We start from the raw sequence: 72,089 nt of genomic DNA on the forward strand, positions 1-72,089 counted from the left end.
TGATGAGAGTTCAGATTCTGATGAAGATAACAATGAAGCTCCCACAAGGAGTAAGAGACAAAGGACTGCAAAGTATTTTGGTAATGATTTCATTGTGTATCTTGTGGATGATACTCCCACTACCATTTCAGAAGCTCTCGCATCTCCTGATGCAGACTACTGGAAGGAAGCGGTTCTAAGCGAGATGGATTCCATCTTGGCTAATGGAACGTGGGAGTTATCTGAGCATCCTTATGGGTGCAAACCTGTAGGATGTAAATGGGTATTTAAGAAGAAGCTTCGAGCTGATGGTACTATTGAGAAGTACAAGGCTCGGCTTGTAGCCAAAGGCTATACCCAAAAGGAAGGCGAAGATTTCTTCGATACCTACTCACCCGTGGCGAGATTGACCACCATTCGAGTACTACCGTCATTGGCTGCCTCACACGGTCTTCTCGTTCATCAAATGGACGTTAAGACGGCTTTCCTAAATGGAGAGTTGGACGAGGAAATTTACATGGAACAGCCTGATGGTTTTGTACTAGAAGGTCAAGAAAGAAAGGTGTGTAAATTAAAGAAATCTTTGTATGGTCTTAAACAAGCACCCAAACAATGGCATGAGAAGTTTGGAAGAACTTTCACATCTGTGGGCTTTGCTGTTAATGAAGCCGACAAATGTGTGTACTACCGCCATGGTGGGGGTGAGGGAGTTGTCCTATGCTTGTATGTGGATGACATACTAATTTTTGGGACAAGTCTCAAAGTGATTGAGGAGGTTAAAACCTTCTTATCTCAGTGTTTCGAGATGAAAGATCTTGGAGAAGCTGATGTTATATTGAACATCAAGTTATTGAGAGATGATAATAATGGGATTACACTTGTGCAATCTCATTATGTTGAGAAGGTGTTGAGCAGATTTGGATATGCTGATTGTAAATCTTCTCTCACACCTTATGATCCTAGTGTCTTGCTTCGAAAGAATGATAAGGCAACTAAAGATCAATTGAGATACTCTCAAATCATTGGTTCACTCATGTATTTAGCTTGCGCTACGAGGCCTGATATCTCGTTTGTTGTGTGCAAACTTAGCCGGTTTGTGGCCAACCCGGGAGATAATCATTGGCATGCTCTTGGGAGAGTGATGCGCTATCTAAAGGGAACCATGAGTTATGGAATTCATTATACCGGGTATCCAAGAGGACTTGAAGGGTATAGTGATTCCAATTGGATTTCTGATGCTAAAATGAAAGCCACAAGTGGATATGTTTTCACTCTTGGTGGTGGCGCTGTTTCCTGGAAGTCTTGCAAGCGAGACCATCTTAACGAGGTCAACTATGGAAGCAGAACTCACGACGATTAGATACAGCTACCGTCGAAGCGGAATGGCTTCGTGAGCTCTTGATGGACTTTCCTATGGTTGAAAAACCAATACCGGCTATCCTCATGAACTGTGATAATCAAAGCTGTGATTGTCAAAGTGAAAAGTTCTAAGGATAATATGAAAAGTTCCAAACATATCAAGAGGAGATTGAAGTCTGTCAGAAAACTGAAGAACTCCGGAGTGATAGCATTGGATTATGTCCAAAGTGCTAAAAATCTAGCAGATCCTTTCACAAAAGGACTATCAAGAAACATGATAGACCTTGCATCGAGGGAGATGGGTTTGAGACCCACTTGAGTTGCCGAGGGGTAACCCAACCTATGTGATCGGAAATTCCGTGAAGTAGGACTCGGGAAAACAAACCGGAGCAGCCGAGTTGAGAGAAAATTTAATACTCCCACTCCGCTGTGATGCAATTCTCTCATAGCTACCGTAAGGCGGAGTTGACAATGTCTTAATGTGTTCTGAGCGGCTCTTGATGAGCGAAGACGCCGTCCTACAGGGCGATCTTTTGAAGAACACACCTATATGAGTGACACTACTAGTCATAGTGTGGGAGATTTGGGTGAATCTCTAGTAAGCTCATGAAGGGCCGAGGAGTATGACTTATAAGCTCCACCCGAGGGGAAGGCTAAGGTAGCCTAGTACCGTGCCGGCATTGAGCGAAACTTGCTGCACAAAGACTGACAATTCAAGGCATAGTCCATTATTCAGTTGTAGTCAAGCGTAGCACCTTGCCTAAGTGGAAGTTCAACTTAACAGTCTCCACCGAAGTGCATGTATATTAAACAGTAAATGGAACTAATGTGTCATCTGATGTGCATATGAGATATGGTGGGGGATTGTTAAATGTAGATGGGCTGCAGCCCGGTAAGGCAGCCCATATAGTCTACAATTCCTGAAATCTCAAGGCCCATCACGTTGGCAGCTTGGGACAGACCTTGGGGGACAAAGTTTAGTCCCACATTGCTAGTTGGGAGAGAGTTGGAGTGGTATATAAGGGCTGCTGTTCTAGTCATTCCAAGTGAGTGAGAATAGAAGAAGCCCTCGCGCACTCCTCCTCCTCCGCCCGCCCGTCTCGGCACGGCACGTCACGCACGCACGTCGCGTTTCGTGACTCGAGTTCGAGACACACTCAAGGAAGCCTAAATTTTTGCTTTGTGCACCAACTGTGTTGGGTACGTGTCGACCTGCATGTGCATGCTCGCCGCGTGTCCCTGGCTTCCTACGCGTGTCAACGCGGGCGGGTCGGCTTCCTCCCAGGCTATACAAGGAGACCGATCAGATCTGGAAACAGTGCTCTTAGATCTCTCTCTCTCGCGAAAGTTCCTTTTGCTGTGCTACTCTCTAGTCTTCCCCATCCCGGCGACTGCGTGCACAGCCGTCCGGGAGAGCAGGCCTCCGAAACCCCGTCCGTTGAGATCCTGCACCGGGAGACGGGCGATAAGGTTTTTGGGGAGCGTCTCGGCGCGACCGCTCGGCTGCTGTTCGTCTTCTTCATCGACGGTTCGGCTGCTTCATCGACAGATCCGACTACACCATGGGCGACATCAACAACTCCCATGGTGGTGGTGCTGCTGCTGGTGCGACCTTCCCAGTCGCGATGTACGTGCTTTTCCTCTCCTACCTTGCACTGCTACTTGTTCCATGTTCAGATCTGATGCATGTGCTTAGTCTGATGAGTATGGTTAAATATGCTTGCATTTCGGTAGTTAAACTCACACGGAAATTGCCTAATAATCTAACAGTTTCTCTGTTCCTCCATCCATTTCCAGTTGTAATTTATTATCTTTTTTACTTCGTTCGTCTTGAAAAGGATGTCGCAGATTTATCAAATTTTTAGATGTATCTAGACACGAGTTAGTGTATAGATACATCCAGATTTAGACAAATATGCGACATCACTACAGGAATGGCACGAGGTGCCGACAGCCTCGCTGTACGCCGACGGCCAAATATCAGGGCCGTCGGCGTACAAACCAGCCAGCCCAGCCCCTCGGTTTTGGCCCCTCGGCACACCGTGACATTCCTGTAGTGCATCTTTTTGGGACAGAGGGAGTATATATTTTCAGTTATAATTTTGTAATCTTGTTAGTTTTTACAACGAAATTTTAACTTTTTGTGCACACTCTGTAGATAAAACTGACACGGATATAGAAAAATCAAAGCACACGTGCGCAAATGTAGACACGTTTTTAGTTCTACTTTACAACTATGTTTATCCACCCAGCCTGGGAGCCATGAGTAGCAATAACCGTGTGCTGACTGAACGACGGTTTGTGGATGTGAACAACCGAGCGCTATAGACAAGTTTGTGATAAGAGACGCACAACAAAAAAAACGTCGATACAAGGACAGCAATCGTGGCAACCAGATGTCAAGTGGACGAGTGTTTCTTTCTGCCTTTGTTCCTCTTTCTTCGTAGGAGTTGGGTTGAAATAGGAGGACATAAAAGCTCCCTTGGAACATGCCAAAACTACATTGTTCCCATCGCCCAAGTCGACAGTGCTTCGATAGTAGGTACTACTAGTCAATTCTAGTCAATTTAAGCATCCGTAGTGCAAAATAACTGGAGACGTCTTGTACTGCATATTGCCAAGTCGAACCAAAATTTTAAATATCGCCAGGCACCTCTAAATCTCATGGTTTTGCTCGTATTATTTATATCGGCGATATAGATCGATATTGCAGTTTCACTTGGCCGCCTGTACGTATTGAGTATAGACCAACGAAGTATGGAATTTGTCGCGCGAACCAGGATGCCGTGAGGCAGGCGAAAATTTGTACATCTTCCAGATGCATTGCCTTGGCGACTGGAAGAAGGTTGTGCACCAAGGACCGTGGACTTTCCGCGGATGTGGGGTGATGATTGAGGACTATGACGGTCTTTCTGACCCGGAGACGGTATCGTTTACTGGCATGTATGTTTGGGCACAAATTCATGGAATCCCTGAACTGTATAGGAAGGCAGTGGTCGTTGATGATCTCGCCCGAAAGCTGGGTAAAGCAAAGGAGGTACAGATGGCACTGAAACTCTTCTACGAAGGCAATTATGTGCGCATCAGGGTGATGATTGATACAACGAAGCCACTAATGCGTTTTGTTTCTCTGTCGGTGATTGGCGAGGGGAGGAAGAGGCTTGCAGTGAAGTATGAGAAGATTCCTTTCTTCTGTAAGCGATGTGGACTTCTTGGCCATGACTATGAGGAGTGTGGTGATGGGGTTTGGGAAGAGAACGAACTGCAGTATGGCACGTGGATGCTTGCAAGGAGGCGTGTTTCTCAACCTGGTTCTGATTCCAGGAGCTTTACTCCACGTGTTCCACAGCGTGGTGGTTGGTCTGGTAGGGGAGGAAAGGAGACCATAGCCAGAAAGAGGTCTTCTGGTGATGCTAAATTGGATGATAAGGATGATACTAAGGATACTGCGTCCAGCCCAATGAAAATTACTGATGCAGGTGACCTAAAGGAGGATGATGTCAATTTGACTAGAAGGAAGCTTGACATGGCTGACATAGTAATGGAAACGGAAGGATACAATACCACTGATCCCATTGGAGTTTCAGAGGAGGTACCCCCGCCGCCCCCACTATACACGGACCCGAGGGACAGAACAAAACTTCGTAAGGTTTCGACTACTGAAAATGATTTGGCAACGTCGGCGGCCTCCCTCGAGGAGGACCGCCGGGCCCAATGAGTCTATTCTGCTGGAACTGTCGTGGCACGGGGCCACCGGCGACAGTTCAAGAGCTCTGCTGCTTCGTGCAGACATATAGGCCCTGTCTGGTTTTTCTTTGCGAGACCAGACAAAGCGAGGAACGTGTAAAAAATCTGCGTTATCGGCTAGGGATGGATGGATGTTTTCATGTGAAAGGAGATGGAAAAGGTGGAGGTCTTGCCTTATACTCGCAGGAGGGAATCACGGTAGACCTTCTCTCTTTCAGTAAGAGGCACATTGATGCGCATATTAGTGGTGGACCTTATGATCGCATGTGGAGGTGTACTTTCGTCTACGGAGAGCCAAAACCAAGCGAGAGACACCACTTCTGGACAATGCTGCAAAGAATTAAGCCACGGTCTGTTGAACCATGGCTTATGATCGGGGATTTTAATGAAGCAATGTGGCAGGAGGAGCACCTCTCTTTGTCGAGGAGATCAGAAAGGCTTATGAAAGATTTCCGTGATTTATTATCACACTGTGATCTGCAGGATATAGGTTTTATGGGGCAAGCATGGACTTTTGACAATAAACGGAAAGGTGATAGTAATGTCACGGTACGTTTGGACAGAGCAGCTGCAACCCCAGCCTGGTCTTTATGCTTTCCGGAGTATCGTCTACGCCATCTATCATCGTCCCGATCGGATCACTGTCCCCTATTGTTAGCTGCAGATCAGGCTACAAACTGCGGACCGGAGCGTCCGATTAGGCGCTATGAGATTGCCTGGGAGCGCGAGCCATCTCTCGGCAGCTACCGTGGAGGAAGCATGGTCTCGACGCGTCCCTAGTCATGACTTGGGTGAGGTGAACGCAGCTTTGAAAGAGGTGATGACTTCCCTGTATGGATGGAAGGCAAAGAACTTTAAACCGGTGGCCAAAGAATTGGAACGTATGCGAACTCAGCTTGACGTTCTGCAGCAAGGCACTGATGAAGATAGCATTCGTGAAAAAAGTACTTTGCTAAAGGAGATGGATGAGATGCTCTATAGGGAGGAAATGCAATGGCTTCAACGGTCACGCATTGCTTGGTTACGCGAGGGAGATCGGAACACCAGTTTCTTTCATAGAAAGGCATCGTGGAGGAACAGAAAGAATAAAATTCGTAAACTGAAGAGACCTGATGGTACAGTCACGGTGGATACAATGGAGATGGAAAGTATGGCGCGGGATTTTTTTAAAACTCTGTTTACAAGTGAGGACAACACAGACCCAAGTATCATCACAGATCTTGTTCAGGAGTGTGTCAACAATGACATAAACGAGAATTTATGTGCGCCTTTTACGGAAAAAGAAATTAGCGATGCTCTTTTTCAAATTGGACCTCTAAAAGCACCGGGACCAGATGGGTTTCCGGCTCGTTTCCTGCAGTGTAACTGGGAAATCCTACGTCATGACGTGGTGATGGCTGTGCAACGTTTCTTTGCTGATGGGGTAATGCCCGAGGAAGTCAATGACACTGCTATTGTTCTTATTCCAAAAAAGAACGACCCGGAAGAGTTAAAAGATTTTCGGCCAATAAGCCTCTGTAATATTATCTATAAAGTGGTCTCAAAATGCTTGGTCAATAGGCTTCGACCTTTTCTCCAAGATATAATTTCCCCTACGCAGAGCGCCTTCATCCCGGGCAGACTAATAACTGATAATGCTTTGATGGCATTCGAGTGCATCCACTCACTTCAGACTGGGTCGGCAGCAAGAGGTAAATTTTGTGCTTACAAATTGGATATGGCTAAGGCTTATGACCGTGTGGACTGGAGATTTTTGGAAGAGGTTCTTGCGAAGTTGGGCTTTCATAGTCAATGGATACGGTGGGTGATGGCGTGTATCACCACTGTGCGATACTCGATTCGCTTTAACGGACATTTGTTGGACTCTTTCACTCCTTCCAGAGGGCTTCGCCAAGGTGATCCTTTGTCGCCTTATTTATTTCTGTTTGTCGCTGATGGTTTGTCGTGTCTTATCAGAAAAGAGATACAAGATGGAGCTCTCAGGGAGCTGCACATATGCAGAAGAGCACCGGGGATTTCTCACTTATTGTTTGCTGATGACAGCCTCCTATTCTTCGAAGGGTCTGTTGATCAGGCCCAAGTTATTAAATCCATTTTGGATCGGTATGAGCAAGGCACAGGCCAGATGGTGAGTTTGGGAAAATGCTCTATATTATATGGCAATCACGTCCCAGCTGGGGTAGAGGTTGAGATCAAGGATATTTTGAAGTATGAAACCATCTGTTTTGAGGAAAAATACCTTGGGCTACCTGTGCCGGAAGGTAAAATGAAAAGCGGGAAATTTCAACCCATTAAGGGGAAGTTTGCGAAGAGAGCTAGTAACTGGGCTGAAAAGTACATGTCGGGTGCTGCTAAGGAAATTTTAATTAAATCTGTTCTTCAATCCTTACCAACTTATGCGATGGGAGTATTCAAATTTCCCGCTGGCCTAATTGAGGACCTTTCAAAAGCTATCCGAGATTTCTGGTGGGGTGATGAAGAGAATAAACGCCGTATGCATTGGTTGGCCTGGGACAGACTTGCCCGCCCAAAGACCCACGGTGGCATTGGGTTCCGGAACCTGCATATTTTCAACCAAGCATTACTTGCAAGGCAAGCCTGGAGATTGATCCATTTCCCGGACAGTTTGTGTGCACGTTTGTTGAAAGCTAGATATTACCCATCTGCAAATTTGTTGGATACTGCCTTCATCCAAAACCCTTCGCCAACCTGGCAGGGTATTTCTTTTGGCCTTGATTTGTTGAAGAAAGGAGCTATATGGAGGATTGGTTCTGGTACTAGTGTAAGGATTTTCAGAGATAACTGGCTGCCTAGATCAAACGTTTTTAATTTGATGGGAAGGAGAGGTACTGCTAGAAGGAGGTGGGTCTCTGAACTGATAGACCCAGCTACTCGATCGTGGAAAGAGGATATTGTGAGGGACTACTGTTTGCCTGAGGATGCCGAGGTGATACTAGCAATCAAACTTCCAGCTCGGGATTGTGAGGATTTTGTTGCCTGGCAGCCAGAGAGTAATGGTGTTTTCACGGTCAGATCGGCATATCGTTTGGGTATACAACCTGTGTTGAATTCGCTTAGCGAAGGGCAATCTAGCTCTTCCCCAGAGGGAGACCGAAGTATATGGAACCTGGTCTGGAGAGCCAATGTTCCGCCGAAACTTAGGACCTTCGCTTGGAAAACAGCGACTTCAACTCTTGCGGTTCGTACTGCCTTGCATCGTCGCATTCCGAAAGAGGACCCTATGTGTGCGATTTGCGGCCGGATGCAGGAAGATACACACCATGCGCTCATCACATGTACCATGGCTCGATCTCTTAGAACGGAAATGAGGAAGCATTGGATGCTACCACCTGAGAGTGCTTTCCTGGACACTGGTCGGGAATGGTTTCTGAACTTGCTTGATCACGAGAAATCTGAGACACGAGCTAAGGTCATCTTCTTGCTATGGAGGGTGTGGCACCACCGCAATGATGTAGTCCATGCGAATGGGAAAGCGTCTATATCTGCATCAGTTCCTTACCTGTGCAACTATTATGATACATTTTCGTCCATCAAGTCTCCTCCAGACCCCAAAGGAAAACTACCGATTTTACCAATACATGTGAACAAACTGGAGGGCCTTACCAACTCTAAGTGGGCAGCTCCTGAAGAGGCTAATTTGAAGGTGAATGTGGACGCTGGTTGGGACGTAGCAACAAAACAGGCGGGGCTGGGATTGATTGTCCGAGACCATCGCGGTAGAGTCATACTAACTGAATGGAAGTTCCTCCCAGGGTGCATATCAGCTGAGGAGGCCGAAGCCCTTGCCTGTTTGGATGGAATTAAGCAAGCGATTAAACTACAGTGCACCAACGTGATCGTAGAGACTGACTGTGCTAGAGTTGTGCAAATTATGAGTTCTGTGAGCTATGATAGATCACCCAGCTGGTGTGTTCATCTTGAAGGCCAGGAGCTTTTGAAGATTTATCGACATATTAAGGTTACAAAGGTGGATCGCGTGAGCAACGGTGCTGCACATGGTTTAGCGCAATTAGGCAAAAGTGGTGCTAGTGGATCTCTTAGAGGGTCACATCCGGAGTATGTTTCGGAGGTGATCGAAAATGATTGTACGTTTAGCCCCTAGTTGTTTGGGTTCTCTGTCAACCTGATGTAACCATTCTGTAACTCCGGAGCAGCAAGTTTTTTACGCACTCTTTTCCTTCCAGGGTACCGAAGGGGACTGGAAGGTTTTTAATGAGGCGGCTTGTTTGCATAATATATTATGGTTCATCTTCAAAAAAAAACAAACTATATATATAGTTGTAGTACCTGGCATGCTTCCCATGTTTTGGCTATTTATTTATTATTTAGGCCAAACCAAAATATGAACCCGATATCCATTATATCTTGAACCCGAATCGGCTCTTTGCTGTGTGGTTGTGCCCATGATCACCCGCATGTACGGACGCAAACTACTCCCCTCCCCCCTCGATGAAAACAATGGTGCTTGAAAGAAATTTATTGATGGGGGTGCGGGGTCGTTGCGGCATCGAACTTAGGGTTTCAGGGGGTTCAGAGGGATGGTCTAGGCGGCGATTGGACCGACGGAGGAGTAGATCGTGGCAGGGTAGAGAGGAGGAGGAAGAAGAGAGAACGACCAGCTGAAGACTGGTCAGACTCGACCGCCGGCATATGGGCACCCACCAGTTAACCCTACTCTCTAGAACTCTTGTTTTACATCCACGTCGTGTACGAGTTGCTGGAATTTTGGGCATTTGGCCTTTGGCCCATGGCCCATTACAAAATTCTGAAACTCACATGGCCCATTCCAATAATCAGTGGCAGCACTAGTGGGGGCTAAAGTTTAGTCCCACATTGCTAGTTGGGAGAGAGTTGGAGTGGTATATAAGGTGGGCTGTTCTAGTCCTAGTAAGTGAGTGAGAAGAGAGAGAGCCCTCGCGCACTCCTCCTCCTCCGCCGCCCGCCTCGCCTCGTCACGACGCGCCGCGCCGCGCCGCGGGTTGCGGAAATCTCGCCGAGCCGAGCTTATCTTTTTGCTGTTTGGGAAATTAATTGTGTAATCAATTTCGAGTCATTAACGGACGCGTTACTCAGCCGTTTTGTCTTCCGGTTTTTCTGGATCGTGGCTGTGCCGACTCGGACGTGGGCTGCGTCCCACGACCTTCCCGAACCGCACTATATAAGCGCGGACGCGAACCCTAGTCTGCATCTTGACGCATATGCGACTACCCGTTTCCAGTTCATTGCGCCGCCGCCTTCGTCTTCCTCATCCCGTCCGTCGGCGTGCACCGACTGCCGGGACAGTAGGCCTCCAGAACCCTGCCTCTCGTGAACCTGTACGGGTGAGGGGCAATCAGGTTTTTGGGGAGCGCTCCGGCGCGACTACTGGCATCACGACGTCGTCCTCGGACGACGAGTTCCTCCACACCGACAACTTCTTCCCGGACCTCAGCGACTTCTTCTACAACCTCAACATGGGCGACAACGACGCCGCTGTGAAGTATGTGATCTTGTCATTTCTCTTTCAGTTTCTATTGGAGTTCATTCTTCTAGTTTCTATGGTAGATGCGATCGGTTTATCTTGTTTAGACGTGATCTGTTCATCTATCTTACTAGTCTCCACGATTACTTTATTTGTTGTTTTCATAGTCATGATTTATCAATTATTTGTACAGATTATTTCATATGGATATTTGCTTATATATTCAACAATCCAAAAACCTGATTTTAGGCAAATCAATTCAAGCAGCGTTGTTGCCGCTACTCGACCTCCCCTCTTTGATGATATGCATTACAAGAGGTGGCGCACAAAGGCAGTTCTATGGTTTACAAACCTAGGCTGCTTTAGCGCCACAGATGCTAGACCTGAGGGGCCTCTCTCTGCAGAGGAGCAGGAAAAGTTTGAGAAGGTCGACGCCATGTTTAAGGCGGCCTTGTTCAGCATTCTTGGGGACAACATTGTTGACCCGTACATGGCTTTCGACCATGGTAAAGATGCGTGGGATGCGCTCGAGGCCAAGTTTGGGGTCTCGGACGCTGGCACTGAATTATATGTCATGGAGCAATACTATGACTACAGGATGACTGATGAGCGCTCCGTGGTTGAGCAGGCTCATGAGATTCAGTCACTTGCCAAAGAACTCGAGCAGTTTAAGTGTACCTTACCGGACAAATTTGTGGCCGGTGGCATTATTGCCAAGCTTCCTCCTTCGTGGAGGAACTTTGCTACTTCTCTGAAACATAAGAGACAAGAGTTTTCCGTTTCGGATCTCATTGGCTCGCTTCATGTGGAAGAGAAGGCGAGAGCAAAGGACACACACGCTCGTAGTTTTGAGGGAGGTTCTAGTGCCAATGTGGTACATAAGAAAAACTTCCAATCTCACAAGTCTAAGAATAAGAATAATGGAAAAGGCAAGTTTGACGAGAAGAACAAAGCCTCTAACTCAACCAACTTCAAGAGGAAGACTCCTTATAAGAAGAAAGGGAACTGCCATGTTTGTGGCGCTCCCGGACATTGGGCTCCTGATTGCCCGAACGCCATGATCGGCGTGGGAACAACGGCAAGTCCGCAAATGTTGTTATTGGTGTTGATACCGAGATGAAGGACGTTGGATACGGTACTTCTCCTACTCGTCCTTTCAGCATGTAATTCTCCCGATTGGTGGATAGACACCGGAGCCAATACACATGTATGTTCTGATGTCTCTATGTTTTCTTCTTATCAGGTCGCAAGGACTTGCTCCGTGCTGATGGGAAACGGCTCACGTGCTTCTGTTCGTGGTGTTGGTACGGTGGATCTGAAGTTTACACTAGTAGGAAAACCCTTGTAGGCGAAGCTTAGTTCTGTGGCGCACCGTTTTGAGTGCGCCACAGAAACTTATTTTGTGGCGCACGAGACTGTGTGCGCCACAAAACTAGCTTATTTTTGTGGCGCATTGCTGAACCCTGCGCCACAGAAACTATGTGGGGCCCACATCCTGGCACTCCCAATTATTAGCGTAGGTATTTCTGTGGCGCACACGGCCTGCTGCGCCACAGAAATAACTATTTCTGTGGCGCACACGGCCTGCTGCGCCACGTGAAATAACTATTTCGTGGCGCACTTGCTCCGGTGCGCCACGAGGTTGTTGATTCCGTGGCGCACTTGAGCCGGTGCGCCACGTGAAATAGGGGAACTTATATTATCCCCGTACCCCCTCCCCGCGCCCTCATCCCCTCTACCGCCGCGCCGCCTCTCTCCCTTCTCCCCCTCCGATCCGTACCAAGGCGCGCCGCCATGGTCGTCGCCGTCGCCATCGCCGTCGCCGCCGCCTTCCTCCGCGAGGGGCGCATGCCCCCACGCTCCACCCATCCCCGCCACCAGCAGCACATGCCGCTGCGGCGTGGAGGAGGAGGGGCCAAGGCGTGCAGGAGGAGGGTCCGGCGCCGCCGCATCAAGGAGGAGGCCGAGCCGCCGCGTCCTCCACCTCCTCCACCCCCGCCATCGTCGTCAAACTCCTCCTCCACCCCCGTTTCGGTGAGCTCCACCTCTGCCCTCCCCTCCCTCTTCCTCTCCCGCGCGAGCACAAGGTGCTCGATGACATGCTCGGATGCTGTTTCGCGTGCGCCGAGGGAAGGTGCTTGAGCGGCCGGCGTAGTGCTGAGAGAGCTATCTCCATGGATTTATCCGGTACTCCTCCTCTGGGTGTTGCCGTGGAATGCATTGTTGTTGTCTTGGTGCTGCTTGTGATGTTGTTGTTTTGGTGCTTCTTCACATCTGGCCATGCATCCTCTGTTTCTTCAACGGATAATCGAAGCCTACAAAATTGAACAATAATTAGCCATCAAGCTGTCAACTTTACACACCAGTAGCTAGTTCATTCAAGTGAAACTCGAATCACATATGTTGACAAGCATAACCAGGCAATCTTTTCAAATAGGATCATCATAAATTGGTGCTATGTTTGTCACTTCTTATTAAAAATACACAGCTATAGTTGATTAATTGGTGCTATGTTTGTTACTCGATGCTGCTATATTGCTTGATTAATTGGTGCTATGCTTGTCACTTCTTATTAATGAACCATGTGTTGGTGATGATTCAGCTTAAACTAAATGGATTTGATTTGTTTTCCAACCTTTGTTGGAAACAAATCCAAAGTTTGAACCTCGTATAAGGTGATGAGGACTTGTTTATCGGTGTGGATTGCTTATGTTATCCAAATAGAGATATTCACGTAGGGAATCATGTAAATGAATGCCACTATGGTATCCTTTGAAGAAAATGGGAAGTTTCGATGGTTTAAAAGACTAGCTAGGTGATGCTAGGTTATTCAGTTGGTCTGTCAAGGTTGGTTTTATCTCGGTTAACATGGATTGGCTATGTGCTCTTGCTTACTTATGCATATGCATCTCTACTCGGATTGACTAGCTCAGGCTCGGCCTCTCTCTTGCCGACATCACTTTGTTACTACCAAGTGATGAGTAATCCCTTATGGACCCTAGCTTTGTTTTGAACTCAACCGAGTAATGATATATTTCTTTTTCTTGTTGGCTTTGATGAAATTGGAGATATCCACCGTAGGGGATCATGTAAATGAATGCCACTGTGGTATCCTTTGAAGAAAAAGGACTGTTTCTGATGGTTTTAAAATGCTAGGTGGTGCTAGGTGATTCAGTTGGCTGTCAAGGTTGGTTTTATCTGGTTAACATGGATTGGCTATGTGCTCTTACTTACTTATGCATATCCATCTCTACTGGATTGACTAGCTCAGTGCTTGGCCTCTCTCTTGCCAGCATCACTTTGTTACTACCAAGTGATGAGTAATCCCTTATGGACCCTAGCTTTGTTTTGAACTCAACCGAGTAATGATATATTTCTTTTTCTTGTTGGCTTTGATGAAATTAGAGATATCCACCGTAGGGGATCATGTAAATGAATGCCACTGTGGTATCCTTTGAAGAAAAAGGACTGTTTCGATGGTTTTAAAATGCTAGGTGGTGCTAGGTGATTCAGTTGGCCGTCAAGGTTGGTTTTATCTCGGTTAACTTGGATAGGCTATGTGTTCTTGCTTACTTATGCATATCCATCTCTACCGGATTGACTAGCTCAGGCTTGGCCTCTCTTGCCAGCATCACTTGGTTACTACCAAGTGATGAGTAATCCCTTATGGACCCTAGCTTTGTTTTGAACTCAACCGAGTAATGATATATTTCTTTTTCTTGTTGGCTTTGATGAAATTAGAGATATCCACCGTAGGGGATCATGTAAATGAATGCCACCGTGGTATCCTTTGAAGAAAAAGGACTCGTTTCGATGGTTTTAAAATGCTAGGTGGTGCTAGGTGATTCAGTTGGTCTGTCAAGGTTGGTTTTATCTCGGTTAACTTGGATAGGCTATGTGTTCTTGCTTACTTATGCATATCCATCTCTACCGGATTGACTAGCTCAGGCTTGGCCTCTCTCTTGACGCATCACTTGGTTACTACCAAGTGATGAATAATCCCTTTGGAGCATCTCGCTCCATGCATGGTATGTGTGTTTGAGCATCTTGACTTATGTCACCATGGTTGCTGGTTTGGTGGTGTTTTTGTACTTGTCGATGATTAGATGGTTGGTTGATCACTCGTACACTCCGGGTGTCGCTAGTGAGCCCGGTGTGATGGCACAAATATCAATCTCTTGTGCATCCTACCCGGCCTCACTAACGCCATCCCGGGATGTTCATATTTGTTTCGACCAACAAAGTATGAGGCATTCCATTTAGTTCATACTAGCTACTTCTTAATTGCATTGGCCTTTCTTCCATTTTAGTGCCGATGATTAGAATGTTTGGTCACCTATACGCCGCAATATACTTTGTAGACGAGCCCCCTTTCCTCGGCCGCCGTTCCGTGAACGAGTCCTTGATGAGACAACAACGCCGACATGCCTCTCCGGCGCAAGCACCACTTTTCTTCTCTCGCCGTCCAGTACGTGAACGAGTCCTTAATGCCAAGATGGTGCCAGCCTCCCTAGCATCATGCCGACCCTCGTTGTCGCGCTTCAGGCCGTGTCGATCACGCGCCCTGCACTCTTCGCCTTTTGCCCGGTGAACGAATAGACTAATCGTTGGAATAAGGAAGCCGATGACGGCCGATCGCAATTTAATCTTGCGACCGGCTGTCATCGGTTTCCTTATTCCAATGATCAGCCTATTGGTTCACCGGGCAAGAAGGCGAACAGTGCAGGGTGCGGGACACACGGCTTGAAGCGCGGCAACACGGCCCGACATAATGCTGGGCAGGCCGGCACGGTCTTTGCATCAAGGACTCGTTCACCGGACAGCGAGGGACCGGCGTGGTTCTCGCGCCGGAGATGCAGATCGGCGTTGTTGTGTCGTCAAGCACCCGTTGACGGAACGCCGACCGGGGAAAGGGGGCCCTTCCGCAAAGTATACGGCGGTATACCGCAACTATGGTTTCCGACCATAGTATTTGTGTTGACCAACAATGTATGAGGCACATATTCTATTTTGACATTCCATTTGCTTTGAGATTTTCAAAATGCCGATGATTAAAATGTTTGGTCACCGTACACTCGGGGTGGCGTAAGTGAGCCCGGTAAGATAGCACAAATATCAATCTCTCGTGCATCCTACCAGGCCTCGCTTACACCATCCCTAAATGTTAATATTTGTGTTGACCAACAATGTATGAGGCACTTATTCCATTTTGTCATTCCATTTGCTTTGAGATTTTCAAAATGCCGATGATTAAAATGTTTGGTCACCGTACACTTGGGGGTGGCGTAAGTGAGCTCTGGTAAGATAGCACAAATATCAATCTCTTGTGCATCGGACTTGGTCTCACTTACGCCATCCCCGAATGTTAATATTTGTGTTGACCAACAATGTATGAGGCACTTATTCCATTTTGTCATTCCATTTGCTTTGAGATTTTCAAAATGCCGATGATTAAAATGTTTGGTCACCGTACACTCGGGGCGGCGTAAGTGAGCCTGGTAAGATAGCACAAATATCAATCTCTTGTGCATCGGACTTGGTCTCACTTACACCGTCCCCGAATGTTAATATTTGTGTTGACCAACAATGTATGAGGCATTTATTCCATTTCTCTTGTGCATCGGACTTGTTGGTCTCACTTTCTTCCATTTTCATCATAGTAGGAACTGGATGAAGGACCCCGATGCAAGCGAGCCTGGTGGGTAGAGATGACGGAGCAAAGGAGGAACCGGATGAAGACTACTTTGTATCTCGAAATTGTGAATTTTGTATGAATTAAGAGTTGTATGCAAAACATTTGACACTTGCCACTATATATGTATCTCGATCGGGCTCTAAGTAATGTGATGATGATGTCTATGTTATATATGTGCAATGTACATGATATTTATATTATATCTGAATGTTGCTGTATATAACCTGTGTATCTGTGTATCCGTATTGTCTGTCTATAAACTGCATGTGTATAGCGAGGCAACACAAAATCGTGTATAATACAAGCAAATTCTGTGGCGCACTAAAAACCAATTCCGTGGCGCACGCTTTCACGTGGCGCACCTAAGAACAAGTGCGCCACGTAAACCTTAATTCCGTGGCGCATGGGCAGGTGCGCCACAGAAACCTTATTTTTGTGGCGACGTTTCTGTGGCGCACCTCCCATGCGCCACAGAATCCATTTTTCGTGCGCCACTGATGAGGCTTTTCCTACTAGTGTTACTTCAGGAAAGACCATCCAGCTGAAGAATGTGCAGCACGTTCCCTCCATTAATAAGAATCTCGTTAGCGGATCGCTTTTATGTCGAGATGGTTTTAAGTTGGTTTTTGAGTCCAATAAAGTTGTAATTTCCAAGTGTGGACAATTTGTTGGAAAAGGTTATGTGTGCGGAGGCTTGTTCCGCTTATCTCTGTCAGACTTATGTACTCAAATTATTAATCATGTTTGCAATGATAGTGAGTCCGATATTTGGCATTCACGACTTTGTCATATTAATTTTGGGTGCATGACGCGGCTAGCGAATATGAATATAATTCCTAAATTTGCTATTGTCAAGAAATCCAAGTGCCAAGTATGCGTGCAAGCTAAGCAACCACGTAAGTCTCACAAGACTGCGGAGACAAGAGACTTGGCACCGCTGGAGCTTATACATTCGGATCTTTGTGAAATGAATGGTGAATTGACAAAAGGAGGTAAAAGATACTTCATGACTTTAATTGATGACTCCACTCGATATTGTTATGTGTACCTCCTGAAATCTAAAGATGAAGCTCTTAATTACTTCAAAATCTTTAAAGCTGAAGCAGAAAACCAACTTGATCGAAAGATCAAGCGGTTAAGGTCTGATCGTGGTGGAGAGTATTTTTCCAACGAGTTTGATTATTTTTGTGCGGAACATGGTATTATCCATGAGAGGACGACTCCCTACTCACCTCAGTCAAATGGGGTGGCCGAAAGAAAGAACCGTACTCTAACTGATTTGGTTAACGCCATGTTAGATACATCGGGTCTATCCAAGGCATGGTGGGGGAGGCGATATTGATCGCATGTCATGTCCTAAACCGTATCCCCACAAAGAACAAAACCATTACCCCGTTTGAGGAATGGGAAAGGAAAAGGTTGAAACTCTCTTACCTACGAACTTGGGGCTGTATGGCGAAAGTAAATGTGCCAATACCCAAGAAGCGCAAGCTTGGACCAAAAACCGTGGATTGTGTTCTTCTGGGATATGCATTTCATAGCATTGGCTACAGATTTTTGATAGTAAAATCTGAGGTATCCGACATGCATGTTGGTACAATTATGGAGTCGAATGATGCGACTTTCTTTGAGGACATCTTTTCTATGAAAGAAACGTCTAGCTCATCAATTCAGGAGATGTCCAGTTCATCTACTCAGGAATTATTTCCTGAAGCTACCATGGCTATAGAACACTTTGATAATCCTGTGGAGGATGACAATGAAGCTCCCGAAGGAGCAAGAGACAGAGGACCGCAAAGTCTTTTGGACATGATTTCATTGTGTACCTCGTGGATGATACTCCCACTTCTATTTCGAAGCCTATGCGTCTCGGGATGCCGACTCATCGGAAGGAAGTCGTCCAGTAGCGAGATGGATTCCATCTTAGCTAATGGAACTTGGGAGGTTACTCGATCGTCCTTATGGGTGCAAACCTGTAGGATGCAAGTGGGTGTTCAAGAAAAAGCTTAGACCCGATGGTACTATTGAAAAGTACAAGGCACGACTTGTGGCCAAGGGTTATACTCGAGAAGAAGGCGAAGACTTCTTTGATACATACTCACCTGTAGCTCGACTGACCACTATTCTAGTACTACTTTCCTTGGCTGCCTCACATGGTCTTCTCGTTCATCAAATGGATGTTAAGACAGCTTTCCTAAATGGAGAGCTTGAAGAGGAAATTTATATGGAGCGACTCGATGGATTTGTAGTAGATGGTCAAGAAGGAAAGGTGTGTAAATTACTGAAGTCTTTGTATGGGCTTAAGCAAGCACCTAAGCAGTGGCATGAGAAGTTTGAAAGAACTTTAACCTGTGAAGGTTTTGTTGTAAACGAAGCTGACAAGTGTGTATACTATCGCCATGGTGGGGGCGAGGGAGTTATTCTTTGTCTCTATGTCGATGACATATTGATATTTGGGACCAACCTTACTGTGATTAAGGAGGTCAAGGAGTTCCTATCTCGTTGTTTTGAGATGAAGGACTTGGGAGTAGCTGATGTGATCTTAAATATCAAGCTGCTGAAGGATGACGATGGTGGGATTACATTGCTTCAGTCCCACTATGTGGAAAAGATCCTGAGTCGCTTCGGGTATAGCGACTGCAAATCTTCTGCAACACCTTATGATCCTAGTGCGATAATTCATAAGAATAAAAGAGTCGCTAGAGATCAATTGCGATATTCGCAGATCATTGGCTCACTCATGTATTTAGCCAGCGCCACGAGGCCTGACATCTCCTTTGCTGTAAGTAAACTCAGCCGTTTTGTGTCTAGACCTAGAGATGTTCATTGGCATGCTCTTGAGAGAGTTTTGCGCTATTTGAAAGGCACTACGAGTTATGGCATTCACTATACTGGGTATCCAAGGGTACTTGAGGGTTATAGTGATGCAAATTGGATATCTGATGCTGATGAGACTAAAGCCACAAGTGGTTATTTGTTTACACTTGGAGGTGGCGCTGTTTCCTGGAAGTCTTGCAAGCAGACCATTATTACGAGGTCAACTATGGAAGCAGAACTTACAGCATTAGACACAGCCACTGTTGAAGCAGAGTGGCTTCGTGATCTTTTGATGGACTTACATGTGGTTGAGAAACCAATACCCGCTATTCCTATGAACTGTGATAATCAAACTGTGATCGTCAAAGTAAACAGTTCTAAGGATAATATGAAGTCATCAAGGCATGTGAAGAGGAGACCGAAAACTGTCAGGAAAATGAGAAACTCCGGAGTTATAGCGTTGGATTATATCCATACGTCTAGAAACCTGGCAGACCCCTTCACAAAGGGACTATCACGAAATGTGATAGAAAATGCATCGAGGGAGATGGGTATGAGACCCACACTATGAGCTGCCCACGGTGGTATTTTACCACTCCGTAAGATGCAATACTCTCCTAATCTGCATGGCAGGTTGATAATTATCTTAATGTGTTCTAAGTGGCTTATTTTAGCAGAGATGTTGTCCTGCAGAACATCTTTTTGAAGAACACACCTATATGAGTCTGATTGTTAAACGTCGCAATCTATGAGAGTTGGGTGGTCTCTAGTAAACTCATGAAAGGCCCTGGAGTATGACGTATAAGCTCCAAACCGCGAGGAAGCCTCGCGGCAGCCTAGTATCGGTCTAGGCTTTGTATGAAGCTAGTGCGCAGAAAACTTGTAGTTCAAGGCATAGTCCACTATCCAAGTTGCAATCTAGTGTAATATGAAGCTTTAAGTGGAAGTTCAACTTAACAGTCTCCACGACATACCGGTATATAAAACAATGTTCTGGAAACTTATTGATGAGATGTGCCAATGAGAGTTTGTGGGGGATTGCTGGAATTTTAGGCATTTGGCCTTTGGCCCATGGCCCATTACCAAATTTTGAAACTCACATGGCCCATTCCAATAATCAGTGGCAGCACTAGTGGGGCTAAAGTTTAGTCCCACATTGCTAGTTGGGAGAGAGTTGGAGTGGTATATAAGGTGGGCTGTTCTAGTCCTAGTAAGTGAGTGAGAAGAGAGAGAGCCCTCGCGCACTCCTCCTCCTCCGCCGCCCGCCTCGCCACGCCACGCCTCGCCTCGTCACGACACGTCACGACGCGCCGCGGGTTGCGGGAATCTCGCCGAGCCGAGCTTATCTTTTTGCTGTTTGGGAAATTAATTGTGTAATCAATTTCGAGTCATTAACGGACGCGTTACTCAGCCGTTTTGCCTTCCGGTTTTTCTGGATCGTGGCTGTGCCGACTCGGACGTGGGCTGCGTCCCACGACCTTCCCGAACCGCACTATATAAGCGCGGACGCGAACCCTAGTCTGCATCTTGACACATATGCGACTACCCGTTTCCAGTTCATTGCGCCGCCGCCTTCGTCTTCCTCATCCCGTCCGTCGGCGTGCACCGACTGCCGGGACAGATGAGGCCTCCGGAACCCCGCCTCTCGTGAACCCGTACGGGTGAGGGGCAATCAGGTTTTGGGGAGCGCTCCGGCGCGACTATCGGCATCACGACGTCGTCCTCGGACGACGAGTTCCTCCACACCGACAACTTCTTCCCGGACCTCAGCGACTTCTTCTACAACCTCAACATGGGCGACAACGACGCTGCTGTGAAGTATGTGATCTTGTCGGTTCTCTTTCAGTTTCTGTTAGAGTTCATTCTTCTAGTTTCTATGGTAGATGCGATCGGTTTATCTTGTTTAGACGTGATCTGTTCATCTATCTTACTAGTCTCCACGATTACTTTATTTGTTGTTTTCATAGTCATGATTTATCAATTATTTGTACGGATTATTTCATATGGATATTTGCTTATATATTCAACACGAGTTTGGGCATTATTACAGATATTTTTTATACCTATACACAAACCGATTACAAACATTTCTTGTAGTCATGAACAAAGCGTGCATCACCACTCAATGAATGACTCACCATATCTTTTTTTTTTTGCGACGTGACTCACCATATCCAAATGCCACAAGTTAGAGTGAGGAGGTTTCATCGAGCCAGAGCATTTGTACACGACCTCACGGCCACGCAAGTAGAAACGGCGTGTCATGCAACGGAATCCGTTCGTGACAGTCGCAACCGCCTCCGAAACGAAACCCCGGAGGGGGAGTGTGGAACATTCCAACGGTTCGGGCGCGGAAAGGCTGTGGCTGCGAGAGGAAAAGCCGGGCGGGGCCGAAGAAAAGGAAAGAAAACCATCTCACAAACAAAACAAGGGGAGGGAAGGGAGCGCCGCCCACCACCCACCATCACCAGCCACCAGCACCAGCACCAGGTCGTCTACCCAGCCGCAAAAAAGCTTTGTCTTTGCGGAAACAATAAAGAATTCCGTCGCGTGCGACGAAGCCTCGAGACGCCTGGCCGAGGGGGCGACGAGGAGGGGAGAGAGACAGGTAGAGAGAGAGAGACTCTGAGGGTGTGCGTGTGGGCCGAATCTCGCGATCCCCAATCCGGAGGCGACGGAATTTGCCGATTCGGGGCACGCCGGCTGCGGCGGCGGAGGCGGGGAGAGAGATTCCGGCCGATCGGGGAGCTCCGGGCCGCGATTCAAGCCGCGATTCGCGGTCTCCCCCTGAGCTCGGGGCGGTCTGCGAGGCGGTGGGCCCGGGCGGGGCGGTTGACTCGGTGGGTGGATGCTGTCTGTGAGGAGGCGGCAGGAGGATGCGGGCGGCGCCCTCCGCGGCGGCACCGGCGGCGGCATGGACGAAGACGGCGAGCTGGAGGAGGGCGAGGCGTACGGCGACGACACGGCCTTCGTCGACCCCGACGTCGCGCTCTCTTACATTGTGAGTGCCCGCCTGCCTCCCTCGCCCAACAGCTTCCTTTCCCCGCAGTTCCGATGCTCTATTAGATTTAGCCTACCAGTTTAGCGCAACCAGCGGCTTGATCGGCCAAATCCGCGCCGGCAAAGAACGTGCTTTTCTCGTCTGCTCGATTCTCCCGCTCAGCACGAGTGATTCCCCGTCTAGGGCTGCCGGCAAGCGATCCCGTTGGTACACCATTTAACTCATCCAAAAATCGTGGCTTTAGTCCGCATTCGTGGTTCATTTAATCCATCCGAAATTCCTGGCTTTAGTTTACCTGGCACGGGAAGCAGCTAGCCTCATTGGTGGATCAATTGAAGTTCATTACACATTTTCTTGCTTTGTTGTTGATGATGATGATGAGTTTGTCTAGGCAGCGGTTTAACGATGCTAGTTCCAAGTGGTATTGGAAGCAGTTGCATTTGGAGGATCCATTTAGACTTTGCGCAGTTTGTCGCTTTGTTGGTGATGATCAATTTTTCTAGGCAAGGTTTTTTCGATGCTACTACTGGTTCCATTTGGTGGACCATTTAAAGTTTGTCACTTTGTTGATGATGATGGTAAATTTGTCTAGGTAATGGTTTTACGATGCTAGGTCAAGTGGTACTGCCAGCAGTTGCATTTGGTGGATCATTTAAAGTTTGCGCAGTTTCTCGCTTTGTTGATGATGATCAATTTGTCTTTACGATGCCACTAGTTCAACTGGTACTGGAAGCAGTCGCATTTGGTGGATCATTTAAAGTTTGTCGCTTCGTTGACGATGATAAAGTTGTCTAGGTAACGGTTTTACGATGCTACTTCACATGGTACTAGAACCAGTCTCATTTGGTGGATCATTTAAAGTTTGCCGCTTTGTTGACGATGATAAAGTTGTCTAGGTAACGGTTTTACAATGCTAGTTCACATAATCATGTGAGCAGTCTCATTTGGTGAATCATTTAAAGTTTGCGCAGTTTGCCGCTTTGTTGACGGTGATAAATTTTCCTAGGTAACAGTAATTCGATGCTAGTTCTGCTGGTACTACAAGCATTCACATTTGGTGGATCATTTAAAGTTTGCGCAGTTTGTGGCTTTGTTGATGATGATAAGTATAGGTAACGGTTGTATGATGCTAGTTCACAGGGTACTGGAAGCATTCACATTTGGTGGATCATTTAAACTTTAAAGTTTGCGCTGTTTGTGGCTTTGTTGATGATGATAAGTCTAGGTAACGGTTGTATGATGCTAGTTCACGGGGTACTAGAAGCAGTCACATTTGGAGTATCATTTAAAGTTTGCGCAGTTTGTCGCTTTGTTGTTGATGATGATAAATTTTCGTAGGTAACGGTTTTTCGATGCTAGTGCACGTGATAGTAGAAGCGATCGCAAGTTTGTTGCTTTGATGATGATGATGATAAATTTGTCAAGTAAATGATTTTATGATTCTGTTGTTATGGAAGAAAAGGCGAGCCTCTTGGTTGGATGGGGTGTTATCTTTGGTGTACAAGTACTAATTTGGATTTAGATACTCTCTGTTCGAGACCACACCGTACATTCATTGCAAAATGGATCAAACCCTGAACATAAATCACTAAAACGTGTTTTCCGATGCTAGTTCACATGGTACTAGAAGCAGTCACATTTGGAGAATCATTTGATGTTTGCGCCATTTGTCGCTTTGTTAATGATGATAAATTTTCCCAGGTAATGGTTTTTTGATGCTAGTTCACGTGGTACTGGAAGCAGTCGCATTTGGTGGATCATTTAAAGTGACGCAGTTTGTCTCTTTGTTGACGATGATAAATTTTCATGGGCAGCAGTTTCTTGATGCTAGTTCATGTGATACTGGAAGCAGTCACATTTTTTTTTTCCGTGAAAACGCAAAGACTTTTGCATTTCATTTCATTGAATAGATAAGAGTTTTACAGTCCTCCTAGGAAGCAGTCACATTTGGTGGATCATTTAAAGTTTGCGCAATTTGTCGCTTTGCTGCTGATGATAAATTTGTCAAGTAAACGATTTTATGATGCTGTTCTTAAAAAAGAAAAGGCGAGCCTCTTGGTTGTACGGGGTGTTACCTTTGGTGTGCAAGTACTAATTTGTATTTAGCCATTCTCTATTTGAAACCAGACCTTACATTCATTGCGAAATGGATCAATACATGAACATAAATCATTAAAACGTGTTTTTATTCTGAGCTTAAGGTCAACAGTTGCTTCACACTTCATATGCTCAAATGTTGAATTTCAAACTTCCAGTACGCGCTGTATACCTGATATCTTTTTGTACAGAAGAATGAGAAAAACATGAATAGTGAAGATTTGGTTGGAAATGGAAAACAGTTGAAGGCACTACCTTTTGATTTACTTCAAAAAATGCTTGTTTGGGAATTATGCAAGAGATCACTATAGCTTTACTCTCATTTGTACCAAAGACCAGCAACATTAGTGTGAGTAGTGGCCAGCAGTTTAATACAGTGAAAAATACACTAGCAACTTTACTTTGAAGGTTATATACTGCACCCACAATCATATTTGCCGTGGTCACTATTCTTATTTTGTGTGTTTCTGGTGTGTTCTATTTAGGATGAAAAACTCCAAGATGTACTAGGCCATTTCCAGAAGGACTTTGAAGGAGGCGTGTCTGCAGAGAATCTAGGTGAGGAGATGTTGAGCTGTTGCTGCAGTCAGCTTGATTTGGCTTCATTCATTTAACACTGCACTTATCTTTGACAGGATCCAAGTTTGGTGGATATGGTTCATTTTTACCTACGTACCAGCGTTCCCCCCTCCTGCCACAAACTAGAACTCCACCTAAGGCGGCAAACCTTGGCTCAAGATCTCCTTATCACCAGTCTATTGAGGTGCTTACGTTAGCTAGCTCTGGCTGTACTGTTCTGGAATAGTATTGTCATGAACATACATTCATATTGCATTGATGGTGATTTATAATGTAGGCTGTGCCTCAGAACCCGACGGCTGTGGCGGTTCCGTCTGTTTCCCAGAACAGTGGTTCCGCAGTACCTTTTTCGGGTGATTCAGTTAAAAAGGAAAGATGTGAAAGCGCAACAGCTAAAAGGAGCACTAGCAATCATGATCCTTCATATGGTTCATCTAAGTCTAGTGATCAGAACAGATTTAAAGTTCGGATAAAAGTTGGTTCAGACAATGTCTTGGCGAGAAATAATGCAGCTATTTACAGTGGTCTGGGCCTTGATATTTCTTCACCTTCATCTGTGGAGGATAGTCCCGATGGCTACAGGGGCCTCTCCCCGGAATTTGACAATGTACAACTTGAATCCCCTCGGACCATTCTTCAGGTAAAGTACTGCATGATAACTGTATTAGCTCTTTGTACTTATATTTCAGTATGAACTGTTCAATGGGCGAATAACCACTTCCATTTTTAAACACGACCACACAGATCATGACATGCTTCTCAGTTCCGGGAGGGTTCTTACTATCCCCTCTGAAGGGCAGTATTTTGCAATTGACGAAAAAGGTTGTGCCTTCATCAAAGACACGGGAAACAAGCGTGGACATAGAAAATGCACAGGAAGCATCTGAAGGGCATGTAGTTAAGAAAATGAAGCCTGATGGTAAGAAAAAGAAACCCATAGAGGTGAAGAGGTCAAGTAACATAAATGATCCAACTGCAGTTATGAAAAAGGAGATCGATATAGAAACACTTGTTGGTCAAAAGATTGTATCAGAAGCTCTCAACATACCCATTTTGTCTAGTTCCAGAGGCATGGAGACAAAGGGCGAGAGTCACTTTGAAGAGGAGACAGCAGGAAAATATTTGGAAGGAAATAAGGATGCCCGGTTGAAAGAAGGGGCTATAAACAGCAACATAAAGACAATTAAAACTGAAACTGTCAAAGTGGAGACAACTAAATGTTCAGAAAGTGGTGGTCTTGGCAGCTCAGAAATGGAATTTTCAGCAGCAAAAAGGGAACTGAAACCCATGACAGAAAAGACAGCGACTTTGGAAGAGATGAATACAACTAATGACACTGATCTTCTGTTGGATAGGAAGCATGAAAGAAGAATAAAACCTGAGAGTAAAAGCAATGGTGCTGGAGTTAGCTTTGAAGATAACACGGTTATAGATGAAAGAACTCCTGCTGTTTGCAGGAGCATGGAAAAAGTGCCTAGCAAAGAAACTTCACTTTATGATGCAAATTCGAAAAATAACACCAAGAGTGAGGCCAAAAGAATCCATAGGGAGCAAAAGAAGAATGCTGCAACATCTTCTGATTTCCTGGATGTTGACAATGGGGCTCGTTCTTCTGCGGCAGTCAAAGAGAGAAAACATGATTCTCAGTCCAAATCTAGTCACTCCGGGAAGAAACCCAAAGCAAAATCACATAGAGATGTCAAGGACAGTTTGCCTGACGGATCTTATGGATGCAAGGAGCAAGTTATATTGGAGAATGGAGGTGGATTGGGAGAGTTGCAGCCAAAGGAAAAGTCTTGGAGCAAAAGGGATTTTGATATGCCTGGGGCTTCAAAGAGGGAGATTTCATCTGGTGCAAAGCATGATAGACATACAGCTTCTGAGGAGCAGAAGATGCATGTACTTCCAGCTTCTGTCTCAACTGCAAATGCAGCCCCTGCACCCCAAGTACCACACCTGATAGATGAACATTGGGTTCAATGTGACATATGCCAGAAATGGCGTCTCTTACCATATGAGACAGATATGAGTACCCTTCCAAAGGAGTGGAAATGTAGCATGCAACTGTGGCTGTAAGTTCAAGTTCAAATACAACTGTTTATACTTCCTACTCTTTTTTATTGCTTCTGTTCTTCTCTCAACAAGTCTATCACTAGGTAGTGCGTGACCAGCATGCCTTATTATTGTGGCTTCTTTTAAACTACTACACTTGTACTACACACAGACATTTTCTCCTGTTCAAGCTGAACACCGACAATCAATGGTTCAGTTTTGATATATTTTTTGTGGGTTTCTGCCTTATTATATTACACTTGCACTTACACTGTTAGGTTGTAGTTTACTGGTTTATACTAATTTGCCATTGAATTTGTATCTTTTTAGCACTGTAATGTTTTTCCATGTTTGTAAGTTCATGAACAGTCTTTTTCCTTTTCTGAAGAGCTAGAATTTGGAAATTTTGCAGACCTGGAATGAATAGGTGCGATGTTGGTGAGGATGAGACTACAAATGCTCTCAATGCACTATATGTCTTACCAGCCCCTGCCAACGGCATTCCTCCAGTTGGTCATTCTCATGTTGCTTCTTCAGGACTAACAACAGCCTTCAATGTAAATGGACATGCTGAACAGAGTAGGAAAAGGAAAAGTGCTCCAGGTGATAGAATAAGTGTCATTGATGGTGGCCACTCAACACAAGCTTCAGCTTATCCAGTGGGCAGCCAACATGCTCCTACTAGAATTAAATCTAGTGCTGATAGTAACCAGTATCATACTGAGAGAAATTCTGTGAGCAAATCAGTTGACCCTTTTACTGAAAAGAAGAAGTCCAAGAGTAAGAGCCGTGGCAGCCATTCTGATGGAGGTTCTGTTATTGTTCTCCCTTATATTATTTCAGTTATATTTGATACACAGTCTTCCTTTCTGCTTTTACTATGATTTGTATTTATTTTTATTTGGCGACAACACAGGAGATCTCATGGAAAGACCCAAGAAGCATTCAAAAGGAAAAAGTAAGAGAGAGATAGATCATTGTGAATATAAAGCTTCTAAGAAAATAAAAAAGGAGGACCGGCATCGTTCTAGCAGAGATAGGAATGCTAAATGTGATTTAGCGAGTGGAGACATTCCTGATGAGGCCAAGGCTTTGCTTTTGAAGGAAACAATCTTAAACAATTTGGGTGAAAAAGGTGATGTTTCTTCATTAAAGCAACAAAGCGCTCCTAGGTATGATCGTTTGGATAAATCCAAGAGAGACAAGGACGATGATGTAGTTCTTTCTGAAGACAGGAACAAGGAAACCTTTCACACCTCAGATGCACAAAGATCAGACTATTCTACCAAGAAGAGGATAGTAAAGGAATGGGAGGAGAGTCAGCACAATTCTTCAACAGCTCATGTGAGCAATGGAACCACAGTGAACCACAACTCTGCTGCCAAGGAAACCTATAAGGATCAGAACTTAAAGGAAACAAAGCCAAAGTTGAAGAAGTCTGAAGAACTGTACTCAACCACGGATTCCAGATCAGTAAAAGGTCAGATTTTATCTTGTAATGAAGGGCATGTAAACAATGAACTCGTCGAGGATAGCACAGATTTTGCGGGCAAAAGAGGTTTGAGCTTGGTTGGACCCGCTTCTGGTGACATGGCCCACATTCAGACTGCAGCTGTGACTTCAAGCTCTTCAAAAGCTTCAGATTCACAGAAGAAGAAACATAATTCCCATGTTGCGAAGATTTCGCCAATTGAGTCAGTTTCCTCATCACCAGTGAGAAACAACATTGATAAGCCCCCCCATAACAGAATATTGGAGAAAGATGGACCTATGAATACTAATTCAAGCACCATGCCGAGTTCAGTAAAGCATCTAAATAGTGAAGCTGGTATAGTGGACAATGTTCGGCAGGCTAAGAAATCCAAGGATAGTCTGCTTGCAAGTGAACCTGTCTTGCATAGTTCTTTGCAAGGAAGTTCTGACAAAGATGATGATCTGGTTCAGTTAACTCGAGGTCACGCACCCGAAAGACTTTCTTTGAGAAAGGGTTTGGATGATGATCCACATCATGCATCTGGGAGAAAGGATTCCACTGTGAATGGCTCCAGTGCATCTAGGGGTTATAACCACTTGCATTCTGGTGATAAAAATAGCTCGCGCACTGATGGCTCTGTGGTGCAACCTAGAGCTGCAGTCTTGGACGCTAAAGGAGATACAGTTGCGAATGCTCATACGAAAAGTGCAGCTTCCATGCAAGACAGAAATGGATCAACTCATTGCCCTCCGGATGGAAATTTTCAACCACAGTTGTCATCTGGAAAAGATAAATTATATCCCAAGAGTAACAAGCAAGATACAGAGAAGCCCAAAGCCCAAATGGTTCCTTCACCTTTGAAAGAAACCCACTCCACTCCAGTAAAACCCAGTGCGTCAAAATTGACACCACAGTCAAGGAGATGCAGTGATGAAAATGGAGGGCAACACGGTGTTTCAAAACAGGGTGCTTCAAATCCCGCAGACACTTCCAGTCCAGCTATGAAAGATGGTAATTCAACTGCATATGCTCTCAAAGAAGCTCGGGATTTAAAGCACAAGGCTAACCGTTTGAAGGTTGTTCACCATTGTTTTTCTCTTATGAATATGCTAACTTTTGTTGTGTAAGGACCTTACCAACTTTCTCTGCAGAAAGAAGGAAAAGATCTTGAAAGCACAAGGCTTTACTTTGAGGCAGCCTTAAAATTTCTGCATGTAGCGTCACTTCTGGAACCTCCTAGTATTGATGGTGGGAAACAAGGCGATGCAGCTCAGAGCATGTTTTCTGATACTGCAAAACTCTGCAAGTAAGCTAATACAGAAGTATATGTTATGCTGTTCTAATTGCCAACCTATTCATTTCTGTGAATATACTCCCTAGTTATAAATTGGGAACTAGTGCCTGGAAGTTCTTGTTCTGCATGGCCTGACTTGAATGGGCTCTATCATCGCATGTTTAGTCTGATAGTTTTCACAACACAGTTAATTAGCCTGATGGTAGTCGCAATACAGTCCATGTACAGTTATATTTATATTACAAAGCTGATGTGATATTACTAATTTTTATGCCAGCTGGATCTAGTAAAATTTTGCTCTGATAACCATATAATTGCCCGTGTTATCAAATTCTAGTCTGAAGTTGCAGTTTTGTGTAACAGTACTCATGTTTTTACGTGAAGAGTGGTCAAGAGTTGTCACTAGAGTTAATTATATTTATTTTATTGCCCAGCTTTGTTGCTCACGAATATGAAAGGTGCAAGAAGATGGCTGCTGCTGCTTTAGCATATAAATGTGTCGAAGTAGCTTATCTCAAGGCTGCATACTACAAATACCCTATTGCAAGCAAGGATCGACAGGTGTTGCAGGCAGTTGTACAGACTACACCAGGTAAGTTGATCTAATTAGTAAAATTTAAGTTTATGTCTATTGTGAAATTTAGCTCGCAGTGTAGATTTTCAAAAAACATTAAACCGGATTAATGCAAAAATTGGACTATTATGCGTTGCCAAAAACTATCTAAGTATCATCAGTTAAAAGAATAAAACCAGACTATCATATTTTCTCAGTGCTATCCTGCTATCATATCATGAATCTTCTCTGGATGTTTTTATTTGTTTGACTCGATATTGTTACTTTTGTAGGCGAATCACCATCATCCTCTGCCTCAGACATTGATAACCTAAATAACAATGGATTATCTAAGAAGGCCCCTTCAAACAAGGATGCTAATTCACCTCAAGTTGCTGGGAATCATTTGTTACTGGCTGTTCGCAATCAACCACACTTGACAAGGTTACTAGCTTATGTAAGTTCTTGAATAATCCTGACAAGCAGCTCAATGAAGTTCCCCTTTATAGTGATTTTTAATGGTTTATAACTATTTCATAATCTGTCGAGAATGTAGTAAGAAAATAAAAACATTCATAGTATTGGTATGCCTAATCATATTCAGCTGTTCTTTACGTTCATTGTGCGTCTAGGCCTTGATGTCTTCCTCTCAAGAATCGGACACCCATTAGGGTGGAACATATACCACTAATTGACTAACTTATAGTGCATGCTGAAATCATGTTTATTGTTAGAAAGGAATTGACTAGTGGTTTTGTTGTGCTCCTGCTAATTGTGAATTGTTAGTTTTTTTTTTCTGGTTGCGTTTAGAGCAGCCAATAATGCTATGCTGGTATCACAGAAAGCTGAAATTAATGCCTTTAAACAAAGATGGCACCAATTTTTCGTCTTTTTTGTTAACCCAGAAAGTACAACAATTGGTCAGAAATTTTGGGCTTTGAATTTATGTTGAAATGGTGAAATTGTGTGTGTGATAGTTGCTCTTGCTGCATGGCAGTAGCAAACTAGCAATGGTGATAGTTGCGAGCCTTGTGGTTGGTAGGGCGGTGCATTGATTGGATATATGAATTGAAATCGATCTGAATTTCCAGTAACCGATATACCTCTAGTGGAGTTGTATGACGCAAATTTGTTAAAAGTAGTAGTCTAGAGTTTTGAGCATTGCAATGTATAGTTTTGGAATAACTCCATAAAACAGCAAACTGGATAGATCTTGGCAATCATAAGCAACTGGCTCGCTTTGTGGTGAACTGTCAACTGTGTCCTGGAAAGAATGTTGTCTTGAGCAATGACCTTATTTTAGGATAAGCTGCACCCATATTGGATGGGATCATCCCATTATTCATGTGGTCCAACTTGTTCATGACATTAATTGGCATTGATGTAATTACGTGGCACCAACTCATATATTACTCAAACAGTCATACCGGTTTAGAATGGTAAAATGGAATTAGGATAAGATGAGCCTAATCGAGTCATCAAACCAAACACCTGTTGAAATAAGACAATGCTACTTTCAGGAGAGAATAGCCAAAATACCACGAGTCAAAACTAAAAGTGCCAAAATAGAACTAGTTACTTTCAAGACATGCTCATTGGTTCTTTAATGGTTCTGGATCTGATGTTATATTATTCTTTTTCTTAGACGAATGATGTCAATTGTGCCTTTGAGGCAACTCGGAAATCACAGACGGCAATTGCTTCTGCTGCTGGCAACCATGAAAAAGGAGTAGATGGTGTTTCTTCAGTGAGAACTGTTCTGGATTTTAACTTCAGAAGTGTGAATGATCTACTCAGACTCGTGCGGCTTTCAATGGAATCTATCAGCTGCTGACATGATCAGAATCGAAGAAAATGACATGATGGTAGTATTTAGTGGAAAAGTTCAATAGTGCAGAATCCTTAGGTCTTTTCATTTAGGCATGCTGGTTAATTTGTACAGGAAGTTTGTTTGAGATTCTTCTTATTTTTGTTTCCTTAGTGGCATCCCGTTATTATGCATAGTCACTGGCAGCCTAGCATCAACTTGGAAGATCTGAACTGTCTAGCAACTGAGGCAGCTGAAGATGAGCTTCATTGCTCCACAGTTGCGATCCTTTGGACACTGAAGGCATGTAACTCTCAGATTGCACTTGATAGGAAAATGCAAAATATTACCTGGAAAATGGCTCGTTCTCAAGTACTCTCTTTGCCTACATGCTGCAAATCATGCGGTTTGTCACTGAGCTGGCTTATGGTTGAAGAGTCTGTCAATTTTTCTGTGTACTGTACAAGATGATGTGTTCCCTGCTTAACAGTTTTGACGGTATGTTTCAGTTAAATATCAAAAATTTCGACAGTGCTCCATAATGTTTACATAATCTTCATTATTGCGCAGGGGAGAGGTCAACAGTGTCAATTAAGAGTGCAAACCAAGAAAACACCTGGTGGTGTTTTCTTTTTCGGTATTTTTAAGAGGGCATGTATTCTGGAGAAAGTTCAAGCAGGTATGTTTACTAGTATTTAGTCCATTAATTGTTATGTTGACATCCATGTGTGCTTGCACCTCAAGAAAGTGAAGGATATGACTTGTTAATGAATGTCACTTGGTATTTTATGGTGGTGAAAATTGACTAGTAGTGTGTTTGTCATGATATATTGACATCAGGATCCCATTTTTAATTGAACAATTTGAAGTCACACTTTTGAGTGAGATCATATTAGAACAATGGTTTCTCCTTAGAATCATACTATACATATGCATGCTGCATACACAGTCAGTCCTGTAATCTTGCAAGGGTGGTACTGGCTTTCAGCCAATCCCCTATTTGTTTTATGTAATGCGGCAGTTAACTGTATTGGGTTTGTTGTTTATCTGTTTTCTTTTGTAATTCAAGGATATCCTAATAATCATAAAAAAAGTGTTTCTAAATTGTCAAGTACACACTGTTGTTTTGAAGCTTCGTTGGTCATATGTAACTAGTTTACTACGGCATAAATCTGAAACAAGCTAGAACTGGTTTGCTGCGATTTGTTTACTTAAAAAGATCCATGGTCATGTGTATGTCTTATTGTAGACTTTGAAAGTATAAAAACTGTACCTCACCTCGCCACTGGCATGTACTAGTAAGCTGAAACGAAGAACATACTGCTTGTTTCATTTGTTCCGCTTCAACTGACACGATGATGGTGCCTTTTTACTTTTCAGGCTTCAAAGAAGTAACCACTTGGACCATTACCTGTGTATGAACATTGTACAAACATTTTTCATGTGCAATAGGCTAACCCGTTTTTTCATTATCAATACCAGAGACTGTCAGTGGAACATGTACATGTGTAACAGTAAAGTCTCGGACTCCGTCCAAGTTTTAGTCCCCATTACCCATCTTGCAAAATTGCCCCGTTTCACATTTGGTTGTTTAAGGTAGTGTATAGCTAACCTTGACCTAAAAATGTGTTGCAGAATGCAAAATAAGTCTACTTTGTAGCGTGAACCCAGCCTGAGCAAAGTGATGCGAATTGCTGCATTTCCTCGGAGTTCTGAGACATTAGAAAACACTTGTCTTTCCCATGGAGAAATAGTTCTTTCTTCAAAAGCTTCATCTCCCAGCCTAACCCCTCTGCCACTTTGTATATCTCCTCCGTGAGCGGATGCCTTGCCGGTGCTGGCGCCAAAGTCCACCCAACTGAACCCGATCTTTGTCACGCCTCTCTCCCTCATCTGCCTTCTTACCTTCGCCACGCGTCCCCAGTCCCCCTTCTCAGCAGAGACGTTGGACAGCAGCATGTAGGCACCAGACTATGCTGGCTCTGTCTTCGTCAGGGTGTTGGCGACCCTCTCGGCGATGCTGGTATGCCATGGATTTGGCAGGCACCAAGCAAGCTCTGTAAAGCTGAGATGCTAGGTCCGGATGCCATCTGTAGCATGAGCTCCTCTGCCTCCTCCAACCTCCCCGCTCGGCCCAACATATCGACGACACACCCATAGTGCTCCATCTGTAGCATGAGCTCCTCTGCCTCCTCCAACCTCCCCGCTCGGCCCAACATATCGACGACACACCCATAGTGCTCTGGCCCGAGCTCGACACGGTACTCAGCAACCATCGAGTCGAATATCTCTTTGCTAGCATCGACCGCACCTCTGTAGCGGTAGGCCGTGAGGACGGAGAGAAGCACCACATTTCTGGTGCCACCCTGGAGCGCACCATGTTGTCGAAGAGGCTCATGATGACGTCATAGCTCCCGTGCTTCATGTTCGCTGAGATCATTGCCCTCCACACAATGAAGCTCCGGTGGGCTGCCCCCTCGAATACCTTCCATGATTCCTCCAAGCTACCACGCTTGGCGTACATGTCGATGAGAGTGTCGGAGACTTACTCGCTGGCGCTGGGCCCACGTTTCAGATTCTGGCAGTGATATGCCTCGCCGTAGGTCATGGAGACCGTCTCGACGGCGGTGATCGCGCTGATGACGATCGAAACGTGGTCTTGCTGGGTCTCAAGCACCTGACCATCCACGAGAAGACCTCAAGAGCGTCGATACACTGTGAGTAGCCGGAGATCAAGCATTCCAAGCGATGATATCCCGGTGAGGCATGAGACCGAATACCATCCGGGCATCGTCCATGCGCTGCAGCTTCGCCTACATGGTGACGTCGGGGAGCGTACATGGTGACGCCACGGGAAATAGGGACGGATCCAGGAATTTAACCGATTTTTTCCAGAGTCCTTTAGCGACATTAATGTCGGGGAGCGGCCGAATGTTCATTGGAAACTGAATCCTCACCTGTATCCTTGTTTCGTTTGGGTTCTAATGGCTGCTAAGAATGTTTAGCATCTATTTTTTTACCATTTGGAAATTTAGAAATAGGGTTTATTTTGAGAACAAGGTTTTCCAAATTTTCCATCTCATGGTCATGGATTACTGGTGTGAACTGCTGAAACTAAGAATGCGAAAATCATTGACATGCTGAAGCTGGTGATTCACTGAACTTTTCCAAATTCTCAAAAGAAGGATTATAATGGGAGGTCATCCTGGCGGTGCGGTAGCTGAGAGATGGAAACTATTGCAAATTGAGTCCCAATCGTGGTAGAGTTGCAATTTGCAAGCTGAGTTATATCTCTGAAAAATTTCCACCTTGAATGTGCTTTCTTTTCTTTCTGCTTTGTATGTAAATAAAGAACCCGGTGGTTTCGTTAATGAAGCTAAGGGGAAGCCCCTTTGATTATATAAAAAGGATCTGAATTATGTTTATAGTATTGTAGGAGAGTCTGAAAGAACAATGCAAACAGCAACAACAACCAACAGCGCATCCCATAGGCCGATACATAGATAATGCCAACAAACTGAAGATTACTTAGTCCTTGATGCCACCCTTGATGCGTCCTTGATGCCACCCTTGATGCCAACACAGCAGACGAGGTACTCTTGCAAAGTACAAGGGCGAGCAATAGGCCCTAATACCCGCACTCGTCCATGGCTACGCATCAATGCAGATTTGTCCTGGACAAACTGGAATGGTGGATCGGTTGTCCTGTCCCCGAGGTAGCGCACACCAATTTCGGAGTAGCCGTCTGGCCCAAAGTACACCGCGTTTCCAGCCACAGACGGGAACCTCTCGGTTGAGAGGGATAAGCACGCCAACTCACCGACGAACAACGCGCGGTGGCGGCCGATGTCCTCCACCGGGACTAGCCTCTTTCCTGCTAGGTCCACATGGAGGACCTGGATGAGGTCCCACCGATTGGGCATGTAGTCGGTCTCCACCCTGATAGCGTCCATCTTCTCCGCCGAACTGAAGTGATCAAGGCATCTGTAGTGGCGCACCGGCAACATGCCTCGGTGCCGCCGGTGTTCGTCGGCCGGGACGAGGTAGGAGATCATTTTGCCGTCAATGTGCTCTTTGAAGGGCTGGTCCATAACCACGGGCACCAGCCGAGGTTCGGGACCTACCCTCACCTGCAGTACATTCCCCTCGAACGTTGCCAAGTAGACACGCCCCTGCAGCGTCGACACCGACGTGTACTGGATGTGACCATCGAGCAAACAGTCGCTCAGGAGCGCCCACTGCGTGTCACCGGGCTTGGCATACGCGACAAAACTCACCACGCCTCTCATCATGAGCACGACCGTCGCCGGGGAAGTTTCATCGGAGATGCCAGCGTGGATAATTCGCGGGATAGGGATTAGCTTCCTGGTCCATACACTGTGCATAGCCCCAAGTTCGGTGGTGATGGGCGGGAGGTCGGTGAGGGTCCCGGTGAGCGGGTTGAGCAGGCGCACGTCGTGGCTCGCCTTATTGCGCAGGAGCAGTAGGCCCTCCGTGCTGGCCTCGACTTGGTGGGTGGAGAGTTCCTGGAGGTCGACGTGGACGCATGCGCCTGTTGAGAGGTTGAGGAAGCGACGCCGCACACCTTTGGTGTTGTTGGAGAGCATGGTCCAGTGGCGGAGGCGGATGTCGAGGTCGCGCGGGTTGGTGGTGCACTTCCTCCACTCCTTGCATGCGACGCGGAGGCGGATGTAGCCGGTCACGTCGTAGCGGAGAACCCTGACGGCGATGTCGTCGACTAGCTCCGATGGCAAGCTAGACCAATCCCTCCTGTCAAATGTCAAGAAGATTTGGAAACAGATCTTACCAAAAGCAACAGGAATTAGCTAGGGCATGCGGGTGATTCAATCCAACTCACCATTCATATTCTTCCTGGTTGGATTTGCGCAACGCTTGGTCGCGGCCATAAACTAGACAGTGATCAGCGAGATTACGATGGGTTCGCTTGATCATAGTACACTTTGCTCAGAAGATCTGTGGCGGCGGCTGACACCCTAACCCTAAGAATGGACTGGGTACCTCTATATATAGTGGAAGTGGAAAATTAGAAGATGGACAAGTGGGTTACCAACCATCGGATTTCCTCGCGGAGACGATCTTAGCCGTACGATTCCCTTCGGTTTCTTAGGTAGAAACCCTAATGGGCCAATCCCTTCCACTCGCCTACCACCGCTGCCACGTGTGTTCCCTTTTTGGGCTCCGCCTCTCCCAACCACTGATTCTCCCCTACTTTGTTCTTTATTGGGCCTATTTATCGCCTCTTTCAATCAGGTTGATCCATCCTCAACTGGCCCACCATCCAACTCTATGGCCAAGCCCCTTCCTCTGAGTTGTTATACTGTTTCCATCCTCTCATGCCTCCGAGTAGAAGTTATTGTCATACTCCCATGACAATATGCATTAGCTAATAGTTAGTAATAAAATGAGGATGACGGACAACATCGGTCTTCTATTCGACAAATCCTTCCAGAATATCGCGTGTACTATGCCTACGTGAACTTCTGCTCCATTTGAACTTCTGCCCAAACGGAATGTGTTGACATACCCTCTCTAAGCAGATAACCATATAATACAAATAAAGATCTAACAACCATAGATGATATACCTTTGCTCTTAGCACTATATAGGGGTAGATGTGGTTGGTTCGATGATGTCATATTCTCCCTATTGATCCATATGAGTGGTGCTTCTGGGCATAAGCTAGTCCTACCTTATGACAATAATGTTTCTTGCGGTTCCATTCCATTTCATTCCTATGGGTCATGAATCATCTCTTCTTCACCAGCAATTCAATGCCACACACAAACTGCGAATTCTTTCTTTCTTTATACACTTTACCATTTCTATAACTTCAGTCACTTAATTGCCATGTCTCACACTATTCGTGATCAGTTTTGACCATGTTGGTCCAGCAATCCATCTATTTAATATGGTAGTTACAAGGTTTCCTTTCTCATTTGCCGCTGTGTTTATAAATCGTCCCAGACTGAACTATTTCTTAGCCACAACACATAATTTTTTTACCAAATTTGCACATTTACTGTGTGCACAAACTGAGTAAAAGTATATACAGTAAAAGAATCTGCATGGTATATATTAATGGTTAACAGTTTTTTATCAAAGACCATGCAAAATAAAGTGTCCCTTGTATTTTGGGTCGTAGGAAGTGTTACATATAATGATCAAGACACTTAGTTCAACAAACACAACCTAGTTTATATAGTACCACCCTAAGGGGTTGTTGTGATTTGTAGGTCATCTATGAAATTCCATGTAATATTTTCCTTGTGGACCCACAAAAGTGTTTCTTTGTGGCCTAGCTAGTCTAAGCTTATGTTGGATATTTGCGATACAACTTGGATGCCTGTAAGTGATTTGGATTATCAGCCATCCAATCTCCTGGCCGACATGATCTAAGTCGTGTGGTTTCGCTTAGTTTCTCGCAGCATATGTAACTCTCCCACCCACCCCCAGTAAAAACGCTAATGTGCAAATCCCATCAAGCCCCATACTATCGCTGCCACTTCTTTTGCCATCTTTTGCCCCCAATAACCCTAGCTTCCGCTTTTATGCACCACCGCTTTTCTTCATCAATTTTTTTAAAATTAAATGATAGAAACGTTAAAGTTCTAGTCCCTAATTCCCAAATATTGCACTTCAATAGTTCTACTTGCTAACTTACAAATACCGAATCGTGCTTGTGTTTATTTTGTATCCTTATGTGTTATTGATCTTTCCGTGAATCATACATTATGGTTAACAAGTTATGTTCAAAGGGGCTATGCCGTTTTTCCCAAGCACCTGAATCTGTATACGCATGAAAGTTCTTTGCTCCTCGGGACATCCGAATCAAGTTGTTCCTCGGCTTCACGGGAAATAGGGACGGATCTAGGAATTTAACTTTTGGTGTTCAAACTCTAACCAAGACAAAACATAAAGTTGAAGAAAAATGAAAATGACCCATGCCTTCACGCCAGTAAAAATATAAATTGGCCATTGTAGCAACAATATCTCAAAAGATTAAGAATTGCAACAAAATAAAAGAAATTACAATATGACGATACAATTTGTCAGAGTTTTGAAGCGAGGAAGGGAGACATGATGGCTTTGAAGGAAATGGCATCATGATCTCTTTATTTCCATCCTCTACTTGGCCAGACACCGGAGTCACATGGGCACCGCCTAGCTGAGTTGCTGCTTGATATGGGGGGGTGCTAGTCATAGATCGCTACTCTTTTTTTCCCTTTTGCGAGCAATAGGCTGGTCAATGCTGCTGCCATCGTTCGGTCTAGGCTGGTCGCTATCAGTTGTTGGGAGGGCCTTCTAGTCGGCCTTATGTGGCCATCATATGTGCTAGTTGCTAATTCAAGGTTTGGTCTCAACTTGGAAAACACAATATGCTAAAAGATACTAGAAGTGCTATATGAACACTATATATACTAGAAGGATACCCCGTGCGTTGCAGCGGGAATTTCTCCGATAACTCTATTTTGTAAAAAAACAAAAAGATACAAGTTGATTGGAATAGGATGTTATTTGTAGGAACATGCATGATTCAATTGGCGTAAATAGTAAAGAGGCTAACTTAAAAAAACTGACTTGAAATGGTTATGTAGTTGGCGGCTAAAAGTGGATGATGTGGATAATTGGATGGCTTAAAAAATAGATGATGTGGCTTGCATGTAGAATACTAATGAATGTTAGTGGGGGATGATATGGACAATTGGATGGCTAATAGAATGGATGATGTGGACAGCTTGCATGTTGAGATAGACGACTTAAATGATCCTCTAGTGGGATTTTTCTTTATAAGAGATATAGATTATATACTTAAATATTTATGTGCAAAATTGTGGGTGTTCATGTGAACACCCATTACATATACATGTGTAACAACAAAGGTCATATTGCAAAATTACCAGGTTTGCCATTGGTTGTTTCAAGCTAGTGGCAGAAGGCAAAATAAGTCTCTGGTGTTCTGTACTTCCTAGCATGAACCTAGTTTGAGTAAAGTGATGTGAATTGATGCCTTTCCTCACTATAATCATTTCTTTTCCATGCCCAAATGGTTCTTCAAAAGTTCCATCTCCCACCCTAGCCCCTTGGCCACTCTGTAAACCTCTTCCGTGAGCGGATGCGTCGTGTGTGTTCCGATGAGAACTTGTGCAGATGCGTGGATTCACTTGTGCCGTCGCCAAAGTCCACCCATCTGAACCTGATCTCCTTCCTCACGCGGTCACGCTCCTCTCCTTCATCTGTCTTCTCACCTTCGCCACGCTTCCCCAGTCCCCTTTTCTGCATATATATTGGACATCATCACATTGGCGCCAGACTCTTCCGGCTCCATCTCTGTCAGGATGTCGGCCACCCTCTCGGCGATGCTCGTATTGGCATGTATTCGGCAGGCTCCAAGCAAGCTCTGTAGTGCAAGATGCCAGCATGGACCGCCCCTTTATAGTGGCAGGCCGTGAGGACCGAGAGAAGCACCACGCCATATGGTGCCACGCTGAAGCGCAGCATGTCGCCGAAGAGCTCATGTGAAAGAAACACTCTTTTGCTTGTACAAGTAAAGATCTCTCTTGGATTTGCATACTGAAGTTTCTTGTATGCCTTGTGAAACTTAAGCAAAACTCTTGAAGTTGATTCTCAAAGGACAAACAACAAGTTTTTTTTTTGAAGAGCAACCACGTATTTCATTAATAAAAATTCAAGTTACATGAGTAAACCAACGTGAAAACTAACACACATACCATGAGAAAATAGTTGTTGTGGAAACATTGCAGAAAAAGTTCTGAAGGATAGAGAAATACAAAACTATCTCTAGGGTTTCCTGCACTTGCCGAAACCAGCGACCGCCGCTAAACTCCAACGCCGCTTAGATGCGCGTTGAAGGAGACGCCGAACCTTCACCATTTCCAGGTCCAAAAGAGCACTGTCGCTAACAAGGTTTTGTGAGTCGATGAACAAGCCTGCTGCAAGTAAGGAGACACATGTCACTGTGGCACGTCGACCGGGGAAATTCTCGTGCTATTTTGGATCAAGATCCACCCCATCTCATTTTTATGCCGGTAGTAATTTATTTCACTGGATCTTTAGGTGGATTGGTTTATAGTGAGACCTCCTTTGCACGTAAAATATTACCAGTCTCTCTAAAAAAAAAATGGAACGTAAACCACATCTGCTCCTTATTCTGCTGAATGCATGAATGCTCTTCCCGAAATATATAACTTTCAATTGGGCCAGTAGAAAATTCACTACGATCTTAGCCCAAAAAGAAGCATGGCATAGTAGCAACATGCACAGTTTGGATATTGAAGCAACATGTTTAGTACAATCTTGATGGGCAGGATGTTTTTTAACCCGAGCTCAGATGAGCTCCTTTTGTGAACCGTCCAATCTATCTTGGGATGTGTACCATTAATATGTTTAGTGTCAGATACGAAACGTAGAAAAGATCAGAAATGGATACTGTTCGTATGTACGGGTGAGGCGCATATCGTGTACCTGTGATACAGAAAGTCGATTTCGTTAAACTAGTTGGCGGAACAAAATGTTAGATTATTAGACAATTTTTGTGTGAGTTTAATTACCGAAAGCAACATTATGGACACACAAATATACTTAACCACACACATTAGACTGAGCACATGCATCAGATCTGAACATGGACAAGTAGCAGTGCAAGGTAGGAGAAGAAAAACACGTACATCGCGACCGGGAAGGTCGCACCAAAGAACTCCACCATAGGAATCGTTGATGTCGCCCATGGTGTAATCGGATCCGTCGAGGAAGCAGTCGAACCGGCGAAGAAGAACGTGAACAGCAGCGAGCAGTCGCGCCGAGACGCTCCACAAAAACCTTATCGCCCGCCTCCCGGTGCAGGATCTCGACAGATGGGGTTTCAGAGGCCTGCTCTCCAGAACGACTGTGCACGCAGCCGTCGGGATGGGGAAGACTAGAGAGTAGCACAACAAAATGAACTTTTCCGTCAGAGAGGCAGAAGAGAGTTCTGAGAGCTAGAGACTCCAGATCTGTTCTGTCTCTTCATATAGCCTGGGAGGAGAGCTGACCCGACCGCATTACCACGCGTAGGAATCTAGGGACACGCGGTGAGCATGCACATGTAGGTTGACACGTACCCAACTCAGTTGGTGCACCAAGAAAAAATTTAGGCTTCCTTGAGTGTGTCTCGAACTCGAACTCGAGTCACGAAACGCAACGTGCGTGCGTGACGAGGCGAGGCGGGGCGGGCGAAGGAGCAGGAGTGCGCGAGGGCTCCTTCTATTCTCACTCACTTGGAAGGACAAGAAGAGCAGCACTTATATACCACTCCAACTCCATCCCAACTAGCAATGTCGGACTAAACTTTGTCCCCCAAGGCTGTCCCCAAGCTGCCAACGTGATGGGCCTTGAGATTTCACGAATTGTAGACTACATGGGCTGCCTTACTGGGCTGCAACCCATCTACATTCAATAATGCCCCACCATATCTCAGAGGCACATAATATGGCACATTAGTTCCATTCTCTGTTTAATATACCTGCACTTCAGTGGAGACAGTTAAGTTGAACTTCCACTTAGGCAAGGAGCTACGCTTGACTACAACTGAACAATAGACCATGCCTTGAATTGTCATCCTTATGCAGCAAGTTTCACTCAATGCTGGCACGGTACTAGGCTACCATAGCCTTCCCCTTGGGTCGAGCTTATAAGTCATACTCCTCGGCCCTTCATGAGTTTACTAGAGATTCACCCAAATCTCCCACACTGTGACCAGCAGTGTCACTCATATAGGTGTGTTATTCAAAGATCGCCCTGTAGGACAGCGTATTCGCTCATCAAGAGCCGCACAGAAAACATTAAGACATTGTCAACCTGCCTTACAGTAACTATGAGAGAATTTGCATTTGCAGCGGAGTGGGAGTATATAAATTTTCTCTTAACTCAGTTGCTCCGGTTTGTTTTCCCAGGTCCTAGTTCACGGGATTCCCGATCACATAGGTTGGGTTACCCCCTCGGCAACTCACGTGGGTCTCAAACCCATCTCCATCGATGCAAGGTCTATCATGTTTCTTAATAGTCCTTTTCTGAAAGGATCTGCCAGATTCTTAGCACTTTGGACATAAACCAATTCTATCACTCCGTAGTTTTTCAGTTTTCTGACAGACTTCAATCTCCTTTTGACATGTTTGGAACTTTCATATTATCCTTAGAACTTTTCACTTTGATAATCACAGTTTGATTATCACAGTTCATGAGGATAGCCGGTATTGGTTTTTCAACCATATGCAAGTCCATCAAGAGCTCACGAAGCCATTCCTCTTCGACAGTAGCTGTATCTAATGTTGTGAGTTCTGCTTCCATAGTTGACCTCGTTAAGATGGTCTGCTTGCAAGACTTTTAGGAAACAACCCCAGCACCAAGAGTGAAAACATATCCACGTGTGGCCTTCATTTTAGCCTCTGAAATCCAATTTGAATCACTATACCCTTCAAGTCCTCTTGGATACCCGGTATAATGAATTCCATAGCTCATGGTTCTCTTTAGATAGCGCATCACTCTCTCAAGAGCATGCCAATGATCATCTCCCGGGTTGGCCACAAACCGGCTAAGTTTACATACAGCAAACGAGATATCAGGCCTCGTAGCGCAAGCTAAATACACGAGTGACCAATGATTTGAGAGTATCTTAGTTGATCTTTCATCTCGAAACACTGAGATAAGAATGTTTTGACCTCCTCAATCACTTTAAGACTTGTCCAAAAAATTAGTATGTCATCCACATACAAACATAGGAGAACTCCCTCACCCCCACCATGGCGGTAGTACACACATTTGTCGGCTTCATTAACAACAAAGCCCACATATGTCAGAGTTCTTTCAAACTTCTCATGCCATTGTTTGGGAGCTTGTTTGAGACCATACAAAGATTTTTTTAATTTACACACCTTTTTTTCTTGACCTTCTAGTACGAAACCATCAGGATGTTCTAGGTAAATTTCCTCTTCCAACTCTCCATTTAGGAAAGCCGTCTTAACGTCCATTTGATGAACAAGAAGACCATGTGAGGCAGCCAATGACTGTAGTACTCGAATTGTGGTCAATCACACCACAAGTGAGTAGGTATCGAAGAAATCTTCGCCTTCCTTTTGGGTATAGCCTTTGGCTACAAGCCGAGCTTTGTACTTCTCAATAGTATCATCAGCTCGAAGCTTCTTCTTAAATACCCATTTACATCCTACAGGTTTGCACCCATAAGGACGCTCAGTTAACTCCCACGTTCCATTAGCCAAGATGGAATCCATCTCACTTTGAACTGCTTCCTTCGAGTAGTCTGCATTAGGAGATGCGAGAGCTTCTGAAATGGTAGTGGGAGTATCATCCACAAGATACGCAATGCAGTCATTACCAAAAGACTTTGTAGTCCTTTGTATTTTACTCCTCATGGGAGCTTCATTGTCATCCTCATCAGAATCTGAACTCTCATCATCACATTCGCTAAATGATGCGCGTAGATGACACGTCCGTTGGGAACCCCAAGAGGAAGGTGTGATGCGCACAACAGTAAGTTTTCCCTCAGAAAGAAACCAAGGTTTATCGAACCAGTAGGAGCCAAGAAGCACGTTGAAGGTTGATGGTGGCGGAGTGTAGGGCGGCGCAACACCAGGGATTCCGGCGCCAACGTGGAACCTGCACAACACAATCACAGAACTTTGCCCCAACGTAACAGCGAGGTTGTCAATCTCACCGGCTTGCTGTAAACAAAGGATTAGATGTATAATGTGGATGATGATGTTTGTTTGCGAAGAACAGTAAAGAACAATTGCAGCAGATTGTATTTCAGATGTAAAGAATAGGACCGGGGTCCACAGTTCACTAGCGGTGTCTCTCCCATAAGATAGCAGATGTTGCGTGAACAAATTACAGTTGGGCAATTGACAAATAAAGAAGGCATAACAATGCACATACATATATCATGATGAGTACTATGAGATTTAATCAGGGCATTACGACAAAGTACATAGACCGCTATCCAACCATGCATCTAGGCCTAAAAAGTCCACCTTCAGGTTATCATCCGAACCCCCTCCAGTATTAAGTTGTAAACAACAGACAATTGCATTAAGTATGGTGCGTAATGTAATCAACACAAATATCCTTAGACAAAGCATCGATGTTTTATCCCTAGTAGCAACAGCACATCCACAACCTTAGAACTTTCCGTCACTCGTCCCAGCATTTAATGGAGGCATGAACCCACTATCGAGCATAAATACTCCCTCTTGGAGTCACAAGTATCAACTTGGCCGAGCCTCTACTAGCAACGGAGAGCATGCAAGAACATAAATAACATATATGATAGATTGATAATCAACTTGACATAGTATTCAATATTCATCGGATCCCAACAAACACAACATGAAGGATTACAAATAGATGATCTTGATCATGATAGGCAGCTCACAAGATCTAACATGATAGCACAATGAGGAGAAGACAACCATCTAGCTACTCGCTATGGACCCATAGTCCAGGGGTGGACTACTCACACATCGATCCGGAGGCGATCATGGCGATGAAGAGACCTCCGGGAGATGATTCCCCTCTCCGGCAGGGTGCCGGAGGCGATCTCCCGAATCCCCCGAGATGGGATTGGCGGCGGCGGCGTCTCCGGAAGGTTTTCCGTATCGTGGCTCTCGGCATCGGGGGTTTCGCGACGGAGGCTTTAAGTAGGCGGAAGAGCAGGTCAAGAGGCGCCACGGGGGCCCCACACAACAGGGCCGCGCGGGCCCCTTGCCGGCCGCGCCGCCTCGTTGTGGCGGCGCCTCGTGGCCCCACTTCGTGACTCCTTCGGTCTTCCGGAAGCTTCGTGCAAAAATAGGACCCCGGGCGTTGATTTCGTCCAATTCCGAGAATATTTCCTTACTAGGATTTCCGAAACCAAAAACAGCAGAAAATAACAACTGGCTCTTCGGCATCTCGTCAATAGGTTAGTGCCGGAAAATGCATAAATATGACATATAATGTGTATAAAACATGTGAGTATCATCATAAAAGTAGCATGGAACATAAGAAATTATAGATACGTTTGGGACGTATCAAGCATCCCCAAGCTTAGTTCCTACTCGCCCTCGAGTAGGTAAACGATAACAAAGATAATTTCTGAAGTGACATGCTATCATAATCTTGATCATACTATTGTAAAGCATATGAGATGAATGCAGTGATTCGAAGCAATGATGAAGATAATGAGTAAACTAATGAATCATATAGCAAAGACTTTTCATGAATAATACTTTCAAGACAAGCATCAATAAGACTTGCATAAGAGTTACTCATAAAGCAATAAATTTAAAGTAAAAGCATTGAAGCAACACAAAGGAAGATGTAAGTTTCAGCGGTTGCTTTCAACTTCAACATGTATATCTCATGGATAATTGTCAACACAAAGTAATATAACAGGTGCAATAAGTAAACATGTAAGAATCAATGCACACAGTTGATACAAGTGTTTGCTTCTAAGATAGAAAGAATAGGCAAGCTGACTCAACAATAAAGTAGAAGATAGGCCCTTCGCAGATGGAAGCATTGATTACTATATTTGTGCTAGAGCTTTTCATTTTGAAAACAAGAAACAATTTTGTCAACGGTAGTAATAAAGCATATGTGTTATGTATAAGATATCTTATAAGTTGCAAGCCTCATGCATAGTATACTAATAGTGCCCACACCTTGTCCTAATTAGCTTGGATTAACACGGATTATCATTGCATAGCATATGTTTCAACCAAGTGTCACAAAGGGGTACCTCTATGCCGCATGTACAAAGGTCTAAGGAGAAAGCTCGCATTGGATTTCTCGCTTTTGATTATTCTCAACTTAGACATCCATACCGGGACAACATAGACAACGGATAATGGACTCCTCTTTTAATGCATAAGCATTCAACAACGCTTAATATTCTCATAAGAGATTGAGGATTGATTGTCCAAACTGAAACTTCCACCATGAATCATGGCTTTAGTTAGCGGCCCAATGTTCTTCTCTAACATTATGCATACTCAAACCATTTGATCATGAAAATCTTCCTTACTTCAGACAAGACGAACATGCATAGCAACTCACATGATATTCAACAAAGGTAAAAGTTGATGGCGTCCCCAGAAACATGGTTACCGCTCAACAAGCAACTTATTAAGAAATAAGACACATACTTACATATTCTTCACCACGATAGTTTTTAAGGCTATTTTGTCCCATGAGCTATATATTGTAAAGGTAAAGAATGGAAATTTTAAAGGTAGCACTCAAGTAATGTACTTTGGAATGGCGGAGAAATATCATATGGTAGGTAGGTATGGTGGACACAAATGGCATAGTTATTGGCTCAAGGATTTGGATGCATGAGAAGAATTCCTCTCAATACAAGGCTAGGCTAGCAAGGTTGTTTGAAGCAAACTCAAGTATAAAAGGTGCAGCAAAGCTCACATATGAACATATTGTAACTATTATAAGACTTTACATTGTCTCCTTGTTGTTCAAACACCTCAACCAGAAAATATCTAGACTCTAGAGATCAATCATGCAAACCAAATTTTAACAAGCTTATGTAGTTATTCGTTAATGAGTACAAGGTACATGATGCAAGAGCTTAAACAAGATCTATATGAGCAGAACAATTGCCAAGTATCACATTATTCAAGACATTAAACCATTTACCACATGCGGCATTTTCCGTTTCCAACCATATAACAATGAATGAAATAGTTCAACTTTCGCAATGAACATTAAAGATGAAGCTAAGAACATATTTGTTCATACGAAACAGCGGAGCATGTCTCTCTCCCACACAAAGAATGCTAGGATCCGATCTTATTCAAACAAAACAAAAATAAAAACAAAAATAGACGCTCCAAGTAAAGCACATAAGATGTGACGGAATAAAAATATAGTTTCACTAGAGGAACCTGATAAGTTGTCGATGAAGAAGGGATGCCTTGGGCATCCCCAAGCTTAGACGCTTGAGTCTTCTTAAAATATGCAGGGATGAACCACGGGGGAATCCCCAAGCTTTGCCTTTTCACTCTTCTTGATCATATTGTATCATCCTCCTCTCTTGACCCTTGAAAACTTCCTCCACACCAAACTCGAAACAAACTCATTAGAGGGTCAGTGCATAATCAAAAATTCACATGTTCAGAGGTGACATAATCATTCTTAACACTTCTGGACATTGCACAAAGCCACTGGACATTAATGGAACAAAGAAATTCATCCAACATAGCAAAAGAGGCAATGCGAAATAAAAGGCAGAATCTGTCAAAACAGAACAGTCCGTAAAGACGGATTTTATTGAGGCACCAGACTTGCTCAAATGAAAATTCCCAAATTGAATGAAAGTTGCGTACATATCTGAGGATCACGCACGTAAATTGGCAGATTTTTCTGAGCTACCTACAGAGAGGCAGGTCGAAATTCGTGACAGCAAGAAATCTATTTCTGCGCAGTAATCCAAATCTAGTATTGACTTTACTATCAAAGACTTTACTTGGCACAACAATGCAATAAAATAAAGATAATGAGAGGTTGCTAGAGTAGTAAACAACTTCCAAGACTCAAATATAAAATAAAGTGCAGAAGTAAAATAATGGGTTGTCTCCCATAAGCGCTTTTCTTTATAGCCATTAAGATGGGCTCAACAATTTTAATGATGCACTCGCAAGAAATAAGAGTTGAAGCAAAAGAGAGCATCAAAAAGCAAATTCAAAAAAAATTTAAGCCTAACCCACTTCCTATGAAAAGGAATCTTGTACACAAATAAATTCATGAGGCATAATGCAACAAGCATAGAAAGGTAAAACAAGTGTAACTTCAAAAATTTCAGCATATAGAGAGGTGTTTTAGTAACATGAAAACTTCTACAACCATATTTTCCTCTCTCATAATAACTTTCAGTGGCATCATGAACAAATTCAACAATGTAACTATCACATAAAGCATTCTTATTCACATGCATAAAAGTATCATTACTCTCCACATAAGCATAATCAATTTTATTAGTTGTAGTGGGAGCAAATTCAACAAAGTAGCTATCATTATTATTCTCATCATCAAATATAGGAGGCATAGTATAATCATAATAAGCTTTATCCTCCATAGTAGGCGGCACCAAAAGACCACTATCATTATAATCATCATAAATAGGAGGCAAAGTATCATCAAAGAAAATTTTCTCCTCATAACTTGGGGGACTAAAAATATCATGCTCATCAAAACCAGCTTCCCCTAGCTTAAATTCTTCCATAGCATTAGCAATAATAGTGTTCAAAGAGTTCATGCTAATAACATTGCTACAACTATTTTGCAAACAAAGTTCCATGGGCTTTTTAATTTTCTCTGCAAACACCTCATGTCCTAACTCAAGATAAATACTATAAAGATCTCTAATATTTTTGTTGTTTTCCATTAAGCCTAACTAGTGAAATCACACAACTTAGTGTTCTCATGAGTATTCATTTTAACAGTAGTAAAAATAAGTAAAGCAAACTAAATAAAGTAAATGCAAGTAACTAATTTTTTTGTGTTTTTAATATGGAGAACAAGACAGTAAATAAAGTAAAACTAGCAACTAATTTTTTTGTGTTTTGATATAATGCAGCAAACAAAGCAAGTAAATAAAATAAAGCAAGACAAAAACAAAGTAAAGAGATTGGAGGTGGAGACTCCCCTTGCAGCGTGTCTTGATCTCCCCGGCAACGGCGCCAGAAAACGGTCTTGATGCGCGTAGATGACACGTCCGTTGGGAACCCCAAGAGGAAGGTGTGATGCGCACAGCGAGTGAGTTTTCCCTCGGAAAGAAACCAAGGTTTATCGAACCAGTAGGAGCCAAGAAGCACGTTGAAGGTTGATGGTGGCGGAGTGTAGTGCGGCGCAACACCAGGGATTCCGGCGCCAACGTGGAACCTTCACAACACAATCACAGAACTTTGCCCCAACGTAACAGCGAGGTTGTCAATCTCACCGGCTTGCTGTAAACAAAGGATTAGATGTATAGTGTGGATGATGATGTTTGTTTGCGAAGAACAAGTAAAGAACAATTGCGATAGATTGTATTTCAGATGTAAAGAATAGGACCGGGGTCCACAGTTCACTAGCGGTGTCTCTCCCATAAGATAGCAGATGTTGGGTGAACAAATTACAGTTGGGCAATTGACAAATAAAGAAGGCATAACTGTTATCACCAGAATTTGACCGGATCAGAGGTGGGCCGCGATGGAAGATGGGCTTGAAGAATATACATAGAAGAAATACATGAATCGGCCTTATATGCAAAGTTTGGGCTAGTTTGCCCGTGTATCTGTAATATAGTAGGATACGTGTCGGTTAGATAGAGTTTGGCTCGTGCCCGGTTGGGATTATTCCCACGTTAGAAAGTCTACGGGCTATAAATATGTATCTAGGGTTTATGAAATAAACAACAATCACGTTCACCACAAACCAATCTAGGCGCATCGCCAACTCCCTTGTCTCGAGGGTTTCTTCCGGTAAGCATCATGCTGCCTAGATCGCATCTTGCGATCTAGGCAGTACACGTTTATTCGTTGTTCATGCGTTGCTCGTGCTGAAGCCTTTTTGATGGCGAGCAACGTAGTTATCATAGATGTGTTAGGGTTAGCATTGTTCATCGTATCATATGCTGTCGTCGTGCAACCCTTAGACGTCTAGACGTCCTTACACCTATCTTAGGTGTAAGGGCGGCACCCCGCTTGATCATTATTTAGTAGATCCGATCCGTTATGATTGCTCCTTGTTCTTCAAGGATTAGTTTGATATCTGCATAGTTAGGCCTTACAAACGGGTTGAAGGATCCAGTGGCGCGTAGGGTGTAGTTTGCTAGCCCTAGACAGGATGTTCCGGGGATCAACTTCGTGTTGGTTTTTAGGCCTTGTCTAGGGTCGGTTTACGATCACCGTGCGTGGCCGCCGAGCTCAATCACGAGTAGGATGTTCCGATTATGCGGTGAAAACCCTAAATCGTAGTAGGTCGTTTTAGCTTTATTTTGATCAAGAAGGACCACCATCTGATCGTACACCTCGTACGCATCATGGGTGGATCGGCTCCTTGAGCCGATTCACAGGATAACCCGAGAGCCGATCGAGGCTCGTATTTAATGTTTACATGTATGCCATGCAGGAAACTAAGCGAGGCACAATCCAACACCTTCCTGACCAGGTATAGGTCAGGTGGCACACCCTTGCACCAGCATCGGACGTGCGTGCCGAGTCTTTGCGGGCCGTCGCTCGGAGGGACCAGGGCCAGCCGCAGTCCTGGGAGCCTCCCGTCTCTACAGTGTTGCCCGTCGCTGCTCGCCGGTGGGTTTCTGACCGCAACACATTCTGGCACGCCCGGTGGGACAATCTTCAACACCAACCGCATCGCCATCTACATCTGAGATGGCGGAAGGCACTCCGATCACGTACGAGGATCCGACCGAGGAGCTCAAGAAGAAGCATGACGAGGTCAAAGCGATCCTCGAAGCCGATCTCATCGGCTCTTTTCACAGAACCCGCTCACACGGCATCGGGTGGAAATGGTTCTCACCGAAGGCGCGCTCGATGGAGTGGACCTGTCCACCCCGTCGAAGAACGCACCGGGTCTCGCGTCAGGAGATTAACTTCATGGTAGCTCATTCGCTACACCGCCATTCTGAGAGCCCGGTGAACACTTTGGAGCGTGTCGCTCTTCGCGTGATCCAGGAAATCATGAGGCATCAGTACTCTCCGTCAGGACCAGCTCTAGGGACTCACCAAGGAGAGATGCCACTCCAGTCCCGTCCACCGCTGCCGTTCGCGTTGGCAGCACCAGAAGTGCCGAACTCACCGGCATACGTCGTCTACAAGATCGGTGGTGACCCTAGTGACTACCAGTTCTTGCATGAGGCGCCTAAGGAGATCCCTCACGGATACACGTGCACATACGTGCCAGACTGCAGTAACTGGGCACTCACAAACCAGACTGCAACAGCAGGGACTTCGGAACAGCGGGGAGGAACTTCGGGAACAGATCTTGAGAAGCGAGACGTGGCTAGCTAAGTATGCCACTCCGACAAACCTCCGGAGCTCAGCTCTTGCGGTTGGCTCGTAGCTGGAAAAGCAAGCATGGCTGGCTAAGTATGCCACTCCGGCGAATCTTCAGAGTTCGATTCCTACAGCCAGCATCGCGGATCAGATTAGTACCATCTTAAAAGACTAGTTCGGCATGGTGCCGAAAAGGAGGACAATCGGCTATTCCAAGCCGTACCCCAACGAGTACGAATTGATCCCGCTACCACCCAAGTATCGGCTCCCTGATTTCTCCAAGTTTAATGGATCAGATGGTTCCAGCTCCATCGAGCATGTGAGCCGATATTTGGCACAACTGGGCACGATCTCAGCATCAGATGAGCTGCGTGTGAGGTTCTTCGCACAGTCCCTCACATGATCGGCTTTTGGGTGGTACACATCGCTGCCACCAGACTCAATCCGGACTTGGAAGCAGTTGGAAGAGCAGTTCCACATGCAGTATCACTCAGAGGCTTCCGAGGCTGGCATTGCCGATCTAGCGCAAGTAAGACAGAAGCGCGGAGAAACAGTTTCAGAATACATCCAGCGCTTCAGGACCGTTAGGAACCGATGCTATTCGGCTCGTGTGACTGAAAAAGAAGCGATCGAGTTGGCGGTGGTGGGTCTCGCATCACCGATCAAGGACGTGGCCTCCCAAGCGGACTACCCTTCACTGGCGCACATGGTGCAAAAGCTGTCAGTATATGAACAACGCCACCCAGATGTATACCAGGATAAATTCAAGCGTGCGGTGGTCCTGGTTGAGGCAGATGAAGATGAAGGCTCTGCGGGAGATCAAGAGATAGCAGTGGCTGAATGGACTCGGGGGGCAAGCCCCGTGTCCTGTAAGTGGGTTAAGCCGCAAGGTCCTCCAAGAGGGTTTGACTTCGATGTCACCAAGGCTGAGCAAATTTTCGACCTCTTACTCAAGGAGAAGCAGCTAAAGGTACCCGAAGGCCACAAGATCCCCACGGCTCAGGAGCTGAACGGAAAGCCATACTGCAAGTGGCATAACACGTTCACCCATGCCACCAACGACTGCAGGGTGTGGCGTCAGCAGGTCCAAATGGCGATAGAACAAGGGCGGCTAATTTTCAGCCAGTACGCCATGAAGGTCGACACACACCCCTTCCCCGCCGTTAACATGGTGGATTGCACTTACCCTGGAGGGTGCCAGCCAGGATTCTCGTTCAACATCAACATGGTAGGACCTGGGCACCACTCTGGTAAGGACGGAGACGAGGGCAGCTGCTCTCATAGCAAGGACACAGAGGAAGCCGTTCCACGCGATCGGCTCCGTCACGATGGCAAGCGCTATATCACAGAGGGAGAAGTGAGGAACGTGAGATATCAGCGACCTCTTTCTAATCACCTCCTCAACAAATATGTGAGTCAATACGACCAACGCCGACGATACAACGACGATGATGAAAGAGATCGTCTGGCTAGGGACGCCAGGAGACACCGTCGGCATGATCGCGACGAGGAGAGATATGAGCGCCACGCCAAGGAAAAGTCGAGAGAGCAAGACGATGTGGATAGGCACTGGGACTGCCCCTTCTTCAGACACTGCTGGGATTCAGGAATGAGCCGATTGCCTACAACCGGCAACTGCCCAGAATGTAGACAAAAGAAGAAGGATGCAGCTAACGTGTCCGTGTTCAAACGTCTAGGGCCTCTCCCGCCTCGGAACAAGCACGGCCGAGTCCTCTCGGGTAGAAGATCTCGAGGAACTAGAGGACGATGATGAAGAAGAAGATAAGTATCATCGGCCAAGGTGGTGCCCTGATGGACTCAGCCGTTCCCAAAAGCGTAGGGTTCAGCGACTACGTGGTTTGGAGGAAGCCGAAAGGATATACCTGCACACGTTGAGGAAGGCGCGGCCTGATCTGGCCGCTAAAATTCAGCGAACCCTGGACGAAGAAGGTCGGCCACAAAGGAAAGAGTGGCGCCCCAGACAAAAGAAAGCCGATGATGAGACATCGGCTGGCACAAACATGGTGTTCATCCTTCCAACGGAGTTTAGTGCTCCGAGGATTAGACGAAGCACCTGTGGCACAACTTGACTGCGGCCCACGGCCGGTTATCTTTGAGAAGCCACGAGAAAGAAGCTACAGACATCTGAAGGCCCTGTACTTGCGAGGCTATATCAATGGGCAGCCTGTCAACAAGATGCTGGTGGACACCGGAGCGGCAGTCAACATTATGCCATACTCCATGCTACGTCGGTTGGGACGCTCTAGCTCGGATTTGATCAAGACCAACGTAACACTGAGCGATTTCAACGGCCAAGCATCTGATGCACAAGGTGTTCTGAACGTGGATCTGACCGTAGGAAGGAAAACCATCCCTAGGACGTTCTTTATTGTCGACAGCAAGAGCACCTATGCTGTCCTACTAGGGAGAGATTGGATCCACGCCATCTGTTGCATTCCATCCACGATGCACCAATACCTAATACAGTGGGATGGAGATGAAGTAGAAGTCGTCCACGCAGATGATTCAGCCGAGATTTCAACGGCTGGCATGAACGTTTGGGAGACATCAGGCCAAGAGCCACTCTCAGGCATCAATTTGGACGACTGCGAGCGCATCGACGTGACAAAGGACGGGGTTAGGCTGGTTTTATCCACCGGCCTGACCGTGTAACAAGAGCAACATCTATGGACAAACGTGGCGATGCCGATCCATGTGATCGGCCCCAAGGATCTATGGAGGAACATTGCAAAACCTTCATTGAGCGATTCAATCAACGTGGAGGCCGATTCCAGCAATCGGCCAAAATTATCCTCACCATACGTTTTGCCTGTGTTCAACGTCGATCTAATGGGCAGCGGTTTTACGTCGGGCTGATGAGCTGGAAGAAGTCAACATTGGTCCTAACGGAGCCGACGTTCAAATACGGTGCCTCGGCTAGCTACGAGCCGATATCCGCAGCTACTCGGCAGATTCGGCTCGGGGGCACCTAATCAGATGAACATGTGCGATGCATGTGCAGTAAAATATTGGGGGCCGATAGAAAAATCGGCCAGTAAAAATTACTCAAAATGTAGTCGTGCACGGACATCGACTTTGAACTAGAAACAAAGCCGATGCACGGCCATCGACTGTAGTACAAATTACACAGGATCTACCAGCTGCGTGTTCAAAGCTACGTGCGCAAGGTTGCTAGTTCAGCAGTGCTGTCAGAGGTGTTTTGATGTACAAGGTAGCCCTCTGTTCATTAAGCCGTTGGTGATCGTCTGCAACATCGGCTTTCAACGGAAGAAAGGGGATCGGCTCTGGCTGGCTCTGCATGGTAGCTTTCTCAGATTTGATCGAGCTCAGGTCCATTTGTCTGAATTGCGTGTCCTCATCACTGTTTTCGCCTTGACTGAGGCTCGGGGGGCAGCTGACCTGGTAGATGCTCTGTTTTTAGAAGCCGATTGGAGCGTCATCGGCTGGTCCTGCGGCGCAACCTTCTTCAAAGATGGTGAGTTCTTGCAGAAGAGGATCACCGGAGCTGGTGGGAGGAATTTAAGGACTCTCGTGAAGGCAGGGGTCTTCCATGTTATCCACCAGATCTCAAAGACATCAGTCGAAGAGTTGAAGGATAGATTGTGAAGGACCGATGTGTTGCCATCGGCTCATTGAGCATTGGCTAAGTGGACAATCGGCAGGGTCAGTATGAGGGGAAATCGGCTAAATTAGCTTAAAGGAAATCGGCAAAATCAAATTGGGGGAAATTCTTCATTGATAGACAAGATTTCTTACATAAAGAGCTGATTGCTCTCAAAAGGAAGTACTAGGGGATACATTGCCCCATCTACTACTACTGATCCTATGCTAAGGGTCCTATCTACGGGCCGTCGCTGCCCTCGTCGTCGCCGTCGTCGCCGGCCGTCGGCGCTACTCCCGGCGGGCTCGTCGTCGGCTGCTGCAGCGGCCGCCGGCAGGGCCCTCGTTGTCCTCGTCCTCCTCGTCGGCGTCGTCGTCGTCGCCGTCGAAGTCGCCGAGGTTCCCCGGCCGGGGCAGAAGCGCTTGGCCGGCGGTTCGTCGGAGGAGGTGTCGTCCTCCTCCTCCTCCTCCTCCTCCTCGGAGGAGGTGAAGTCATCCCAGGAGAAGCGATCGTCATCGCTCTCCTCCTCCGTTTCCCCGTCGGCAAGGAAGCGGAGGTCACTTTCCCCGTCGGTCGAGGACTTGTCGTCCTCAGACCAGGCGGAGAAGTTGTGGCTGGGCTCCTCCCCGGCTTCGATGGCGCGGCGGATGTTGGCCGCATGGGCCTCCTCCGGGTCCCACTCCGGCGTCGGCTCGCGGGAGGAGGAGGATTGGGTGGAAAGACCCGATGAGGCGGAGGAAGAAGAAGACATGGTGGCGCAGGAGGGCTTTTGGAGTGCTAATGCGAAGAGGATGAAGAAGCAAACTGTTTGGAACGGTTAAATAAAAGGGGATATAGTGGAGATTCAATACCACAACAGTTTCCGAGGAAGTGGTGCCCAACAAAAAAAAAATTTGCCAGGTCACGCGGAGAAGTGGAGGAGGCAAGGCATCATGATGAAGGATACTGTGGCGGTTCTGCTCTGCCACGACATGACCCGACGAAGGAAAAACAGAGTGATTTTGGAATTGTCATTTCCAAAACCAGGGGGGCATGTGTTATCACCAGAATTTGACCGGATCAGAGGTGGGCCGCGATGGAAGATGGGCTTGAAGAATATACATAGAATAAATACATGAATCGGCCTTATATGCAAAGTTTGGGCTAGTTTGCCCGTGTATCTGTAATATAGTAGGATACGTGTCGGTTAGATAGAGTTTGGCTCGTGCCCGGTTGGGATTATTCCCACGTTAGAAAGTCTACGGACTATAAATATGTATCTAGGGTTTATGAAATAAACAACAATCACGTTCACCACAAACCAATCTAGGCGCATCGCCAACTCCCTTGTCTCGAGGGTTTCTTCCGGGTAAGCATCATGCTGCCTAGATCGCATCTTGCGATCTAGGCAGTACACGTTTATTCGTTGTTCATGCGTTGCTCGTGCTGAAGCCTTTTTGATGGCGAGCAACGTAGTTATCATAGATGTGTTAGGGTTAGCATTGTTCATCGTATCATATGCTGTCATCGTGCAACCCTTAGACGTCTAGCCGTCCTTACACCTATCTTAGGTGTAAGGGCGGCACCCCGCTTGATCATTATTTAGTAGATCCGATCCGTTATGATTGCTCCTTGTTCTTCAAGGATTAGTTTGATATCTGCATAGTTAGGCCTTACAAACGGGTTGAAGGATCCAGTGGCGCGTAGGGTGTAGTTTGCTAGCCCTAGACGAGGATGTTCCGGGGATCAACTTCGTGTTGGTTTTTAGGCCTTGTCTAGGGTCGGTTTACGATCACCGTGCGTGGCCGCCGAGCTCAATCACGAGTAGGATGTTCCGATTATGCGGTGAAAACCCTAAATCGTAGTAGGTCGTTTTAGCTTTATTTTGATCAAGAAGGACCACCATCCGATCGTACACCTCGTACGCATCATGGGTGGATCGGCTCCTTGAGCCGATTCACGGGATAACCCGAGAGCCGATCGAGGCTCGTATTTAATGTTTACATGTATGCCATGCAGGAAACTAAGCGAGGCACAATCCAACACCTTCCCGACCAGGTATAGGTCGGGTGGCACGCCCTTGCACCAGCATCGGACGTGCGTGCCGAGTCTTTGCGGGCCGTCGCTCGGAGGGACCAGGGCCAGCCGCAGTCCTGGGAGCCTCCCGGCTCTACAGTGTTGCCCGTCGCTGCTTGCCGGTGGGTTTCTGACCGCAACAATAACAATGCACATACATATATCATGATGAGTACTATGAGATTTAATCAGGGCATTACGACAAAGTACATAGACCGCTATCCAGCATGCATCTATACCTAAAAAGTCCACCTTCAGGTTATCATCCGAACCCCCTCCAGTATTAAGTTGTAAACAACGAGACAATTGCATTAAGTATGGTGCGTAATGTAATCAACACAAATATCCTTAGACAAAGCATCGATGTTTTATCCCAAGTAGCAACAAGACATCCACAACCTTAGAACTTTACGTCACTCGTCCCGGATTTAATGGAGGCATGAACCCACTATCGAGCATAAATACTCCCTCTTGGAGTCACAAGTATCAACTTGGCCAGAGCCTCTACTAGCAACGAGAGAGCATGCAAGAACATAAATAACATATATGATAGATTGATAATCAACTTGACATAGTATTCAATATTCATCGGATCCCAACAAACACAACATGAAGGATTACAAATAGATGATCTTGATCATGATAGGCAACTCACAAGATCTAACATGATAGCACAATGAGGAGAAGACAACAATCTAGCTACTGCTATGGACCCATAGTCCAGGGGTGGACTACTCACACATCGATCCGGAGGCGATCATGGCGATGAAGAGACCTCCGGGAGATGATTCCCCTCTCCGGCGGGGTGCCGGAGGCGATCTCCTGAATCCCCCGAGATGGGATTGGCGGCGGCGGCATCTCCGGAAGGTTTTCCGTATCGTGGCTCTCGGTGCGGGGGTTTCGCGACGGAGGCTTTAAGTAGGCGGAAGGGCAGGTCAAGAGGCGCCACGGGGGCCCCACACAACAGGGCCGCGTGGGCCCCTTGCTGGCCGCGCCGCCCTGTTGTGGCGGCGCCTCGTGGCCCCACTTCGTGACTCCTTCGTTCTTCTGGAAGCTTCGTGCAAAAATAGGACCCTGGGCGTTGATTTCGTCCAATTCCGAGAATATTTCCTTACTAGGATTTCTGAAACCAAAAACAGCAGAAAACGAGCAATCGGCTCTTCGGCATCTCGTCAATAGGTTAGTGCCGGAAAATGCATAAATATGACATATAATGTGTATAAAACATGTGAGTATCATCATAAAAGTAGCATGGAACATAAGAAATTATAGATACGTTTGGGACGTATCACTAAACTCCATAGGAGTTTCATGTATTGGATCAGTTCCAACTAGACATGTCATACATATCTCTCATAGGAAATATATCCTCAAAGAATATAGCATCTCTTGATTCAGAGATGGTGCCAACATTCATTTCGTACACTCCAGATTTCACCACAAGAAATCTATAAGAAATGCTATGGGCAGCATAGCCAAGAAAGACACAATCCATAATTTTTGGTCCAAGCTTTCGCTTCTTGTTGATTGGCAGATTCACTTTAGCCAAACAACCCCAAGTTTGTAGGTAGGAGAGTGTTGCTATTTTCTTTTCACATTCCTCATATGGGATAATCTCTTTATTCTTGGTTGGAACACGATTTAGGACATGAAACGAGGTCAATATAGCCCCCCCACCATTCATTGGATAAATCCGAAACATCTAACATGGCGTTAACCAAATCTATTAGAGTACGGTTTTTTCCTTTCTACAATCCCATTGGATTGTGGGGAATTGGGAGGCGTCCTCTCATGGATTATACCATGTTCCGCACAGAATAAATTGAACTCGTTAGAAAAGTACTCTCCACCATGATCGGACCGAACCCTTTTTATCTTTCTTTCAAGTTGGTTCTCAACTTCAGCCTTATTGATTTTGAAGAAACCAAGAGCCTCATGTTTTGTTTTCAGGAGATACACATAACAATACTAGTGGAATCATCAATCAAAGTCATGAAATATTTCTTTCCACCTCAGCAAAGGTGAATTTCGGAATTAAACTCATATCAGCAAGCCGCGACATGCACCCAAAATTAACATGACAAAGTCGTGAATGCCAAACATTAGTTTCATTAACACTAGTGCTTACATGGTTCACAACATTATCACAGAAGTCTTCTAGAGAGAAGCGAAACATTCCTTCACATTCATAACACTTTCCAACAAAAGTTCCATACTTAGACAGTACAACTTTATTGGACTCAAATACCAATTTAAACCCATATTTCATATGACGGGAGCTACTAACGAGATTCTTCTTGATAGAAGGGACATGCAACACGTTCTTCAGTTACACGATCTTGCCCGAACTAAACTTCAGATCTACCGTGCCAACACCACGAACAGTAGCATGTAACCCATTCCCCATCATCACCGAGGATCCTCGGTTCTGATAAGAGGTAAACATGGAGATGTCAGCACACACATGAACATTAGCACATGTATCAACCCACCATTCTATGGGCTGAAACATCGAAAGAACAGTTGGTAATATATTACCATACCATGTAGTTCCTTCCTATGTGTTGCCAATGACCATGTTGACAGAATTTGAGTTCTGTCCAGCCTGATCTTTCTTTCCTTTGTATTGTGGAAAACGATGAGCCCAATGGCCCGTCTCGCCACACACCCAGCAAGGATCCTTCTTCTCCGTTTTCCCCTTCTTCTTGAAGTTGGTAGTCTGGGAGACTCCCTTGTTCTTTCCCCTTGAAATTGTGGGAATTTTTCTGCACCATATTGGCGGCAGAACATCCCTCGGTTCCTCCAGTGTGTTTGTCTTTTTCCCTCGCCTTCTCCTCAACATTCAGAGAGCTAATGATATTCATAACAGAGAAATCATGCCTCTGATGTTTCAGAGAAGTGGCAAAGTTCCTCCACGAAGGGGGAAGCTTAGCGACAATCCATCCCGCGACAAATTTGTCTGGTAGGACGCACTTGAGAAGCTCAATTTCCGTTGCCATGATCTGGATCTCGTGAGCCTGTTCTACTACAGATCGGTTCTCAACCATTCTGTAGTCATTGAACTGCTCCATAGCATAAAGTTCACCTTCGGCATCGGATGCACCGAACTTAGCGTCCAGTGCATCCCATAGTTCCTTCCCATTTCGGATGTGCAGATAAGCATCAACCAACTTGTCTCCAAGCACACTTAGGACGACACCCACAAATATTACGGTGGCATCCCCTAACGCTTTATCCTCATCAGGAGTAAGCGGACCTCTGGGAGTACCATCCGCAACTCGGTGCACACCCATAGCAGTTAGCCACAAGAGGGTCTTATTCCACATCTCTTGAAATGAGAACCCGTAAACGGGCTCGGTTGGAGCGCAATAGCAAAACTAGAAGGTGAAAATTGCCTAAGCATATAAGGTTTTTGGATTGTTAGATTATTAGGCAATTTCTGTGTGAGTTTAATTACCTAAAGCAACATTACAGATGCACAAGCATACTTAACCACACACATCAGACTAAGCACATGCATACGATCTGAACAAGGAACAAATAACAGTGCAAGGTAGGAGAAGAAAAGCACGTACATCGCGACCGGGAAGGTCGCACCAGCATCACCACCATGGGAATCGTTGATGTCGCCCATGGTGTAGTCGGATTCGTCGAGGAAGCAGTTGAACTGACGAAGAAGAATGCAAACAACAGCGAGCAGTCGCGCAGAGACGCTACCCAAAAACCTTATCGCCCGCCTCGCAGTGCAGGATCTCGACGGATGGGATTTTGGAGGCCTGCTCTCCCGGATGGTTGTGCATGCAGTCGACGGGATGGGGAAGACTAGAGAGTAGCCCAACAAAATGAACTTTTCCGTGAGAGATGCAGAAGAGAGTTCTGACAGCTAGAGACTCCAGATCTGTTCTCTCTCCTCATATAGCCTAGGAGGAGAGCCGACCCGACCGCATTGCCACGCGTAGGAAGCCAGAGACACGTGGCGAGCATGCACATGCATGTCGACACGTACCCAATTCAGTTGGTGCATCAAGCAAAAAATTAGGCTTCCTTGAGTGTGTCTCGAACTCGATTCATGAAACGTGACGTGCGTGACGAGGCGAGGCGAGCGGAGGAGGAGGAGTGCACGAGGGATCCTTCTATTCTCACTCGCGTGGAAGGACTAGAAGAGCATCCCTTATATACCACTCCGACTCCCTCCCAACTAGCATTGTGGGACTAAACTTTGTCGCCCAAGGCTGTCCCCAAGCTGCCAACGTGATGGGTCTTGAGATTTCAGAAATTGTAGACTACAAGGACTGCCTTACTGGGATGTAGCCCATCTACATTCAACACAAAATCCCTCTCACCCTTTCACAGCCGAGCTAGCTAGCACACCCACACAACCATCCGAGAGAAGGGCAACGCTCTTTGTAGGACTCCATGACTTGGAGATGCTCGCGTGAGAGCTCGGGACACTAGACGCCAAACTGCAGCAGCTGCGCACTCTGTACACCTAGCTCGAGTAGACATGGAGCTCAGCAGCCGAGAGCGGTGCACTGGCGAGCAGCACGTTCACCGCGTGCTGCGCGCGCCCATTGAGCGCCGGCAGGAGGAGCTCGATTAGGCGGCAGGGATCAAAGAATAAGACGGAGGTTGGGCTGCGCCCATCAAGTGCCAGCACGAGGAGCTCGATGGGGTGGCAGGGACCAAGGAAGAAGATGGAGACTGGGTGGCACCCATCGAGTGTCGGCACGAGGAGCTCGATGAGGCGGCAGCAGGGACAAAGAAAGTAAATGGAGGCTGGGCAGCACCCGTCGAGTGCCGGCACGAGGAGCTCGATGGGGTGGCAGGGACCAAGGAAGAAGACGGAGGCTGGGCGGCACCCGTCGAGTGCCAGCACGAGGAGCTCGATGAGCAAATGATTCTATTTGTAAGGCGCGTTTGGTAGAGTGCATCAATTTTCTGCACCACTGGCGCAGCGGGAAGAAAACCCCTGCGCGTCGCAAACGGGTGATGGGCCATAAAAGCCCCGTTGTTTGGTGGCATGCACAATATTTTTTTGGCCCGTGGAGATTTGGGCTCTGCCCGTTTGGTAGGTTGATTTTCAGGCCTAGTAACAGCCCAAAACGACGCCCCTATTGTTTGGTTGCAACCCAAAATCTGCTTCTACCTACCTCTTTCCTTTAGTGGTGAGGTTACCAGCGATCAACAACACAAGCAAGAACACAATCACAGTTCAGAAAAACTTAGCACTGATCATACATGAAACCATTGTTCAAACACGGTCATAGTCTAGGACACAGCTGAGACGACCATAGTTCAACACACGACACGAACATCAACTAGACACGACTGGTAGCAGCTACACGAACCAGCTAAGCTTCAGACATGATTTTTGAAGAAGACACACCTGGTTGCATCGCCATGGTACATGCACCTGCTCATCACCTCAATGCAGGTGTGGTCGAAGATGACCACACTTTACTAGAAGGAGGACACCTTCTTGAAAATGAGGAACTGACTGATACGTCGCAAATGTATCTTTAATTTTTGATGCTCCATGCTTGTTTTACACCAATTTATATATGTTTTGTTTGCACCTCGTTGCACTTTTATACATTTTTCGGCACTAACCTATTGACAAGATGCCACAGTGTCAGTTCCCTGTTTTCTGCTGTTTTGTATTTCAAAAAAGTTGGACAGGAAATATTCTCAGAATTGGACGAAACAAAAGTCGAAATCAATATTTTACCGTAACGAAGACAAAGTTCGGAGGAGAGACAAAGTGGGGACACATGGTGGCCACACCTTCCCTAGGCGCGGCCTGGCCCCTGGCCGCGCCAAGGGGTCGTGTGGGCCCCCTGGCCTCCACCGACCTTGCCCTTCCGTCTGTTTATTCACGATCTTGGGAAAAAACTAAACACCCGAGTCTCCATCCACGAAAAGTTCCGACGCGGCCGCCATCGCTGACCCTAGCTCGGGAGGGTTCTGAAACTCTTCCCGGCACCCTACCGGAGAGGGAGATCATCACCGGAGGCCTCTACATCGCCATGCCTTCCTCTGAAGTGACGCCTGAGTAGTTCATCCCTGAACTATGGGTTCATAGCAGTAGCTAGATGGTTGTCTTCTCGAATTTGTGCCTCATGTTTAGATCTTATGAGCTGCCTATCATGATGAAGATCATCTTTATGTAATGCTATGTTGAGATCGATTATATACTTGTCATATGTTATTTGTGATCTTGCATGCTCTCCGTTGCTAGTAGATACTCTGGCCAAGTAAATGCTTGTGACTCCAAGAGGGAGTATTTATGCTCGATAGTGAGTTCATGCCTCTAGTTTGTTGGAAGAGTGACAATAACTTCTAAGATTGTGGATGCGTTGTTGCTAATAGGGAGAAAACAACAATGTTTTATCTAAGGGTAATTCTATTGTTTACTTTACACACATTGCTTAATGCGATAATCTGTTGCTTGCAACTTAATACTGGAAGGGGTTCGGACGATAACCGGAAGGTGGATTATTAGTCATAGACGCAGTTAGATTACGGTCTATGTATTATGTTGTAATGCCCAAACGAATCTCATTTTGTAACCATCTTGTCATGTATGGTATTTATTCTGTCAATTGCCCAGCTGTAATTTGTTCACTCAACATGTTATTTATCTTTATGGAGAGACACCTCTAGTGAACTGTGGACCCCGGTCATTTCTTTTACACTGATACAATCATCTTGTTCTGTTTACTTACTGCAAGCTCTGTTCTCTTTAATTCCACTACAAACAATCATCATCTTTCGACACTATACGTTTAATCCTTTGTGTTTAGCAAAACCGGTGAGATTGACAACCTCACTGTAAGTTGGGGCAAAGTATTTTAGTTGTGTTGTGTGCAGGTTCCACGTTGTTGCTGACGCTGGTAGTGCGCCTTGCCCCAAGTCAGCTAGCAACACCTTCAGAAGGCACGCCTTTCTCCTACTGGTCGATTAAACATTGGTTTCTTACTGAGGGAAAACTTGCTACTGTACTCATCATACCTTCCTCTTGGGGTTCCCCAACAGTGTGCAATCTGCGTTCATCACTGGCCTACAGTTGATGGCGACGGTGAAGTCCACCCACCCCTGGTCGATGTATGCGTCATCGCCTTCTCTCATCGTAGTCATCCTCCAGTTGCAACCAGTGTTGGTCTTCACAATGATGTTCGAAGGGGTTTCTTCGAACCACCTGACGAAATATTGAGGGATCAGGAGCCAACTGAAAGTGGGCCTGAAGACGATGCACATGAACTGATTCGGCCCTACATCCTCCTGGAAGTGGCCGACGTTAGCCACCCTTCGCTTCTTCGATGGTCCCTCGTCGGGGGTCTTAGTATGTGACCCAAGCTTGAGCTTCTGAATCTGCCACAAGAACACATGGCATTAGAGGTCTGCCTGATTAGAAGTACAGATGAAAACGGACATTGAAAACACTAGTGAGGCCTCATAAAGTGGCTCACACAGCATCTCAAGGGACTGCCCTCAAACTAAGTCTAGTGTGCAAGTAATGACACACACATGCTAAGTTTGAGGGCAGCACCTTTCCTTCCAATGTGCCATTGTTCAATCATTGGCCAATGCACTAGACAAAAAAAATGATGCCTCATATATTGGATCACACGGCATGCAAAGGGATTGTCCGCAAACTAAGTCTAGTGTGCAAGTAATATGGCACACATGACTAAGTTTGAGGGCAGCACCCTGCCTTCCAGTGTGTCATTGTTCAATCATTGGCCAGTGCACTAGACATACCAAAATGAGGCCTCATATACTGGATCACACGACAGAAAAAATGGATTGTCCACAAACTAAGTCATATGTGCCATATGGCACACACGACTTAGTTTGAGGGCAGCATACACTGCCTTCTGTTGTGCCATAGTTCAATCATTGACCATTGCAGAACCGAAGAAGTACAAACATGAAAAGCAAGGTAGCATAGGCCTCATACTATGAGGACATATGGAGGAGATGTTTGATCAGAACAAATGCCATGGTTATGTTCATAGGTTCTAATCAATCATCTCCTCATACTATGATTCCCGGTTATAATCATGGGCCTAGTTCAATTAGAAACAACACAATCTAGAACAAACTAGTGCTACTCATGTTAATCTTCCACAGAGCAATCAGAACATGCTAAACCACATCACAAAAATCCCTTCCCTCTCTGCATGCACAGTAAAATCTGACAGTTTCAGCAATCCACAGTCCGATCTAGGAAGGATCTATCGTGATTAGAGATTAGAGTAACAGATCTAAGCAAATCATCCGTGAACACCCATTGACAAGAACAACAACTAATGGCGACGAACACCTTGCAAACATCTATCCGAACCCTATCCTAATAGAAACCCTAGCAGATCTAATGTGCATGTTGTCGCAAATGCCGAGAATGCCCTGTTCTGGCACAACGAGTAAGAAGGTGACAAGAAGAGGTTGTTACCGCCATTGTTCCGGCCGAGGAAGAGCTTGAGTTCGAGGCCGAACTCGAGATACCGATGAAGACCGCGGAGAAAGTTGCGGCCGATGTCGCGGTGGTGCTCGCCGACGTCTCCTCCTCCGGTACCGGTGCTCCTCCTTGCGGCGGTGCAGCGGATTGGTCAGCGGGAGGGGAACCGCCTGGTGATGTGATAGTTTGGGAGGGGTGAGCATGTAGTCGCGAGTGAGAGGAAGGAGAGGGGAGCAGTGATGCTAATTATGGCACGTGTTCCCAAAGGGACGCCGCGTTTCCGTCTCCCTTCCCCACACGTGCAACCTTCTGGCCACACCGGGCCTGGCTCCAGAGAAACTGACATTCCGGGAGTTCCTCCAGGGCCTATCCCGGGGGTGCTTTAAAACCCGCCTGCAAGAACGCGCCAGCCTGCAGGCAACTAAACGGCCAATTCCACATCCTAGCTCATGCGAGAAAGCCGTCTGCAGGCTACCAAACGCGCCCCAAGAGACAGCATCTAGATCATTTATTTCTTAGCAGATGTCGGCCCAGGTCATTGGACCAAACTTCACAGTACAATCTAAAATACAGAGAAAAATACAAGGCTACGTGAACGGGGTTGGCCCTCGTTTCAGGAGAAGCTACGCCCCCGAGTTCAGATAAGCATTTCCGCATCTTGATAGACCACAGAGATCGATACCAACATATATAAGGGGAGCCTCTTGAAAGTGGTGTCTTGGCACATGGGAGCATAGGCTCTCTATATTTAAAAATACATCTTATATATATTTTGAAATGTTTAAAAAATTAAAATTAAAAGTTCACGCGTACATCTTCAAGTGCTACATGCCAACAAAGTTGTTTCATGAAAAATTGACTTATTGTGTGCCGTGTGTAAAAAAACAAAATCCAGTGTTAAAAATAATGCTTTTGACAAGACAAATTTTTCGGAACCTCTTTTTAATCAATTTTTTTTTAACACTTTGAAATATGTTTTTGCATAGAGGGAGCGTATGCACCCGGGGCCGAATTGAATTTCCGGAGCCTCTTCTTGTTGTTCAGATAGTGTTAGAAATATACACAAATAGTGTGTGCACTCATATGAATATTAGAGAGACGGTGTGGCTAGCCTAGCAATAAAATCTATCTTTTCTAAAAGAAATTTTTGTTTTGTTGAAGATTTTTCTTTCAACATTTGGATATATGTGAATTGAAACCGATCTGAACTTCGAGTATCAGATATATCTCCAGTTGAGTTGTATGAAGCAAATTTATTAGAAGTAGTAGTCTAGAGTTTTGAGCATGGCAACATGTAGCTCCTCAAAATAGGTTTTCGCCCTGCTTTATAGATAAAGCCGCATGATCGAACCGATACAAAGTGATGAGGGCACCCCTTAGAAAAAGCAAAGCAAAGAAAAAAGAAACAACAACAGAAGTAGCTACACCCTACAGGAAGCCCCTTGATAACTCCGTAAGACAATATGTAGCTCTAGAAAATAACTCCATAAGACAGCAAACTGGATAGGTCTTGGCAACAATTAAGCAACTGGCTCGCTTTGTGGTGAACTGTCAACTTTGTCATGGGAAGAATGTTGTCTTTCGTAATGGCCTTATTTTAGGATAAGATGCACCCACATTGGATGGGATCATCCCATTCCAACCTTGTTCCCGACATTCAATTGGGGTTGATGTAATTGTGTGGCAATGAACCAACTCATATAAGTATTACTCAAACAGTCATACCAGATTAGAATGTTAAATGGAATTGAGATCAGATGAGCCTAATCCACTCATCAAACCAAACACCTATTGGAATAAGACAATGCTACTTTCAAGGCATGCATTATGGTTCATTGGTTCTTTAACGGGTCTGGATCTGATGTTATGTTGTTATTTTTATATATGTCATCAGTCAATCTCCTGTTTGTTATATGTAAAGGGGCAGTTAACTGTATTAGCGCTTGTCTTTTTTCTTTTTGCAATTCAAGGATATCCTAATCATAAAATCCATTACTTAATATTGTCAAGTACACAGTGTTGTTTCGGAGCTTCCTTTACCATGTAACTCGTTTATTACGGCATCAATCTGAAACAAGCTAGAACTGGTTTGCTGCAATTTGTCTATTAAAAAAAAGGGATTTCTATTTTCGTGCCCTCCGGTCCTTAGTTGTACTCAGTTTTCCCCAGCTCCTTAGTTTTTCCTCAGTTTTCCCCAAGCCCTTGTTTGAAACCCGCAGAAGCAGCTCAGACGGCAGGATTCCCGTTTAGTTGACCGTTCGTCACGTGTGGGGCCGCGTCTTGTGGGGCCGAGTCGTGTGGGCCCGCGTCGCGTGGGCCTGGTAGAAAGGGACCGCGTGGGACAGACGAGAAGCGTTTGGCTGCACGTGAGCAGGAGCTGGGTTCGTCTCTCTCGGCCCCAAATTGGCATCCCTATCAAGTGCACCTTTTTCCCCTCTTTCTCTCGTCCTTTTCACCAAATTAGTATAAAATCTAGAGAAGCTTGCATTTCGACTTTCTTCAATTATTTGTGCCTTTTGGCCCTCGTTGTTTGCCCAATATGGCAGCAAATCTAGTACTCCTCCGGTTCATATGTACGTAGTTAAATCTAGAAGCAAATCTCCAGGATAATGTACGATAAATTCACAAGTCATAGTAAATCAAGAAAACTAAGTACGGCCAACAAAATATAGTAGACTAGGGATAGATAATCCCTAGATAATATGGATAGATAATAGGCTGCATACACAGCAGCCAACATAGTAACAGGTTCTTCACAGACCATCATACTAACATAACAACAAGGGATCCCTAGCTAACAACAAAGGGATCCCAACAACAAACTAGGAGGCAGCAGCAGCAGCAAGACACGTCCAGGACTCCGCCTACCCCATCCGGCTCTCCCTCCACTTGTTGCTCTTGCTCCCCTTGGGAGCCTTGGGCTTGAGCGGAGGCATGCGCCCGGCGGAGATCTCCACCCGCCGCAAGCCGCGGAGGTGCATGCCGAGCGCCCTATGCTTGGCGCGGAAGGAGTGGACGTTCACCGTCGTGCCGACCTTGGGGAAGGTGTTGCCGATGTTCTCAGCATGCGTGACGAGGCGCTTGAAGTCCGTGGCGCCGAGTCTCCCGGTGCGTAAGGGGCACCCGTACACCTCCTTGGCGAAGTAGGAGATGTACTCGGCCGACCTGCAGCCTCCGCAGACACTCGGGCGAGTCTTGACGTCCTCCCGCTCTTCGTCGCCGCCGACGCCGCTGCCGTACATCCGATCCATATCAAACAGTAAACTAGTGAATGAGTTGCAACGATGACTAACATACATGATAACAAAGTTAAGAAAAACAGAGTCAGCCTCAGTTAGAGTGGACATGATTATATATCTACAGGGAAGGTGTAAGCGAACTAAAGCTCATGCACAACAGATTTGTACATAGCAATGGTTCGCTGAACCCTCCCTGTAAAAATTTGTGCCCAACCATTCATCATAGGCAAAGAAACAGATTCTAGATCTGAACTAGATCTGAACTTGAACACATTCGAGATTATTTGCAAAATTAAACGGTTGATATCTTTTGATTAGTGCATAAAATAACTGATTGAGATCCCATGATTACTTGCATAAATTAACCGATTGAGATCCAATATTACTTGCATAAATTAACCGAACAGCCGAACCCCAAATCTTAAACGAAATCAAGAAGTGATCAAAACAAAATGGAATAAAATCGGCGCAAATATTAGCCCAATACTCATCCATCTAGAGATCCATCTACACCAGCAAAAATAGGGTTCAAAAAGGAATGGGGAACAAAAAGGAAGCAAACCGTAGTTACCTCGTTCCATGGGTCCTCCAGGGAGGTGTCGTAGGGGTTCGGGGCGGGACGTACGGCACGGGTCGTAGGGGTCCCATCCCGCCGGATCTGACCGCCACCGGCGGCAGCAGCCTCCCGATGCACCGGCGGCGGCGGCGGCGTCGTCCGTCGAGGGGACGAGGCCGAAGATGGAGGCGTCGCGCGCCGAGCCAACCTCGACGATGGGATTGGCATTCTCCTTGTCCATCTCTCCGGCGGAGGAAGAGGAAGAGGGAGAGGGAGAGGGTTTTTGCTTTGGAGAAGATGATGGGACGTGGGAGAGAGTTGGCGATGCGTGAGCGAGTGAGAGTGACGAGAGACGAGTGCGAGGAGGCGTCTATAAAGGCGAGGGTGGTTAATGCGACCCGCGTCCTACGCGTGCACATGTGTGCACGTCTGCACGTCTTGGACTTCTGCAACGCGACACGCGTCCACGATTGCACGTCTCGACTTCTCCACCGCGACCCGCGTCTACGCGTCAACAATTGCACGTGTCCTCGAGTCTAACCCCGGAAATTTAGATATACTCAGGTATACCCTCGAGTCTTATACTAGCATTTTTTGTGTGCTCAATTTTCCCCTCGAGTGCTAATACTCGGCTAGTGCAATATACTCAGTTTTACCCTCAAGTGGCTGGTCAACAGAGATTCAACAAATGGGATTAACTAGTTAAATGAGTCATTTAATGTGCAAAAAAATCCTAAAAAGAGTGGCACTTACTCATGGAGTCTTTACCACAAATTGACACTTCTCAAATCATAGATAAATCATAGATAAATCAAGTTTTACCACAAATTGCCACTTCTCAAATCACCTAGTAGCTATGAAGGTGCATGGTTTTCCACAATAAGCCCTTCCCAAAACAGCCTTCCCCCAAATCATACTTTGTCTAAATGAGGCCACAATTCTCACACCGATGTATATTGGTATTGCAAATAGTTTGAGGTAGGCCAAGATGGGTTTCATTGTACAAAACACGCATTTTCCATTTTTTAAATCTCATATTTGAATCCCTTAGTCTATTTACTACTCGAGTGCCCTTGGTTTCTTGATAGTACTCAGTTTTGCCCTCTCTCTTCACAAATTCTCGCAGACGTGCATCATCGCTCTGATTGGTCTAGCCCATGTCACGCGGATCGTGCCCACCGACCGTTGATCGTATGATATAGGGAACGGGCAGGATAACCCCTCTCTCTCTCCGTTGGCGGTTAATTAGCTTCCACCCTCTAAGTATGCTCGAAGGGCGGTTTTCCGTATTATTTTTCACGCGCTAAAAATTATAAACTGTTTTAGGCGTTATTTTTCACGCAAAAAATGATAAACCATCACCGATTTGTTGTTACCATTACTTTTCACGCAAAAAAATGATAAACCATCACCGATTTGTTGTTGCCATTACTTTTCACGCAAAAAAATGATAAACCATCAACAATTTGTTGTAGCCATTACTTTTCACGCAAAAAAATTGATAAACCATCACCGATTTGTTGTTGCCATTACTTTTCACGCAAAAAATGATAAACCATCAACAATTTGTTGTAGCCATTACTTTTCACGCAAAAAATGATAAACCATCAACAATTTGTTGTTGCCATTACTTTTCACGCAAAAATATGATAAACCATCACCGATTTGTTGTTGCCATTACTTTTCACGCAAAAAATGATAAACCATCAACAATTTGTTGTAGCCATTACTTTTCACGCAAAAAATGATAAACCATCAACAATTTGTTGTAGCCATTACTTTTCACGCAAAAAAAATGATAAACCATCAACAATTTGTTGTAGCCATTACTTTTCACGCAGAAAAAACCTAATTTGTTACAAAAGCTGGTTTCAGTGAGACCTAACCAAGTTTGGCATACATGATGGCATACCTATAACAACAAGGAATATCTAAAAGGGAAAGTTTCAGAAAATTTAGGGTGAAAATGATGCCATACATGATGCTCGTTTTTCGAGGTTTTGACCTGAAAATCAATTGGGTATTGTAAAGGGAAATAAAAAGTTCGAAAAATGTAAAAACGAAACAATCTATCTATCTATGTATAGAAGATCAGCTGTATGAAATTTGAGGTTATTTAGAGAAGGTAGAAAAAATCACCTT

The 72,089-nt window shown here is 45.5% G+C and overlaps 1 protein-coding gene across 1 annotated transcript; it reads left to right on the forward strand.

Moving 5' to 3' along the window:
• Nucleotides 1-21,980: 21,980 nt before the first annotated feature.
• Nucleotides 21,981-33,493, forward strand: LOC124669954 (cysteine-tryptophan domain-containing zinc finger protein 7-like). The gene is made up of 13 exons (XM_047206486.1): nt 21,981-22,080; nt 24,663-24,735; nt 24,813-24,940; nt 25,034-25,396; nt 25,501-26,828; nt 27,221-27,618; nt 27,725-29,358; nt 29,434-29,588; nt 30,011-30,168; nt 30,423-30,586; nt 31,775-32,434; nt 32,507-32,615; nt 33,317-33,493. Exons 1-11 carry the CDS (start codon nt 21,994-21,996, stop codon nt 31,961-31,963), a joined length of 4,677 nt encoding a protein of 1,558 aa, XP_047062442.1. The 5' UTR covers nt 21,981-21,993; the 3' UTR covers nt 31,964-32,434; nt 32,507-32,615; nt 33,317-33,493.
• The last annotated feature ends 38,596 nt before the right edge of the window (nt 33,494-72,089 follow it).

The sequence above is a fragment of the Lolium rigidum genome, chromosome 7 (assembly GCF_022539505.1).
Source record: "Lolium rigidum isolate FL_2022 chromosome 7, APGP_CSIRO_Lrig_0.1, whole genome shotgun sequence".
Classification (NCBI taxonomy): domain Eukaryota; kingdom Viridiplantae; phylum Streptophyta; class Magnoliopsida; order Poales; family Poaceae; genus Lolium; species Lolium rigidum.

Bases quoted from the DNA above. Each gene is read 5' to 3' on its own strand.
- LOC124669954 (XM_047206486.1), top strand. From the start codon at position 21,994: ATGGACGAAGACGGCGAGCTGGAGGAGGGCGAGGCGTACGGCGACGAC. The intron at 29,589-30,010 runs GTAAGCTAATAC...TTTATTGCCCAG, and splicing joins GATACTGCAAAACTCTGCAA to CTTTGTTGCTCACGAATATG. The intron at 30,587-31,774 runs GTAAGTTCTTGA...TCTTTTTCTTAG, and splicing joins TGACAAGGTTACTAGCTTAT to ACGAATGATGTCAATTGTGC.